Source organism: Microplitis mediator, chromosome 11, assembly GCF_029852145.1.
Source record: "Microplitis mediator isolate UGA2020A chromosome 11, iyMicMedi2.1, whole genome shotgun sequence".
Taxonomy (NCBI): domain Eukaryota; kingdom Metazoa; phylum Arthropoda; class Insecta; order Hymenoptera; family Braconidae; genus Microplitis; species Microplitis mediator.
Genome location: NC_079979.1, coordinates 18,264,808 through 18,333,085, shown reverse-complemented (window position 1 = coordinate 18,333,085; position 68,278 = coordinate 18,264,808). Strand labels below are relative to the sequence as shown.

The 68,278-nt window shown below is 29.2% G+C and overlaps 5 protein-coding genes, 2 long non-coding RNA genes and 1 other non-coding gene across 14 annotated transcripts in view; 5 read left to right on the top strand and 3 right to left on the bottom strand.

Moving 5' to 3' along the window:
- Positions 1–14,746: 14,746 nt before the first annotated feature.
- LOC130677083 (polycomb group RING finger protein 3) lies at positions 14,747–22,675 on the bottom strand. Of its 3 annotated transcripts, none has more exons than XR_008991528.1 (8): positions 22,489–22,675; positions 20,447–20,747; positions 19,948–20,237; positions 19,665–19,886; positions 16,018–16,138; positions 15,700–15,954; positions 15,130–15,358; positions 14,747–15,057 (listed from the first exon to the last, which is right to left on the bottom strand). XR_008991528.1 is itself a non-coding variant. In XM_057483672.1 (4 exons), the coding sequence occupies exons 2-4, from the start codon at positions 20,721–20,723 to the stop codon at positions 19,761–19,763; spliced, it is 693 nt and encodes a 230-aa protein (XP_057339655.1). In that variant the 5' UTR covers positions 20,724–20,747; positions 22,489–22,674; the 3' UTR covers positions 18,040–19,760. The 3 variants fall into 3 exon arrangements, 1 of the variants encoding a protein (XP_057339655.1); XR_008991529.1 differs by having other exon boundaries at positions 22,539–22,674; XM_057483672.1 differs by lacking the exons at positions 14,747–15,057; positions 15,130–15,358; positions 15,700–15,954; positions 16,018–16,138 and having other exon boundaries at positions 18,040–19,886; positions 22,489–22,674.
- A 1,540-nt stretch (positions 22,676–24,215) lies between these two features.
- Positions 24,216–43,868, bottom strand: LOC130677082 (hexokinase type 2). 3 transcript variants are annotated; one of them, XM_057483669.1, is made up of 6 exons: positions 43,711–43,868; positions 30,064–30,226; positions 28,806–29,161; positions 28,266–28,720; positions 26,918–27,188; positions 24,216–26,830 (listed from the first exon to the last, which is right to left on the bottom strand). In XM_057483669.1, the coding sequence occupies exons 1-6, from the start codon at positions 43,765–43,767 to the stop codon at positions 26,753–26,755; spliced, it is 1,380 nt and encodes a 459-aa protein (XP_057339652.1). In that variant the 5' UTR covers positions 43,768–43,868; the 3' UTR covers positions 24,216–26,752. The 3 variants fall into 3 exon arrangements, with proteins under 3 accessions (XP_057339652.1, XP_057339651.1, XP_057339653.1); XM_057483668.1 differs by lacking the exon at positions 43,711–43,868 and adding an exon at positions 40,509–40,655; XM_057483670.1 differs by lacking the exon at positions 43,711–43,868 and adding an exon at positions 33,653–33,976.
- Positions 34,073–36,919, top strand: LOC130677085 (uncharacterized). Its single transcript, XR_008991532.1, has 3 exons — positions 34,073–34,201; positions 34,298–34,542; positions 35,676–36,919. It is a non-coding gene; the product is annotated as an uncharacterized LOC130677085 (long non-coding RNA).
- On the top strand, positions 37,054–41,697 carry LOC130677084 (uncharacterized). Of its 2 annotated transcripts, XR_008991530.1 has the most exons (4): positions 37,054–37,217; positions 38,019–38,338; positions 40,673–40,887; positions 40,987–41,697. It is a non-coding gene; the product is annotated as an uncharacterized LOC130677084 (long non-coding RNA). The 2 variants fall into 2 exon arrangements; XR_008991531.1 differs by lacking the exons at positions 37,054–37,217; positions 38,019–38,338 and adding an exon at positions 40,090–40,594.
- A 7,414-nt stretch (positions 43,869–51,282) lies between the features above and the next one.
- Positions 51,283–56,214, top strand: LOC130677351 (BRISC complex subunit FAM175B-like). Of its 2 annotated transcripts, none has more exons than XM_057484089.1 (6): positions 51,283–51,406; positions 51,699–51,838; positions 52,043–52,133; positions 52,241–52,553; positions 55,312–55,452; positions 55,535–56,214. In XM_057484089.1, the coding sequence occupies exons 2-6, from the start codon at positions 51,752–51,754 to the stop codon at positions 55,989–55,991; spliced, it is 1,089 nt and encodes a 362-aa protein (XP_057340072.1). In that variant the 5' UTR covers positions 51,283–51,406; positions 51,699–51,751; the 3' UTR covers positions 55,992–56,214. The 2 variants fall into 2 exon arrangements, with proteins under 2 accessions (XP_057340072.1, XP_057340071.1); XM_057484088.1 differs by lacking the exon at positions 51,283–51,406 and adding an exon at positions 51,499–51,592.
- On the top strand, positions 51,321–51,404 carry Trnal-cag (transfer RNA leucine (anticodon CAG)). Its single transcript has one exon. It is a non-coding gene; the product is annotated as a tRNA-Leu (tRNA).
- LOC130677350 (BLOC-3 complex member HPS1) lies at positions 55,902–62,154 on the bottom strand. Its single transcript, XM_057484087.1, has 5 exons — positions 61,852–62,154; positions 60,746–61,005; positions 59,046–60,127; positions 58,670–58,929; positions 55,902–56,845 (listed from the first exon to the last, which is right to left on the bottom strand). The coding sequence occupies exons 1-5, from the start codon at positions 61,969–61,971 to the stop codon at positions 56,582–56,584; spliced, it is 1,986 nt and encodes a 661-aa protein (XP_057340070.1). The 5' UTR covers positions 61,972–62,154; the 3' UTR covers positions 55,902–56,581.
- A 2,281-nt stretch (positions 62,155–64,435) lies between these two features.
- LOC130677655 (general transcription factor IIH subunit 3) overlaps positions 64,436–68,278 on the top strand; it is a 4,248-nt gene continuing 405 nt past the window's right edge. Inside the window, exons 1-4 of the mRNA XM_057484480.1 lie at positions 64,436–64,573; positions 64,692–65,191; positions 66,562–66,684; positions 68,089–68,224. Of these exons, the coding sequence (XP_057340463.1) occupies positions 64,558–64,573; positions 64,692–65,191; positions 66,562–66,684; positions 68,089–68,224 (775 nt within the window). The 5' untranslated portion in view covers positions 64,436–64,557. The remainder of the gene's footprint in view (positions 64,574–64,691; positions 65,192–66,561; positions 66,685–68,088; positions 68,225–68,278) is intronic.

Sequence of the window (68,278 nt, the reverse complement as noted above, 5' to 3'; positions counted from 1 at the left end):
TTTGGTGTAATTAATAAAAAACGTGAAAACTGATTCTTCGTGAAAAATTTAGCTGCTATTTTTACTGTTGTTATTATTTTTTTCATTGTTTCTCTCTATCAACTACTGGTGGCAGCACTAGCGTATCAATATGTTTAAAAAAAAAAGCGACATTTAAGACAAAACAAGGCGGGATATTTAGAAAAAAATGTTAGTAAAAAAATATTAAACTGAAAATAAGAAATAAAAATAAAAAAATCAAATTGATAATTTGTAAGTGAATAAAAGTTCATAATAAAAAAAAATATATTAGTATTATATAATAATAAAAGTAATGATTAAAAATTAATTAAGCGATTGAGGTGTGCACTTTTGGATTTTCCAACATTTTTTTGTATACAATCAGCGGGGGGTATTCATACCGTACCCGGTTACAAGCGTGCCTTGCACTTCTCTACTATTATTACTCTACTAACATACAACTCTCTTAAATAGATTTCTATGCGAAAATATCAATACTAAATATATTTATGTTGCAAAATAATTCTATGTAAAATTATCTCTATGTAAACTTATTCTATTAAGTATAAATATATGCGAAAATAATTCATGTCCAAAATATCTCTATATTATATATCTCTATGAAAATTAAGTCTCTACAAAATTTACTATAATATGACAGAATTAGGTGTTAACATATTTATATTATGGAATTTCTCCATAACTATACAACTCTCCTTAATATTTCTCTATTCTGCATATCTCTATGACACAACAATTCTATGAAAAAATTTTTCTATTCAAAAATTTTTCTATGTTGAGCAAAGTCAGTTTCAACATTTTTCTCATCAAAAAAAAAAAACAAAGTTTTACGAATGATTTTGTGTCTTACCACCAGCAATCGCGTGGCGCTACCATAAAATTCCAACAACAATACAATAATAATGATAATGATTTAAGTAATTATAATTTTTTCTTTTTTAATGTCATTAAATTTGAATCCTGACTTTGTCAGTATTTTATTATAATTTCAAATTTAATGACATTTAAAAAAAAAAAAATTATAATTACTTAAATATATAATAGTATAATATAGAGATATTTTGGATATGAATTATTTTCGCATATATTTATACTTAATAGAATAAGTTTACATAGAGATAATTTTACATAGAATTATTTTGCAACATAAATATATTTTGTATTGATATTTTCGCATAGAAATCGATTTAAGAGAGTTGTATGTTGGTAGAGTAATAATAGTAGAGAAGTGCAAGGTACCCGCCGCTGATTGTACAATCTTAATTATTGAAATAACTGGATAGAAAAATTGCTTAACGTTGACATTTTAAAGAGCTGCCATCTATAATTCTACATGAAAAAAGGCGGGACGACCGATTATTAAATCTCATGAAGACGATTGGCCACTGTGGTTATTGGAAGGAATTGTGACATCACGTTCGATCGCGAATTTTCCTATTGGTTGAACCTGTAACGATGTTTGCTGATTGGTTGAATTGGCAATGAAAACAGCCTTTAGTTAAATTATAAGTAATATAAATGAGATACACTTCCGCTCACATTAATTTCTTGGAAACGTTCCGAGAGTGCCGGGTCATTCAAAACCGATAAAGTTTCCATTTTGTTTTTATTTATTTAAATAAAAATTATTGTGTTTAGTTTTTTTTTTAATTACTTTTTTTTATTAAAAAAAGTGGTTTTGTGAAGTGAAGTGTTTTTTTTGAACATTTTTGAGTGGACATGGCGGATCCGTCAAACGACAAAGCGTAAGTAGTTAAGATTATTTTTTATCCATAAGAAGAAGTGCGTGTTATTAAATAAAGATGCGAAAACAAACAAGTCTTTTAAGCATCAAAGTCAAGATAAAAATAGAAGTACAGTAGGGTCGCGTTATAAGACTATTAGTTTTTCTCTCAAACTCTCGCGATACCTGGTTTATAAAAAAGACAGAATAATAGTCTTACAACAAGGTCCGACTGTAAAACTTATTTAATTTATTATTTATCCATTGATATTTGTATTGTCAACATACGTTATGTGTGACTTGTGATAGCTAAAATGTAAAATATACATAAATAGAAATTTTTCAGTGAAATTTGCAAGGCTGTAATTGCGGAAAATGATCGTATCGAGATTTAAAAACAAATATTTTATAGTTTGAAATCATGACAGTAAAATTAGCGGACATCTGAAAATTTTTGAAAATTTGAAATAATAAAATAAAATGTTTATATCATAAATATATAGAAATATGCACGTTAAGACAATTCAAAAATGAATACATGCATATTTTTTAATTTTATTATTTTAATTATTTAATTTTTTTATACAATTTTTTAAAATTCGTTTTTTTGAAAAAATTTTTCCCGGCCCCGTAGACCTAAAAAACGAAACCAAAAAATTTAGAAAAATTTTGTCTCGACCTTTTTCTTATGATTCTGCAAAAACCATGGCGCAAAAAAATATTTTGCTGAAAGATCTTCAAACTAGAGATTTCAAGCTTCAATTTGCTTTTTTGATACGATCATTTTTCACGAAAATACAGCCTTCCAAAAATCACTAAAAAATTTATAAAATTTTCTTGTTCCTTTAATTTTTTGGATAAGTGCATGTAATTCAAAAATTGTCATGTCTACTACATTTACACTGATCTTGAAATCTCTAGTTTCGATGTATTTTTTTAAAAATCTTTTTGAAGCTACAAAAATCATGTAAATATGACAAATAGCGGGAGACAAAAGTTTTCCTTTTTTTTTTTGTTTTGACATTTTTTTAGAATTTTATTTTTTTCCTACATTTACTGAGTAACTAACGCAAAAATAGAAGAAAAGGAAAAAAAAAAATTATTTTTCCATTTTAATAATGATTGAATAATTAAAGGAAAAACATACATGTTTTGCTGAACTTTGATTTCATGCCGAACAATAAATCGCATGATTTTCAAATATCGATACGATTATTATTCACAAAGTTACATTCTTGCAAAAATCAGCAAAAAATTTTAAAATCATTTGCTAACAGCATGCATTTCCTGATCATGTTAGCAACATGCTTTTATTCATCTGTGTAAGCTATCATTAGTTTGACTTTTAACCACCAGACTGCGTGAGCCAGTTTGTCTGATCTCATAATTGACACAGCAGCCTTTGGCGGCAGAGTGGCGCTGCTTTCACTCGGCGGCCGTGGCTTAAATTCAAATCACTGAAAACTCCGACACTAAATTTATCTAGAAAAAATAAATTTTTTAAATTTTTAAATATTAAATAAATATTTATAAAATTGCATAAGTAAATAGATAAATAATTGTATATATTAGTTGGTATATTTTAATTACTTGTTTACATTAAGGGGTAGCGGTAACCGATTTTCGAATCAATTTAATTCACAGACTAACACTAGAAATCTAAAATAGAGAGTCGTGAGTATTTTTTAAAACCTTAACGAAGAGCTAGAAATTTCGTTTTTTTTAAAATTCTAATTCGTCTCCGAGAAAAATTGTTTTAAAATTCTCATTTACTCTATGAGGGCAACAAAGGCAGTCCCGTTTATTTTTCTGAGTGTGAGGAAGAGGTCCGGTAGTGTATCCCCTTAAGTAATAACAATTAAAAATTTTAATCTTTAAAGAGCATTTATTAATATCTACTATAATAAATATAATGAATAATCTATATGATTAAGAGGATAAGAAAAATTTTGTTCCCGCCGTATCTATAAGATAAAATTAGTTAGTGCTATTGAAATTGGTATCATTGAATAGATCTGGACTTAAATTTGTGCGTTTTCATAATAGTATAAACTCTTTTTAATTGCCAAGTTTTGAAATAAATGAATTTATCTATATTAGGGTGTCTCAAAAAAAAAAAATAATTTTTTTTTTAACGTCTTATGGGCTCAAAAGTTACTTCATATTATAAAAAGTATCCTCACAAAATTTCAGCCAGATATCTTTAAAATTGAGCTATCACAGAGGAGGGTCCCCTTTCCCATTTAAAACACACGCGAAAATTTTTCATTCTAGTTTTTTGTCATTAAGACTATGAAAAAAAGGTTTTTTTTTATTTCGCGTAGTACAATTTTGTAGGAAATTGAATTCTCTACAAAAAAGTGAAAGGCATTATGTACGTCAAACGAACTGGGACAAAGTTACGGAGCTTTAAAAATCAACAAAAATTTATTTTACTGAGTGTTCAATTTTTTTTTATTACTTTTCATTTTTATTGCATCAAAAAATTTTTTTTTCAAATTTTAACGAGCACGCTCGTATAGGAAATTGAATTTCCTACAAAAAGTATCGAATATCATATATACGTCAAATGAATGAGAAAAGAGTTACAGGGCTATAAATGTCAACGAAAAGTGAAGTTTGAAAAATATTAATTTTTTGAACTAAAATGTTAATGGAAAGTGAACTTTATTTTTCACATTTTGACCTGAAATATTCCAAAAAAATTTCAGAGGCCATATCTAGACGGAAAATTTAACAGCACCATAATTTTGTCTTTTTGAGTGGTCCATGGTGCCCCACATATCACATTTTGATCTAAAATATGCGAAAAAAATTATAATGGTCATAACTAGACGGCGAATTAATTTAAAACCACTCATTTCGTAACAATTTTTTTTTTGAGTGGTCCATTTTGCCCCACATATCACATATTGAATTACAATATGCGAAAAAAATTACAGCGGCCATAACTAGACGGCGAATTAATTTAAGAATCCTTAGTTCGTTACAATTTTCCTTTTTGAGTGGTCCATGTTGCCCCACATATCACATATTGAATTACAATATGCGAAAAAAATTACAGCGGCCATATCTAGACGGGAAATTTAACAGCAAAACAATTTTTCCATTACAATTATTATTTTGAGTGGTCCATTTTGCCCCACATATCACATATTGACCTAAAATATGCCAAAAAAATTTCAGAGGCCATATCTAGACGAGAAATTTAACAGCAAAACAATTTTTTTATTACAATTTTCCTTCTTGAGTCGTCCATGTTGCCCCACATCTCACGTTTTGACCTAAAATATGCGAAAAAAATTATAATGGTCATAACTAGCGGGAAATTGAATAGCACAATAATTTTTTCACTACAATTTTTCTTTTTGAGTGGTCCATTTTGCCCCACATATCGCATATTAAATTAAAATATGGGCAAAACATTTTAGTTATCATAACTTGACGGCGAATTGATTTAAAAATACTCATTTCGTGACAATTTTTTTTTTTTAGTGGTCCATTTTGCCCCACATATCAGATCCCGTGAAAAAATATTCTGATCAGGCTTGATATGAGCTGATAAGGCCATATCAAAATTTTTGATATATTCATATCTGGCCTGATATGATCTGATATGTCCATATTTGATTTTTGATAGGTCCTGATCTGGCCTGATATGAAAATTGGCCATATCAGGCCAGATCAAGCCTTATCAATTTGATATGTCTATATCAGACTTGATATAACTTGATAAGCTCATATATAATGTTATATTTATTTCTAATAGGTCCTGATATGGCCTGATATAACCTTATAAAGTTATATATACTTTGATATACTTAAAAAAAAAATCCCTGATCAGGCTTGATATAACTTGATATGACTTTATATAGTCTGATATATATATATATAAATTGATATACCTGTGAATAAAAATCCTGATCTGACTTGATATAATTTGATAAGCCTTTATAGAGGTTAAAAATATCAAGTTACCTCAAATTGTATTCGAAAAGATGTGTCATGAAAGTTGAACACGATAGATTTTTTTATACACAATAAAAATTTATTGATATTTATTTTTTACATATTTTTTTAAAATAAATTTGGTCTGATATATAGTCTGATATGGCCAATTTCCATATCAGGCCTGATATAGTCTGATCAGAATATTTTTTCACGGGATTTTGACCTAAAATATGCGAAAAAATGATAATGGTCATAACTAGACGGCGAATTAATTTAAGAATCCTTAGTTCGTTACAATTTTCCTTTTTGAGTGGTCCATGTTGCCCCACATATCGCATATTGAATTAAAATATGCGCAAAAAATTGTAGTGGTCATAACTTCACGGAAAAAAAAAAATAGTAGTGGCTACTCTCTGGGATAGTACTGAGTACTTTCTGTAAAAAAAAAATTTTAGACAGTACTGTATGCTATCTAGACTGTATCCACTACTCTCTGGAAAGTACTGAGTACTATCCCGGACAGTAGTGGATATAGTCTAGACAGTAGTGGATACAGTCTAGATAGCATACAGTACTGTCTAAAATTTTTTTTTTACAGAAAGTACTCAGTACTATCCCAGAGAGTAGCCACTACTATTTTTTTTTTCCGTGTTGACGGCGAATTGATTTAAAAATACTCATTTCGTAACAATTTTTTTCTTCTGAGTGGTCCATTTTGCCCCACATATCACATTTTGACCTAAAATATAATAAAAACCTTTTTCGGCTTCGCCTCGGCCAACTATTACATGTGATCTGAGACATTTCTTACTTCACTTCCCTACGTGCGTAATATACTATTAAAGTTCATAACTTGACGGATAATAAATATAAAATTTTTAACCTAATTATTTAAGTGAGCCTTTGTATTCCAGACGGGCTTTCGTGCCCCATATTCTCTTAGATACTTATTAAAGGATTTAGTGCATTCCTACAGAGAATTTCTCTTTATTATAAAACCTCACTAAGTTTCTCCGTACACGAATCCACTCTACAGATAAATTTTTACATCGCAACGACTGAACAGAAGATTATTGTCACATTGTTCTATCTCCCATATTGAAAATCTCTGCAGCGATCATTTTCACATAGCGCTATTCAAATATTACGAACACAAATTCAGAAAAACCACTGGTTGCTGTTTTTAAACTGATGGTCTCGTGTCAACTTTTCGTATCAATTATTATTTAATTAAAATTCTTTGTTGTCTTTATATTTTAATTTTTAATAAAATATTAATTGTCGAATAAGACAACCGTGGTACTGTTAAAAAATGATTTAAAATGTGTGAAGATACAGCGCACCTGTTGCTGTACATAAACTAAAGTGGAAATCAAGTTCAAGTACAGAAAAAAGTTATCAAAATTATCATTTCGCGATTGTGGAGTGCACTTTGGGATTTTCTATCTTTTTTTTTTCGTATTGTTTAGAATCCAGGTCATTTTCCAGACCTTTGAAGATGGCTTCACATCTCCAGATGCCGTTGTAGAACGGGTTTCCGACACGGTAATCCAGCTAAACAACGTGAAGCTCCATGTCCAAAAGGTATCCACAGACCCAAGGACAACCATGGAGTGGATCAAGGGGTCCATCAAAGAAGATGATGCATGTCCCATCATCTTTTTACATGGCCAAAGTGGATCCGGGAAGTCTGCGACGGTGTTCGGACGGGAGGGATCAACGTTTAAGGGCTTTGCGAAGGAATGGTTTCCGCAAGACGCGGTAGTCGAGATTCAGTAAGTATATCACTTCTTTATATTTTGAATTTTTAATACTAAGTAAAACATTATTTGAATATAATTTATTTAAAATTTTTTAAATTTATGATTTTATTTTAATTTCAAACTTAAAAATTCATGCAGATTTTTTTACATATAATTTTTTTTTAAATTCAAAACAATTACAATTTATCAATTTTTAGTGAAATATTTGTTAATAATATATTTATTATATATGAATAATTTATTTCTGATTTCGTCAAATTAATATTTCATAATTTTTTTTTATTGCAAGAAATTAATTTCAAAATTTAATCTTCCTTCAAGGTTATTATATAAATAATAAAATTAGATAATTATCTGTAAAAGGAATGGATTCGAAGTTAAAAAATGACTTTTTAAACTAAAATCCCCGGTAAAAATTTCTTTCCAAGAACAATTTGGGACATTCAAAATTGTACGAAAACGAACATAAGAGTTATAAATGACGATTGAGTTTAATTTTTAAGAAAAAGCTTTTTTTACCAAATTTCGGGGGTGGTCCGATTCGCCCACTGACTCTCGTTTTTGCCACCTTTATTTTCTTTATATAGATATATACATTTTTTAAATTTTTGTTTTAGAGTCATGGATTACGTCAACTACCGGTACTACGATCTGGTAAAAAAACATGACACTGGTTCATGTGTGCCGGAGAAGGTTAGAATCGTTGGACTGCAGAGGGGGTCCTTGAATGACATCAATGCCATCATCGCGAACCGGTCGACAAACCGAACCCTCTTGAACGATAATTCGTCAAGAGGGTTCGTGTGGATTAATTTCGTAAGTAGTTTATTTCAAAATTTAGTTATTTATAAAATTAAAAAAAAAAAATTTATTTGCCTTGCGTTTGCTCTGATCTTGAAATGTGAGCAATTGAAAATAAGAAAGAAAGTCAGGGCATTGATTGGCCCTGCGGGCCAGCCCCGAAACTTCCCTCTGTTTTCGACCTCCTTTTCTTCAATAGAAAATTAAGACCGAGCTAGATACTGGAGGACAAATTTTTTTTCCCACTTTCATGCGCTCGCGTTCTTCCAACAGGCTTTTCTGACACCACGAAATCGTAAAGAAATCTCATAGAAAATCTAGACGAAAGGCTCGGTAACTGGGAGAAAAATTTTTTTTTCTTCACTTTTATGTGCTAGCGTTGTTCCAAAAGACTTCCTTGAATCCTAAAGAAATCCAATAGAAAATTTCGACGAAGGGCTTGGTACTCAAAGACAAATCTGGACGACGGATGGCCCTACGGGCCTGCCCCAAAACTTCCCGCTGTTTTCGAGCTCAATTACATTGTTACGAATACATTATCGAGCTCGGGAATACTTTTGCATGCAATTATTTTTTATGAGCTTTTCAAACTCCAACAATTTACGTCAAATGTTCAAGTTCAATAGTTAAAGAATTGAAAATAGTTGATGAACAAGGATCTTTTAAATTTCTATTTACGATTATATTCCATAAAATAAATGTTTTCAGGCAGAAATTAATGTAATGAGGATTAAAATGAGTTTTATTCAGAGCGTTAATGTGTAAAATATCTGAAAAAAATATTAAAAAGGGTTTTTTTTCGAATTGTTCGACAATATTATTTAAAGTAAATAATAAGCACTGTCTGACGTAGTGATCAAAGGAAATTATGATGATGAATAGCTGCTATGATTTTCGAATCATTTGGTAAATTTTATTCTGAGTTATCCGGGAAAGACGAGGTAAATTGGTATTTATTGAATTTTTCGACACTGATATCTTTTGAAGTAACCAACGAAATGTGGCATTAAATGAGGCAATCGACGCCTTTTATTGAGATCTTAAGATGAGAACTTAATTGAGTTCTAAAGATTAGACTTATATTGTTAAAGTGCACTGTTCATATGATACAAGCACTGAAACATTTTACAGTAAAAAAGATTAGTAGGGGAAGGGGGGGAGGGGAAATGGGCCTCTTACAAATAAAAAATTTTCAAATCCTCTGTTTTTTTACTTGTTTTACTTACTTTTACTCCTTTGCCAAGTATTTGACCTTAATTTGTTTTGTCCATTTAAAATAAAAAATTAAAAAATGTGGGGCAAAATGGGCCCCTTCAAAAAAATTTTATAATCCAAGTTTTTCAAGTTGTTTCACATTTTTTTTTCCTTCTGCTGAATTTTTGGTGTTAATTTGCTGTGTCTGTCAAAATTAAAAAATCCTGAAAAGTTGAGTAAAACTAGTCCCCAACAAAACTCAATGTATGTTTCTCGCTTGTTTTATGTTTTGAAACCTATTGCTATGTATTTAGTATAAAAAAATTTTAGGAACCCGTTTGGCTAAAAAATATTCGTAAGTTTTCAAAGTCTTCAAATATTTCGAGGCATCCAAAATTTTAGCCCCCCCCCCCCCCTCTTCCCCTACTTTATTAAGCTTAGAGGTTTTTTCACTGTAAAATGTTGAAACTCTTGTTTGTCATGAACACTGCATTTTAGCAATATAAGTGTAATGAGCAATTTTGTGGAAGACAAAATTTCCTGGAAGATTGGTCCTATACTTTTTTTTTTATTTTTTATTTTTATAGACAAATCGATCCAGTAATGCTCCTGGTCCGGACGAGGTCATCATGGTCGACATGCCAGGGACGGCGCCTTACTCTGCCTTGGACGTAGCTGGGATTGGAGAAGACCATAAAAAAGAACTGCGGGTGAACTCAACGTTCATAAAAAAAAACGCTGAGTGGATTCACCGACATTGTGCGGAGTGGCACGAACACTCTTGGGCGAGGTCACCTTTTTGGACCGTTAGCAGAGAGGCTATCCGAACAGGCACAACACAACATCTTCCTGATCGCTTGTGCCGCTTCTCCGCTAACGGAGCACAATGCTCAAGAAGTCTTCCATTTCTTGAAGCACATGAAACACGTGCTGGATCCCGACCATCAGTTGGGAGGCCATAGAACGCCCATATCCCACCTCAGGGTAACTCCTGGCCCAAGCGGACAGCGGTCGACATCTCCAGGGCAAGATCTCCGGCAAGAATGCGAAAAGCTTAAAGCGGACCTGCAGGAAGCTCGATCTCGATACGATGAGGTTTTTCAGCAGTTAAACGACGCACAGCAGCAACTTGCCGATCTTGAGAGACGTTTAGCTGAAGTAACAGCAGAGTCAGCTGATCGAGAACGTCAGATTGCTGAGCTTTCGGATTCCATCGCTGAGAAATCGCGTCGAATATCCATCCAGATCAGAATTCTCAATTCCCAGCAAGAGCAGATAAACAACTTGGAAGAGGCTCATCGCCGTTCGGTCATCGTTGCTGAGCAAAGGAGATCTTCTTCAAGTAATAGATCAGACACAAATAACACCAGTCAGGAAGACTCTAATGATGGGGATTACTCCAGGATCGTCAGTGGAAGTGATGATGGAGGAAGTGGCGATAAGAACGCAAGCCAGGAAGACTCCAATGACGAGGATTACTCCAGGATCGCCAGTGGAAGTGATGATGGAGGAAGTGGCGATAAGAACGCAAGCCAGGAAGACTCCAATGACGGGGATTACTCCAGAATCATCACTGGAAGTGATGACGGAGGAAGTGGCGAAAACACTCCAAGCCAGGAAGAGTCACATGACGAAGATGGGGCCAGGGGAAGAGATGACGACAACGCTAGTGATGACGAAGAACCGGATTACCAGCAAGACCGGGACTGGCAAGCGGAATTCGACGATCCTGCAAACACCGCCGTGGGAATCCCAGGCTTGTTAGTACCTGCTATATACAGGGCAAACAGGTACTATCAGGTCTGTGGTAAAGATCAATTCTCCCAGATCAAGTGGGATGACGTCATACAGGCAGAAGGAGAAGGCAGACATAACTGCAAAATTTGCAATGAAAGTATGTGGAGTAGCTCCATTAAGGAGCACGTCTGGTCTACTCATCAGAAAAAAGTGGACAACTTTTATTGCAATAAATGCAAATGGACCTATTCTGGGGTTCGAAATGTCAGGAAGCACGAGGATAAATGTTCGGGCAAGGTTACCCAATGCTCAAGGTGCGGACAGAAATTTAATAACAAGTGGAATTATAAGCATAAGCATAAGAAAAACTGCAAGCCTGGTGATAACAACTAAAACCGGCTGCACTTCACCGTGGAGTAGTTCTATAGGAGAAACCACGTAAAAAAAAAAGCGCCTAATACTCTACCTCTGTGGTGGTGTGGAAAAGAGTATAATATTTCGTGAAATAAAATTTTTCGATAAAAACAAAATTGAAAAAAATTAATTTAATTAAAATATAAAGATCGTCAATCAGCTGAGCACTTAATCAAATTAATAAAATAACAATTGAGATAAATACCTTATAACGAACTTGTCTCATAGACTAAAATTGTAAGTATTGAAATTTATTGATTTTAAATAATAATATAATTATTGACATTAAAATTGAGAAAATTAAAGCTATAACTTCTCTTAATCAATTAGAAATTAGAAGCAAAATTGTATAAGCGAATACAAAATATCATTCTGGCTGAATATGAACTGGTGTTCCTAGATCAGCCTCAATAAATATTTCCGGGACACTTAATAAATAAGCAATTTTAAGTAATAAAATAGATATACACTTATCCAAAAAATTAAAGGAACAAGAAAATTTTATAAATTTTTTAGTGATTTTTGGAAGGCTGTATTTTCGTGAAAAATGATCGTATCGAAAAAATAAAAAAAGCAAATTGAAGCTTGAAATCTCTAGTTTGAAGATCTTTCAGCAAAATATTTTTTTGCGCCATGGTTTTTGCAGAATCATAAGAAAAAGGTCGAGACAAAATTTTTCTAAATTTTTTGGTTTCGTTTTTTAGGTCTACGGGGCCGGGAAAAATTTTTTCAAAAAAACGAATTCATAGCTTGTTTAGGAAATTTATTCAGCTACAATTTGCTTTTTTTTGTTTCTCTGTACGACAATTTGCTGCTGAGATATCAGCCTTCAAATGAAAAAGGATCCTTTTGTCTTTGATTATTGATATCTCAGCAAGAAATAGTCACACAGTAATTTAAAGGGCAGTTTAATAAACTTGAATAAATCCCCTACAAGCTCCATTTTTGATTTTTAAAAAAAAAAATTTTTTTTCATCCTTGATATCCATTTGAAAAACCTTTAAAAAATGGCCATTTTCTGGTTTTTTAGTCGACTCATCGCTACTCTGCAAATATTGATAAAAAAAATAATGTTGCCAGGTAATTTTACAGTTTAATGTACCCCCAAAAACCCTGGAAATTTTCAGATTGATCCATTGAACCGTTTGTCCGGTCCGATTGCTCAAAGTTTTACAAAACAATTAAAGGAACAAGTTTTGTTCCTTAATTTGTGTAATCGTTATCAAAATGAAAAAATTGATTTTTTTTTTATTTTCTTTCATTTTTGCAGTAGTTATTCAGTAAATGAAAGGTAAAAAGGAGAAAAAAAAATTTTTTCCGAAAAACGAAAAAAAAAAATTGGAAAAAATTCTTGTTTGGTCTCATTTTTTGGAAAATTTTTTTTTCTCCTTTTTACCTTTCATTTACTGAATAACTACTGCAAAAATGAAAGAAAATAAAAAAAAAATCAATTTTTTCATTTTGATAACGATTACACAAATTAAGGAACAAAACTTGTTCCTTTAATTGTTTTGTAAAACTTTGAGCAATCGGACCGGACAAACGGTTCAATGGATCAATCTGAAAATTTCCAGGGTTTTTGGGGGTACATTAAACTGTAAAATTACCTGGCAACATTATTTTTTTTATCAATATTTGCAGAGTAGCGATGAGTCGACTAAAAAACCAGAAAATGGCCATTTTTTAAAGGTTTTTCAAATGGATATCAAGGATGAAAAAAAATTTTTTTTTTTAAAAATCAAAAATGGAGCTTGTAGGGGATTTATTCAAGTTTATTAAACTGCCCTTTAAATTACTGTGTGACTATTTCTTGCTGAGATATCAATAATCAAAGACAAAAGGATCCTTTTTCATTTGAAGGCTGATATCTCAGCAGCAAATTGTCGTACAGAGAAACAAAAAAAAGCAAATTGTAGCTGAATAAATTTCCTAAACAAGCTATGAATTCGTTTTTTTGAAAAAATTTTTCCCGGCCCCGTAGACCTAAAAAACGAAACCAAAAAATTTAGAAAAATTTTGTCTCGACCTTTTTCTTATGATTCTGCAAAAACCATGGCGCAAAAAAATATTTTGCTGAAAGATCTTCAAACTAGAGATTTCAAGCTTCAATTTGCTTTTTTGATACGATCATTTTTCACGAAAATACAGCCTTCCAAAAATCACTAAAAAATTTATAAAATTTTCTTGTTCCTTTAATTTTTTGGATAAGTGTATTTCTTAAAAATTAACATATTTTATCTCTCATCAATGCCACTTAGAAATTTTAAGATACAAAATTTTGAAAATCTCGCATATGTTTACTCAGAAAAAAATGTAAAAAAAAAAATAATAATAATAATTTTACTGAAAATTAATGATACTGAAGTTAGCAGACGTCTGACAGTTTTTGAATTTTTTTAAAAATGATTGACTATAAAAAAAAATATTTTGAAAACTTGCGCCTATAGTTTATTAAATTTTCTACATGTATATATTTTTAGTTTTTTTTTTTTTTTTGTAATTTATTGGTTGAAAAAAAAATCCGAAAATTTGTAACTGTCTGCTAACTTCAGGATCGTCATAAATTACGATCCTGAAATTAGCAGACATTTAAAAATTTTTGGGTTTTTTTTCAACAATTAAATTTGAAGAAAAAAAAAAATAAAAATATGCACATGTAGAAAATTTAAAAGACTATAAGAGGAATTTTTTTTAATATTTTTTTTTTTTATAATTTACTGTCTAGAAAAAGTCAAAAAATTATTAGACGTCGGCTAACTTCAGTATCATCATACATTTGAAATTTTTGAATTTTTATTAAGCGAGAAATTATAAAAAAAAATATATTTAAAAAAATTGCACTTATAGTCTTTTAAATTTTCTACAAGTGCATATTTTTATTTTTTTTTTTCTTCAAAATTAATTGTTAAAAAAAAATCAAAAAATTTTTAATGGTCTGCTAACTTCAGGATCATCATAAATTTTAATTATTTTTTATTTATGGAATAAATTATTGATTTGAATATTATTAGAATTGCTGGTGAGGTATTTTGGGCGAGATGATTTTTTTCATGCGGCCCATTTTGCCCCAATTATCTATACTTGAGGTGAGAAATAGAAAAAAAATTAATTGTTTTTATTTTGATTTCAACTTTTAATTATCTGTACAATTGAATAACTTTTTAAACATCCGTACACTTGATGAGTAATTAATAAATTTGAATTAAACGTATTTTAATTACTCTGTGAGCGCGTGAAATAAAATACAAATATTAAAAGTTTACTTGAAGTAATTTTTATTCCGAGAATAATTGACTTTTGGTGAGTTCGAAATTACTTATTTTGTACATTTCGAGCCCCCGCGGTGTAATTACGCCAAATTATTGTCCAGGCTTTGTTCCAGAGATCGGCATCTGCTTGAGTGAAGTCGTCCTGGATGCAACGCAGAACGCTGATAAAAACGTCCTGGACGTTCTGAAAAATTATTTTAAATTATTCGATTAATTTTATTACAAAATAAGAAGATCAATGTAAATGTTTTCCTACCTTTTTATCGTGCTCAGTGTATCCTTCACTTGCATAAGGACATGGCCATTTTATAAAAAGTTCCTCGTTACTAAGCGAGTTCTGAGTCAAAGCGCTGACAAGATCATTAAATGCTTCGGTGTATACGGCTCCCAGTCTTATAAAGTTCGCATTATTTAACAAAGCGTAATCCGGTATTCCGATGTAATTTGGGTACCTCTGATAGTACTCAGGGTAAATTTGACATAATCTGAATTTAAAATCAAAAAATTAAATTTTTTTAAATTCAAGGAGTCAAAAAAATTTTTTTCCGAATTCAAAGTATAAGGACCGAGTAGAAAACTTAATTCCCGTTAGTTTGAGTACCCACATCAATATGTTTTGATAATAAAAATTTCTTCATAAATTTTATATATAAAAATATGTTAATTTTCATTTGACGCAAATATAGGCTTGTGGGTACTCAAAATAACGGAAATTTACCGTACTACACGAAGGTGATATTAATTTTTATGACAAATTTAATTGGTAATGATAATTAGCCAAATAAAGTATAATTTTTGTATATTTTTAATGAAAATTAATAATTACGCCAAAAGCCACGTAGTTCCAAAGTTTGCTGGTGTTCTGAACGTGTAACTATACGTTCTAATAAGTCTGTTGATTTCACTACGAGTTAAATAGGGTCCATAATTCTGTGGTGCAGGTCTGAAACAATTATCTCGACATTTTGGTGCGCAGTTGTTAGTATCAGCACACATACAAGCACCGGCTAGGATTCCAATGGAAAGGATTAATAAAAATTGTCCTTGCATTTTATTTAGTCACGTGACACTGATGCAGAAACTGTAAATTTAATTAAACTATTATTACAAATTTTAAATTTTTAAAAAATCCAAGGATACTTACAAATAAAATGCGGAGCTGTTCTTCAAGTGAGAACAGTAATTGTAACCAGGATATGGTAACTCATGATTTTTATAGTCTCCGTTATCAGGTCATTGAAACATCAACTGCCACATCCCAGACACTGCACAAATAATTAAACTGATTTCGATGGACAATTATTTGTTTTAAAAACAGTTAAAGTGTGGTGCCAATTAACGCAAATTTCTGGTTCAGTAATTTTTTAGTCTTAAACAAACTGGCTAATTTCAATTATTTCATAATTAGAGGAGAAAAAGTTACTTGTACCTCATTGTTATTTAAATTATGCAGTTTTATAAATTTGCACGGATACTTAACTGATAAAAATTTATTAGTTTAAATTTTATTGAGTATTTATTCATTTAAGTTTCATCACAATTATGAAATTTATAAAAATTTCCTCACTGAGTTTGCTCAAGAATCAAAGCTGCTTTTATCCGCCCGAATAATTATCTGATTAAATTAATTAAGAAGTAAAATTTTTAAAATGCAGTAAAATTAACCACAGGATAACAAACTGTATACACGGGCGTTCATCTGAAAATCGTCAGAATAGATTCCTAGGACCTCAAAACGTCGACATCTGATGAAAACTTTATTTTCGAAAATCAGACCCAAACCAAGAACTTCCCTTTTTTTGAAAATTTTCTAGTTTCATGGCGGGAAGTTTGAAAAGCTTGCAGTGAAATTAGAGAAAAGAATGATCCTGAAGTTAACAGGCAATTTAAAATTTTCGGATTTTTTTTTTTTTCAAGGAATTAATGATAAAAAAAAAAATTTTTCAAATGCACAGGTTGAAAATTTAAATAACTATGAGTGCAATTTATTTAAATATTTTTTAAAATTATTTATCGTTTCGAACAACATCCGAAAATTATTAGACGTCTGCTGCTACGAGAAAGAAAAAAATTTACAAATAAAAATCCGAATTTCGATTATTTTTGATATTTTCAAAATTCGTGAGCGACCTCTTAAAAATTTTTTATCGAGCTGATTTTTTGAGAGGCTTCTTAAAACATCGTAAACCAACAAATTTTCATGCGAGATCGAAAAAAAAAAAATAGTCGGTTTTTTTGGGCCACCCTACTATATATAATTGCCGAGGGGCGTTTATAAATAAATAAATAAATAATTTTTAAATTATTAAACAATTTATAGGGCGCTGATGATGATGATTTAAAAAATGATTGAAAAATTAATATACTGTACAAAACATATTTATTTTATAATAATTTATACCGACACACTGTGTTCAATAAACAAGCTTTGACAATGCTTCTAATTGTTTTAATAATGTCAATTAATTTCTTTTTTTTTTATCCAAACTTTATTCTATTATTTTTATCTTACTTATTTATCTCATTTTAATCTGATATTTTTTTGTTATTATATACAATCACACACTTGCTCAACGAATAATATACCCGGTTCCATTTCTTTAATTATTTTTCTACAAGCGGTAATTTATCAAAGTTTATTTAGAATATTTATTAACGTTCAAATTAGTCAAAAAATATTTTTTATCAGTACCTTTTTTTAAAATATTATTCTAAATTTATTTTTTAAAAACATGATTATAATTTTAAATAAACTTCGATATATATGTGCATAAATATACAAAGTTATGTATAAAAAAAAATATTCACACTTTTGACTTGGCTCTGATATTAATTGTTAATTATTAATTATTTAAAGAGCAATTAATATATTTTTTTTCTAAAAATTAATCAACTCAAAATTCATTTTATTTTAAAAATTAATTTAGTAAATTATAAACTAAAAAACTTTTTTTTTAAATCAAAAATTAACATTAATTGTTAGTCAATTAATAAAGTCAAACATGATTAAATTTTTAAATTAATTAATAATAATCAAGTATATAAAAACTTTTCGAATTAATTCATTTTTGAATTTAAAAATTCGTCAATTGATAAATGTTAAATTAAAAAATTATTTTTTAAATCATTACAATAAATTGCATTTTCAAAAAAAAAAAAAATTATTTGTCATTTAAAAATAAAATAATATATGATTCAAGAAAAAAATAAATCAAGTCATTAAAACTATTGTCCCTACACAAAATATAAACACACTTATAAAAATAATAATAATAATCAATAATTAATTTAATTAAAAATATAAATAATTAAATAATTAAATTCATGTTAATGCAAAAAAAAAAATACTTTGGGTGATTTGCTAACGCCTTCTTTAATTATGCAATAAGTACTTAGATTGCTAATTAATGATAAGGTGACCCAGTACTCAATCAGGAAACTAATATCTGATCAGAGAATCAGTACCTAATCGGGCAACTAGTACCCAATTAGAGAACTAGCAACTGATCAATGATTCAGGGTACAAAAGTTTGTGCTCAACAATAAGGATAAAAGAAAACAATTCGCCCAAATTTTTTTATATCAAAATGACGTCCGTGAGCAGATTCACGTGAATTAAATTAAAAGATATATTCAAATATCGAATGTTATAAAAGAATATCGAAATTGTGGTTGTGAAAAAAATATGTCTATAAGACAATCAGAAAAATAATTAGCAAGACCACCAGCAAGACAATGAGCAAGACTACCAGCAAGATAATTAGCAAGACCGCCAGTAAGACGAGCAAGACAATTGTCTTGTTACTGGTCTTGCTAATTATCTTGCTGATAGTTTTATTGACCTATTCTTTTCACGACCTCAATTTCGACATTCTTTGATGACACTCGAAATTTGAATATATCTTTTAATTTGATGTAGGTGAATTTGCTCGCGATCGTCATTTTGATATAGAGAAATTTGCGTGAATATTTTTTTTTTATTCTTATTGTTGAGCACAAACTTCCGTACCCTGCTGATCATAAAACTATTACCCGATTAGGAAACTAGTACTCAATCAGTGAATTAGTACCCGATCAAGAAATTAGTATATGATCGGAGAACTAGTATCCGATCATAAAACTATTACCTGATTAGGAAACTAGTACCCGATCAGGGAATCAGTACCTAATCAGTGAATTAGTACCTAATCAGTGAATTAGTTCCTAATCAGGAAACTAGTACTCAATCAGAGAACTAGTATCTGATCATAAAACTATTGCCCGATTAGGAAACTAGTACCCGATCAGGGAATTAGTACCTAATCAGTGAATTAGTACCTAATCAGTGAATTAGTACCTAATCAGTGAATTAGTACCTAATCAGTGAATTAGTACCTAATCAGTGAATTAGTACCTAATCAGTGAATTAGTTCCTAATCAGGAAACTAGTACCCGATCAGGGAATTAGTACTTAATCAGTGAATTAGTACCTAATCAGGAAACTAGTACTCAATCAGAGAACTAGTATCTGATCATAAAACTATTGCCCGATTAGGAAACTAGTACCCGATCAGTGAATTAGTACCCAAACAGGGAATTAGTACCCAATCAGTGAATTAATACCTGATCAGGTAACTAGTACTCAATCAGGGAACTAGTATCTAATCATACAACTATTACCCGATTAGGAAACTAGTACTCGATTACTCATGTATTTGTATATCTATATTCACTAAATTTTACTAAATATTGACATACAAATACATGTAATGATCGAGTCCTAGTTCACTGATCGGGTACTAGGTCATTTACCTTACGTTGAAATAAAAATAAACTGGAAGAGTAGTCGAATAATTAAAGTTATTTAAATTATAAAATAACTCTTAATTATTAAATATATGTATTGACTTAAATATCTATTCTTGGTCGGTATTGTAATCTTAATGGTGGGTCCCTAAACCTCCATCGTGTTACGTAGACAAACTTTAATGTATGATCTTTACCTAATAGTTCATCATTACACAGAATGTCAATCTATAAAAATTAAATCACAATTAATTAATGACAATAATTATTATTATAAATAAATACTTACATCACGATATTTTTCCAATCCATTTAGAACTTTTTTGGCAATAAATTTTTTTAAGTGTGTTATCGTAGCCTGTGCTGAACATCTTATGAATCTTCTTTTTAGTGTTTTTAAATTACTACTAATACACTCAAGACAAACATTTACTTGTTCATCAGCACGATGATAATCAGCCTCGGCATGTGCGTCCGCCGAGGCTTTTTCATCTTCAACATCACCAGCATTTGGTAACACATCTTTCGGACACGGCAGCCCACGTGCTCGATAAAACTCACGTTCTCTTTTTATCTCATCTATCAAACAAACAAACAAATAAATAATTAATTCAATTACTTCACTTGATCATTCATTTAAATCGCGACCAGACAGCTTTCAAAATTTGACAGTTAAATTTCCAAGTTCTGGTAACTGATTTTTTAAATTTTCTACTCCCCCGCCCTTTTTCAAATCTCCATTAAAAAACTTATGAATAATTGACGGTATGAATAAAAAAATGAATTACTTTCTTGCAGATCAGGAACAAGTTTGTAAACAATATCTTGCATTGTCCTGTCAAAACTTATATACTGTAATGGATGTGACTGATGTATAACTATTTGGCATGTTGGACATGTGTGTTTTTCCTCCAAATGTTTAACTAGACAACTTTTACAAAAAGTATGCAGGCACTCGGTAACTGTTGTTGCGTCAATTAAATAACCACGACATATTTTACAAGTTATGTGGCTATTAAGTGTTTTTAATTTTATTCTTCTTTCCATGGCACCTGTGAGCACCATTTAATCTGTTGCTTTATTTTAAATCTGTGGAAAAAAAAAATTTATTTATGAGTCAATGCATGGATAGTAAAGTTACCGGACACTTGACAATTTTTTAAACTTTTAAATGATAAATTTAAATGTTTATAAAATAAAAAATTTAAACAATACATGTTTAGAAAATTCAAAATTCAGTACAAGCATTTTTTAAAATTTTATTATTTTAATTATTGAAATTTTTTATGTGTAATCTAAAAAATTTCGTATGTCTGCTACATTCACACTCATCTACATTTACACTCATTGTGAATGTAGCAGACAATTTTTAATTTTTTAAATTTTATAACAAGTGAACAAAATGTAAGTAGAGTAAAAATAAAAAAATTCATATTTAAATAAATGCAAATCCGTACGCGCATTTTTTACAATTTACTTATGTATTTATTTAAAATTTATAAATTGTTTCATGCCTGATACATTTACACTCATTTTGAATGATATTGAAGTTAGCCGACGTCTAATAATTTTTGAAATTTATTTGAAACGATAAATAAAAGAAAAAATATTTGAAAAAATTGCACTTATAGTTCTTAAAATTTTCTACATGTGCATATTTTTATTTTTCATTTTTTTGCAATCGATTTGTTAAAAAAAAAATTCAAAAATTTATAATTGTCTGGTAACTTCAGGATCATCATTTTGAATGTAGCAGACAATTTTAAATTTTTGTAATTTTATAACAAATGAATAAAATGTAAGCAGAGTAAAAATGAAAAAAATGCATATTTAAATAAATGCAAAATCCATACGCGCATTTTTTAAAATTTCATTATTTTAATTTACTTATCTATTTATTTAAAATTTATAAATTGTCTCATGCCTGACACATTTATGATTCTGAAGTTAGCCGACATCTAATAATTTTTTATGATCCTGAAGTTAGTAGACAATTAAGAGTTTTTGGATTTTTTTTTCAACAAATCAATTACAAAAAAAAAAAAAATTGAAAAAATGCACGTGTAGAAAATGAAAAAAACTATAAGTGCAATTTTTTTAAATATTTTTTTTTTAAATTTATCATTTAAAAAAAAAATCCAAAACTTATTGTGATACTGAAGTCAGCTGACGTCTAATAATTTTTGTATTTTTTTTTAGTAGATAACTTATAAGAAAAAAAATATTTGAAAAAATTGCACCGGTAGTTTTTAAAATTTTCTACATGTGCATATTTTTATTTTTTGTTTTTTTGTAATTGATTTGTTAAAAAAAAAAATCCGAAAATTAATAATTGTCGGCTAAGTTCAGTATCATAATTTTTTGAATTTTTTTTTTTTAAATGATAAATTAAAAAAAAAAATATTTAAAAAAATTGCACTTATAGTTTTTAAAATTTTCTACAAGTGCATATTTTTAGTTTTTTAAATTTTTGTAATTAACTAGTTGAAAATAGCATCCAAAAATTTTTAATTGTCTGCTAAATTCAAGATCATATATATTTACACTCATATTAAATTATGTATCCACTTATAATTATGTAATTAAATAAAATTAATTAAAAATCTACTGATAAATAGAAACATGTGATTGCAATTGTTGACACGTTGACACAAGAAAATAAAACTGATAATTTAAAATAATTTTTAATCTCGTTATTGATAGCAATTTATTATTATTTTACGGTAAAATCCGTGTATGTACGATAGTATTTAATTGTTTGGCTTTTATTTGTTTGTATAGTTGATTAAACTCAATCATTTTACAAAAGTAGGTTATTGAAAATTCTAACCTCAGCAGACTGGAGATGAAAAACTATAAATTTATCTTTCATGGACTTACTCTCGGTGTAAATATTTTAAAATTTTAACGCGTGCATTTGGGTTCTATTTTATTTTAATAAATTTAATTTTGTACTGGGATTTTTTATAGGGGAAATTTATTAGTATGTGGAAAAATAATTATTCTATTGTTAAAGTTATGACTGATGAGATGACAACAACAAGAAGGAGTTTTAAACTAGCGGCATCATCCGGAAGATTTTTTAATTTCAACGACTGATAATTTCTTTATCAATGTATAGTAAATTTAAGGCGAATTCAGACGAGATGAAGTTTACTGGAGCCGAAGGCGAAGGCTGCCATCACATCATAATAATTAATTAAATATTAATTTTATGACTGGAGCAATTGTGGATTCTGAAAGAGCATTTAAAGAGCAATTTTTTTGGCATATCATTCATTAAAAAATATTTAATTTCCGCGCCAACTTAATAGTGGTATCAAGTCATTAGTTTTGTCAAACACTTTTTTTTTTCTGATAAATCTAATCAGGTTTTTTTTTCCTTAACTTTTTCCTGAAACAAATGAAAGTAAATCTACGGGTTGATTTTTTATGAATTTACGAAATTATATTTGCAAAAATAAAATAATGTAAGAGGTAATTAGAGGACAGAAATCGCTAATAAATAATTGTAAGCTATATGTAATTGCATGATACTGGAATTGGCCGGAGTCTAATAATTTTTGAATTTTTTTAAAAATTGAATTTTAAAAAAATATTTAAAAAATTGTGAGCGTGAATGTAGCAGACATCAGACAGATTTAAAGTTATAAATAAATATAGTAGATAATTAATAAAAAAAAAAAATTTTAAGAAAATGCACTTATTCATTTTCAAATTTTTCAAATGCGCGTTTTTTTGAAATTTTATTTTATTAATTTCTTAGTTGATTAACTAATAATTTTAAATTTGTCTGATGTCTGCTACATTCACACTCATAAAAAATTGGACATAATTTTTTAAATTTTCTACATGTGCATATTTTTAGTTTTTTTTTTGGCTTTTAAATTAAATTGCTGAAAAAAGAAAACTCGAAAATTGTTAATTGTCTGCCCCTGGTGGAAATTTTTCGGAATTTTCTCTGAAAAAAAACTTAGGTCTAAAGACTTTTTCAAAGTTCTAGGACTTTTTCAGAGTTTCTCAGAGAAAAGTCAGAAAAATTTTCACCAGGAGCTAACTTCAGGATCATTGTAAATATACAATTGTTAACAAATAACAACAAATAGATCAATATAAATATTATGAAAACTGAAAATACACTTTTTCAGAATGATCTGCATTGAAAGGATCGGGTCCATTATCCTGAATAAGATTTTTGTCATTAAAAAATTACAACTGACAGCTGAGTGTCTGAACAGTCAAGTGTCCCTAGCGGATCCAAATTACAGTATTTACCGTATTGTACTTCAAACTTCCCGCATTTTACGGTAATTTGTGGGAAATTACGGGTTCTAACAGTAAGTGCAATCACTTTACGGTAAAATGCCGTAATTTTGCAGTAAATCCGCACGTGTGCGGTGAAATACCGCAGAAGTGCCGCAAATTTACAATAAATTACCGTAACTTGGATCCGCCAGAAAGTGCAAACATAATCCAGGAGAATCAGAATAGCAGCCACCCAACGCTTCGCATTTATGGTAAGCAATTTTGTTTAAATATAAATTTATAAAAAAAATGTCTTCAAAGAATAAAGATGTTTTTTATTCTCCAACTTGAACGATACATTTGAAAAAATTTTTCCATACTTCAGAACATAAAAAAGTACAATAATATTTCATTCGTTTATTTATTTATTTATTTATATTTTACTGAAACGATTTATTTATTAAGGAGTTTTTTTTACAACATTAATATCAACACTATTAATAATTTCCAGTAAAAATAAAAATTTCAAGTTCTCAATCGATTATTTTTAAGTACTTATCTGAACAATTAATTAAACGCTGCATGATAGGAGTAAAATTAAAAAAATAAACAATGAAAAAAAAAATATATAAATACTCATGGCAACTAAAAATAATTTGATAGCAAACTAGACAGAAAGCAGCGCTTACATATCAACTTTACACAGTCGACAAGTCAATATTCTTATTAAATAATTTACAGAATAAAGTTTAGCAAAGGAAGACATTAAATAATTATTTTAAAACTATCATACAGCAGTATATCTCGTTCATATTTATTTAAAATATTGATAATAGTTTATTTCAACGACTATGTATCTTCCAAGTAAATTTAAAAATTTAAAACCTAATTCGTTTGCACGGCAGTGTTACAGTTCTACTCACGAGATCTCTACTCAAAGAAATTGGCTACAATTCTACTCAGCCTCGACTCTACTCGAGGTTTTTTTACTCAGGTTCAACTCCTCACGTCCCGTGTAAAAAAAATTTTCGTTCATAATGAATTTAGGTCTGAATTTCATGATGAAGCTCAGATCGTGACACAAATATGACTTTCATCATGAATTTACTCCAACTTTTCGTCTAGTAAATCAGTACCAATTATAAAATTAATTTATTACGTCTTTGAATTGGACTTGGGATGGCTTCGATAGAAACTTGACTGATTTTTTACTGAATTAAACCTTTTGTCAAATTTATCAATTCAGAAATTACCAATAAACTTGTTTTATAAAGTACTTGATTTACGTAAATCAGTTTCGATTGTAAAATTAATTTAGTGAATGAACTTCGGATCACTTGGATTTAAATTTTACTGTCATAATTTTGACGTGATTAAAGTTTTTGATACAAATTCATGATGAAAGTCATATTTGTGTCACGATCTGAGTTTCGAGATTAAATTTATATCGAAATTCATTATGAACAATAATTTTTTACACCGGGTATTAAAAATGTGAGTAGAGTTGTAGCTGAGTAAAGATATAACTGAGTAAAGTTGTGAGTGAGTAGAATTGTAGCCACTTTTTTTGAGTAAAAATGTTGTGAGTAAAATTGTAACACTACCGCCTGCACGTCCAATAATTTACGCGCGTCAAGATAAACTGACAATATAAATAACTTATAAATTGTCCTAAGCGCAGTTTATTATTATTATTATTATTTATACATAAATATTATCTTTGTTAATCTTTATCCGTGCATATATACTCACACACAAGCACACAAATTCACAATTGCTCATAAAATAAAATTACTAGTTCATACAAAGTGTACACATCTCTTACTATTTTCAAAAATTCAAACTGACTTTTAATTTTATTATGTCCACTGCGCTTTGTGATTAAAAAAGAAAACAATAAGTAAAGAAGAAAAATATATATATATATAAGTAACACATAATTATTCCTGTCTACTGTTTCAAGTGCACATGCCCGTTAATATACATGTAATTAATTTGTAATCTGTATATCCTGAGCATACAAATCACGTGAGAAAGCAGTTAATTAATTAACTGTCAATCTCATTGATTTATATGGGCACGCGATTATATTATTATTTCTATTATTATTATTATTGTCTTACTCAAATTAGTCAATAATTTTTTCGAGTAAGAACGTATGAAACAAGAGCCTAATAAATATCAACGATCCATGTAGGCTACAAATGTTTGTGCTCTATGTACAAGTTAGGTGTCAATCATTATTATTATTATTTTTTATTTCATTTAAGGGCATTTTCAAACAGTCTCTCCCCACTTTTTAAAAATATGCAATGACTTTATACTGTCATACGTATTAAAATTTTATTAATTAGTTTAAAAAAAATTAAAACCTTAATTGAAAAAAGGACAACGTAGTCGTAATTTCGTTGAGTAGAGTTTTAAAAAAATTACTTACAATTGACATCAATTGGGAGTTAAACGAAATTTGTTGAATAAATTTTAGCCGCCAAAATTTAAAAATTCGAATTATAAAATTGACATGACGATTTTACTGAAATTTATTTAACGAATTTTGCTTAACTCCTAGTTGATATCAAGTGGAAATAATTTTTTTTAAAACTGTACCTCGGCGAAATTACGACTACGTTGTCCTTTTTTCAATTAATGCTTTAATTTTTTTTTAATTAATTGATACGCTTATGACAGTTGAGTCATTTAAAATTTTTAAAAAGTGGGGACACTGTCTGAGAATGACCTTAATAATTATTATTAATGTTATTTTGCTGTGTTAATTTTAGTATGAAATTCGCACTTTATTTTAAAAATTATTCTATAATAAATTTATTTTATTTAGTCGGTGATTGACTTCACCGTTTTTGCGCGGCGACAGCTGCTACCAATGCTGCACCACGACCACTTCCGTCTTCTGATAACATTAGGTCAAACTAAAAAATTAAGTAACAAGATATTGTTATTAATATATTTACTTGACAATATAAATAGATGATTGGTGATTAATCATTTAAATTTACCGTGTAGTTCTGTAACTGGCCGATTTTTTCAGTCATAAGATCGTGGAAATGAGGATGGAATCGATAAACTGAACCGTCAATTCCGACGGTTACGTTATTTTCTCCAATTTTATTAAGCAAACACGCGATTCCTGCGCTAGCGAGATGAGCTGCTCTTCTCGATACTACTGAGCAAACGTATCTTACATTTTCGCAGTCTTGATCAGCTGCATTGACGATACCTAATTCTGCTAAAACTTCTCGGCAGTTTGTGTATTTACCCTTTGGATCTCTGTAAAAATAATATCATTAATTAATTACCCTATCAAATAAATCTATGTGAGATTACATAGGAACCCATAGAAATCAATATAGAAAAGTATGGATTTATGTAAACATCAATAGGAATTAATATAGGAGTGTATGGATTTATATAAGAATCCATGTAGGAAATCCTGGGGATCTGGATTCCCATGTGGAAATTTCACATGGGAAACTGTGGGTACCTAGATTTTTATTTTGCATGGTGCAAATTCCCGAGGGAAATCTTCGTAAAAATATTACTAGATTCCCATATAGATTTTTCATGATGTGGATTCCCATAGGAACCCATGTGAGAATCTATATCGGGATCTATGCTGGATTTCTATAGGAAACTATATGGGAATTCATCCGAAAACGCCATGTAGAAACAGATAGGAATTAATATAGGAGTATATGGATTTATATAAGAATCTATGTAGGAAACCATGGGTATCTAGACTCCCATATGGGAAATTCACATAGGAAACTATGGATACCTGGATTTCCACTTTGACATGGTATAGATTCCCATGAGAAATCGCCGTAAAAATCCATACTAGATTCCCATATGGATTTGGCATGGTGTGGATTCCCATAAGAACCCATGTGAGAATCTATATCAGGATCTATGCTGGATTTCTAAAGGAAACTATATGGGAATTCATCCAAAAACGCCATGTAGAAACTTATAGGAATTAATATAGGAGTATATGGATTTATATAAGAATCCATGTAAGAAACCATGAGTATCTACTCCCATATGGGAAATTCACATAGGAAACTATGGATACCTGAATTTCCACTTTGACATGGTACAGATTCCCATGAGAAATCGCCGTAAAAATCCATACTAGATTCCCATATGGATTTGGCATGGTGTAGATTCCCATAGTAACCCATGTGAGAATCTATATCGGAATCGATGCAAGATTTCTATAGGAAACCGTATGGGAATCCATTCTAAAACTCCATGTGGGAACCCGCATAGAAATCTAAGCTGGATTCCCATTTATATTTGGGTAAATATATATTTTATCAACGTATATAAATATTAATTATAACTTACGCTTCAATTTCCGAGACATATTTCGTGAAAAATTTTCCTCGCTTTTTTAGATCCGGCGGACATTTGCCGTTGAACAGAAGACCAGCGTCAACAAGCTTCTCCAGTACAAGCCTGGCTAATTCACCCATGTACATACCGGAAATCATCTTTTCAAATATCTGTGTTCCAGGATTTATTGAATTTTCGTCAATGATTCTGTCAAATTCAGTTACAACAAAGTCTAAAGTACCGCGTTCACCCATTGCGCCCCACTCAGTATTAATCAGCATATGTTCTTTGTTCGGATTGTAATTACCAGGGATCGCGCACTCAACATTTTTAGTTTTTTCAACATAACAAGCATTGCTTCCTGTGCCGACAATTAAACCGATTTTACAGTTGTGATTCTTCCATGCACAAGACATGAGTGTTCCGGTGGTATCATTCAAGATTCCACAGACGTCAATCCTGACATCCTACATAACATAAATTTATTTAAATTTAATAACAGACATTTATAATTTTTTAAAATATAATATGACAAATATAAATAATAATTACATTTCTTTTCGCAATAGCAGCCTCAAGTAGAGCAACAACATCCTCGCCGACGACTCCACTGCAATTAAATCCTTTTGTCCATCGTACTAATATACCCTTCGTCAAACCATGCTGAGTACAGGGAAAACTGAACGTAAAACCAAGCGGTAAAACTTCTTTCTCTAATTTCAAGTCCTTGACAAAGAGCGCGAGACACTGAGCAATATGATCGAATAATTGTGTACCTGATCCCAACATAAGTGTCTGAGGTATTGCGTATATTTTACTTTTCATATCAAAATTCGTGTGGTCTAATGTTATAAGCAAGACCCGAAAATTAGTACCGCCGAGATCAAGTGCCAAGAAATTTCCTTTTTCTACAAACAAAAAAATATATTTTTATTAAGGACATTCTCAGTCATTGCCTCCCACTTTTTAAAAATATCCAATTAAAATTTTATTATTTGATTTAAAAAAAATTAAGCCAAGGTAAATTTTGGTGCCGCGACTATTAAACCGAAGATGGTTCAACCGCGACAGTTCAACCTGGCGACATTTCAACCGACAAAAAATCCCTGATAAGAGGGCACCTAAATAATGATCCTGAAGTTAGTAGACGATTGAAAATTTTTCGGTTTTTTTTTTAACGATTAAATTTGAAGAAAAAAAAAAAACTAAAAATATGCACATGTAGAAAATTTCAAAGACTACAAGTGCAATTTTTTTTAATATTTTTTTTTTTTATAATTTACCGTTTAAAGAAAAGTCCAAAAATTGTTAGACGTCGGCTAACTTCAGTATCATCCTAAATAAGGGGGTCCAGGGTATTTTCAGTTGAACTGTCTTCGGTTTAATTGTTACAGAACCAAATTTTGATAATTAATTTAAAAAAAGTTTTAGCATTGATTGAAAAAAAGACAACGCAGTTATAATTTCGAGACAGATTAAAAAAAAAATTATTTACAGTTGATATCAATTGGGAGTTGAATGAAACTTGGAATATAAATTTCAGTAAAATCTTCATGTCGATTTTAAAATTCGAATTTTAAAATTTTGTAGACTAAAATTTATGATTCCAAATTTCGTTCAACTCCTAATTGATATCAACTGTAAATAATTTTTTATAAATTTATGTCTTGAAATTATAACTGCGATGCCCTTTTTTCAAAGAGTACTAAAACTTTTTTTAAATTAATTATCAAAATTTAAGTGCGGTCATCACAACTGAGTAATTGAATATTTGAAAAAGAAAAAATGATGAAATTTAAAAGTTTATTACCACTTCCATTGGGAAGATCTTGAACGTAAGTCGTGTAGCATCTAACGATAGCTTCCTCATGAGTTTCTTTAGATAACCCACGTTTTATTTCATGAGTAAGACTTGTCATCAACATGCGCAATTGTTCATCCGAAAGAACAAGATCCTTGCAGGCATCTTTTATCTAAAAAAAATAAATAAAGTAAATCCATTAGTAAATATCATTATTAAGTAATAATTAATCCCGTGTTGTCATAAATTGCATTGGTCTTAATTCAAATTAATATGCAAATCTTTTTATCAACAAATCACGAGAATATTTTATTGTTTATTGTAATTTTTAAATTTCCGAAGCTTATTCTCATCACTAAAATTGAAATATTGCTTATCGTAACTCTCTTGCGAATTACGTAATTTTTTTCCGCATAAAAATCATTATATTTATTGCAAGATTATTATTGTCATATGAGGAAAGAAAAAAAAATAACAAACAACTTTAAATCACAAAAATTAAACAGAAATATTTTTTTGACATTGAAATTTTTATTCAACTCAACCTTGAACGTTAATGATTTCATCATTTTAACTGATAAAAAATCAATTACAGTCACAATTAAAAAAAAATGTGTACTTATATTTTTACTTTCAATTGTCGATGATAAAAAAAAAAAAATAGGTGTTTAATCATTCGACTATTTTCAATTTTAGTAAATTACGTGGAACATTTTCATAAACACGTGTCCAACTAATCTATTTAAATTTACAGACGTCATAAAAACGACGTAGTTTTAATAATTTATGTTTCGATAATTTAAAAATATAAATAGACATTGATTTAAAGAAAAAAAATTACTTAATAATTTTTTTCAATGGATTTAAAGACCAAGTCTGTATCCAAAGGTCTAAATTTATAATAAATGATGATAATAATAATGATGAGTGAATAATATAGTAAATAAAAACATAGAAGATATATCTATGTAAAATTGAAAAGGAAATTTTTGAGGCGAGAATTTCTTGCACCAAAAAATTTCTTCTAGAATTAAGAAAACTATTTTTTTCATTTCACAATGCAAAATTTTGGTTCCCTGACGTTTCGTCCGCAGACGAAAAATCCGCGAGGTTGTAAATCGGTAATGTGCGTTTTTTTCAAAAGTTTTGTGGGTGTAATTACAATAGTATGTTAACACACACGCTTGCAATGGTATTGAAAAAATTAAATGAGTAAATAAAGTAAATAAATTATTATAAAGTCGCGGATTTATGATACTGGAGTTAGCCGACGTCAAATAATTTTTGGATTTTTTATAAGGCGATAAATTATAAAAAAAAAATATTTAAAAAATTTGCACTTATAGTCTTTTTAATTGTCTACATGTGCATTTTTTCAGTTTATTTTTCTCTTTAAATTTAATTATTCAAAATAAAATTATAAAATTTTTAATTGTCTGCTGACTTCAGGATCTTGCGGATTTAATGTCTGCGGGCAAATATTCGTGATACCAAAATTTTGATGATCCTACAAAAGAAAAAAAAGTTGGTAGAAATGATTTAAGATGAGTGGATCGTGATTTTTCGATTTGGTGACAATAGAGCACTACCTCTCCACGGTGTGCAAAAAATAACTAAAAAAATGCACATGTAGAAAATTAAAAAAGCTATAGGTGCAATTTTTTAAATTATTTTTTTTTTCAACTTATGATCCTGAAGTTAACAGACAATTGACAATTTTCGGATTTTTTTCCAACGAATCAATTACGAAAAAATACAAAGTAAAAATATGCACCTGTAGAAAATTTTGAAAACTACAGGTGCAATTTTTTTAAATATTTTTTTTTTTATAATTTATCGTTTTAAAAAAACTCCAAAAATTATTAGACCTCGGCTAACTTGAGTATCATAAAGTTATCAGACAATTGACAATTTTCGATTTTTTTTTCACCAAATCATTTACCCGAAAAAAAAAAACATAAAAATGCACATGTAGAAAATTAAAAAAACTGCAGTTGCAATTTTTTCAATTTTTTTTTTTTTTTCTAATTCATCGTTTTGAAAAAAATCCAAAAATTATTAGACGTCAGCTAACTTGAGTATCATAAATTTTTCTTGGGCAAAATCTTTTTTTCTATATACATATAAACTATAAATTAATGAGTGTGAATGTAGCAGACATCAGACAAATTTAAAATTATAAATAAATAGAGTAAATAATTTAAAAAATTAAATTTAAAAAAATGCGCATTTAAAAAATTTTGAAATAAATAAGTGGATTTTTTAGAAATATTTTTTTTTTAATCATTTACTCTATTTATTTATAATTTTAAATTTATCTGATGTCTACTACATTCACACTCATATAAATTATCATTTGAATGTCAATGTTATAAAGTGCAGTATCTTTGATATTCTCGCGCGCTTTTACTACGGACATCCGTTTACTCTTTCTCAGTATTTCCCACATTGATCCATCTCTTACGTCATCGACACACCCGCATATCAGCCAATAGGATTCTCATAATAATAACATTAATGAATATTAAATATTTATACACATGTGGATTAATTTATCCTTCATATCATATCTATATCAAATGAATATTAAATATATATGTACACATATATATATATATACCTAGAAAAAAATAAAAAGTTTAGTACAGAGGACCGGTATCGATACTGATTAAACACATGTTTTTTATCCGATATATCCTGCCGGTGACACGTGGAAAATAAAATATGTCAGCTGTTAATTTTATTATTTAATAAATATATGTAGCGATTAAATATATCAGTTATTGACAATTAATAATTAATGAATGCTAATTGCTTCTGTTTAAATAAAATTTATTTATTTTTACTTGACGTTAACCCGCGAACACGTGGATATAAAAGATAGAAATTAAAAACTTTAATGAGGTCACGTATTAATTTATTAATTTAACTCCTACATTATTATCGTATATATAATATTTTATGTATGTAATTATTAAATATTCAAAGTGATTAAATAAAATTACCATTAATCCGGAAGCCGGTAATTAATTAACATACCGTATAATGGATGATGAAAGAATGAAAGTTTATTTCTTAAATTTACAGTAAAGAGCAAAAAAAATTTTTAATTTAAAATGATCCTGAAGTTGGCGGATAATTTAAAATTTTCGGATTTTTTTTAAACAAATAAATTACAAAAAAAAAAACTAAAAATTTGCACATGTAGAAAATTTAAAAAACTACAGGTGCAATTTTTTTTTTTATAATTTACTGTCAAAATAAAATCAAAAATTATTAGACGTCGGCTAACTTCAGTATCGTAATTTAAAATAAAAATATTTATTTAAAAAAACTAAAAAGGGTAAAAATGCCTCGCGATAATAAGCAGCCAATAAATTTTTAACTTTAGTTTTATTTGGAGTAAAGGAAAACTTGCTCACGACTTTAATGGATCGATAAGACAGAACTCATGTGCTACGTAATAATTAATTATTTTAGTAAATAAAAAAAAATACAATAGAAATTTAAAAAAAAATTACACGCGAAAAAAAAAATTTTATAAATATTTAAATTTGACACTTTCTCTTTTACAGACAACAAAATATTGACATCTCACCTCAGGCTTCACTAGACTCTCCAGACTTGTCGGCGAAGTCTTCATCTTCATCAGCACTTATTTATTTTTAAATAATTATTTATTTAAACAAATTAATTACGCAGTCAATTAACAATCCAAGTTAATTAAATAAATAATTAAGCTGGATTTTTTTTACAGAAGCCGGCAGTTCGTTCAATACCCACACAATGATGCAATAATTAATTCAAATTTGAAAAATAATCACCGCCAATTTAACAGTAAGTAATTTATTTATTTAATTAGTCAATATGACTCAGGTAAATTTGAGGATTAATAAATATTTTAAATAATTTTAGTAAATGTCGAGTTTAAATTCTCGATACGAGGTAAATATCTATAAAGACCAACGGTGACTGTGATGTGCGAAGCTAAAAGGCGCCTGCTCTACCTAACCACCTCCAGTTAAAATTCTCTTCCATGAAAAGAGGAGAAATATATTAAGTGGGGGCATAGATCCAAGCAAAGTAAAGCTATCGACATACCAGTGGCACTACTACCAGTCCACAGTAGTATTTTACCCACATATATGTAAGTATAAATGTATGTGTGGTATACCAGCATATGAGCATAGAAAATTGTTTCCCCACTTTGTGGACAAGTTTATTCTCCTCTTTTTATTTACAGTCATGTGTACATATGACAATTACACCCATACATCATAAACACACATATTGTGCTCGTGTGCACTCTGGTCTTGATATGTGGGTCCATTCTGCGCAGAAGCAACACACTGCTGGAGGCTCGTCCGCTTTCAAGGGCAAATAAGGTCACAAGACCACCCTCTATCGCGGGAAATACCAAATGTTACATCATCAAGCTTTATTGTATTTTTTTTACTCTAATTATGTAGGCAGCGAATGTATTAATGGGTTGGTAATTTATCTCATTAATTATTTATGCTAATATACATTACAATAATCAGTATTAAGTATGATGTTTTATTAGTGTTTCAAAAAAAAAATCGATTTTTTTTTCTTTCGACTGTTGTAAAAAAAGATTATATATATTGAAAAAAAAATGTCAAAAGGACGATTTTTTATTTAAATTTTAAAAGTTGGCGCTCGCTCTTTGAATTTTCCCATGGGAATTTTATTTTGAAAAATCCTATAACTTCAATTGACGTTGAGGAAAAAATTTGAGTCATAAAGATTTTTGTAGGAAATTTTATGCTCTACAAAATTGTTCATGAGCTCATAAGCTCTAAAACGTACGGTTCAAAAGTTACAGGTATTTAAAGTTGATAACTTTTTAAAAATCAATTGTATGGTTATGGTCATGTTTTTAACAATCTTTACATAAATCGATTTGAAAATAAGTGATAAATATTATAATGGTACAATAAATTTGTTAAGATGATAATTTTGGTCGTTGCTGAGTTTTATTCACAGTAAAATTTTCAAAAAAAAATATTGCCTTTATGTCATACAAGCAGAATATAATAATTTCCATGGAAAAGTATTTATTAAACATATTAATTATTCATTAAGTACAAAACATACATTGATGGTTTTGTAGCTTTTTCGTAATGAATGAACTTCGTTACAAAGCTTTTATTTGATATTTTCCGTGAGAGTAGCAGCTTTGGTGTAAAGACCGTTTGAACGTTGATTTTCAAAAAGTTATTAACTTTAAATACCTGTAACTTTTGAACCGTACGTTTTAGAGCTTATGAGCTCATGAACAATTTTGTAGAGCATAAAATTTCCTACAAAAAATGTCTATGATTCAAATTTTTTCTTCAACTTCAAATGAAGTTATAGGATTTTTTAAAAATAAAAATAAAATTCCCATGGGAAAATTCAAAGAGCGCGCGCCAACTTTTGAAATTTAAATAAAAAATCGTCCTTTTGACGGGTTTTTTTTCGAAATATAGAAACTTTTTTTACAACAATCGAAAGAAAAAAAAATTTCGATTTTTTTGGAGCACACCAATGTTATATATATTTTTTAAAAGCATACATTAGTTTATTACTGAACTATTTTTTATGGTGTCGATTTTCAGACAACGGATTGCGTCAACCTGAAAAAACGGGGGTAATTTGATCCTCATCGCGCAACAGAACGAAAGTATTTCTGCGTATGATGCAAAGGTCCTTGGGTATTACTTTGCTTCTCTCTATTTATATATATATATATATATATATATATATATATATATATGTATGTATATTTGTAGTATACGCATGAGGATAATGTTAAGGATTGGTATGTTGAATAAGCATTTTTCGAGTGGAGGCTCGTCACTGTACGTGTTAAACGTCACGTACCATTCATACTTTCTTTTAACGTTAAGTACTTCTATTCCATTATTGATTATATCTAATCAATTTTCAATTTATGTTCATTTAAAATTAACTTTCTCATGCAATCTTTGTTAGTATTTGTTTTATTCATTTTTTATATTATAACTTACGTCAATGCCATCGATTCCAGGGCAATACCTAATGCCCTTGATTGATGTCAATTTTTTAAATTAAATTATAAAAAAAATCTATTCTTAGTAATTACATCACAATCCCGAAGTTAGCAGACAATTAAAAATTTTTGGACATGTTTTTCAACGATTAAATTTGAAGAAAAAAAAAAACTAAAAAAATGCACATGTAGAAAATTCAAAAGACTACAAGTGCAATTTTTTTTCAAATTTATGGTTTAAAAAAAATCCAAAAATTATTAGACGTCGGCTAACTTCAGTATCATATTACATCATGATAAATTTAATACGTCATATTTAATTATTTATTTGTTTAAAGATCATGTTCGCGGCTTATACTTGATCACGAACTTTTATATGAATCAAGTGACGTAGCAATTGATTTTTTTTAAAATCAAGAGCATAATTTTATTTTAAATACAACAAATAAGTAATGAATGATTAGAGTTATCGATATTTTTATGAAAATAACTTTTTAATTGAGATAAGAGTCGGATATTATTTTTAAAAATTTTAAATATATATAATTGGATTACGACCTACCTCAAATTATGTAATATTTAATTTTTCTAATTGATTTTCGTTAATTTTTATTAATATAATTTTATTTGACAGCGATAGTCTCCTGACCCAGTAATAAATTAATTTTATTTAATATTTAACATAATTGTTATCTGACATTATCGAATAGAATGGAAGATTTTTTAAATCACCCGGTATTAATTGACTTTTAATTTAAAATTGATAAGGGATTCCCTGAGTTATTTATTTTTAATGTCAAAGTCTATTTATTCAAGCAAATTCAAATTAATAATTAATTTTATTTATTCATCAAAATTTATACAAGTAAATTATCTGATGCAATTATTTAACATTTAAATATTCAGGTATATTATTATTATTATTACTAATTATTACTAATGAGAAATATTTTTTTTTTCAGTGATCTAGTGTAATAATTTTGTGTAAATGATAATTACAAATGCAAATAAAATAAGGAAATAGCAAAAGGAAACATCGAACGATCGATTGATTCACACTTGCGCATATCTCATTTTTAATCCCCCCTCATATAAGTTTCCCCTCATACGCGCGCGAAACTCGAGTAAGGTAAAGAAATTTAAAAGCCACGTGATTTTCTTTATTTTTTTTTTTTTTTTTTTAATAAGCAGCGAACTTTACTGGGAAATGAACTTGAATACGTTGTTAAATAAAACTAAGTAACTTTGTAGTCATTACTCCTATCGTATTACGTCTTTATGCATCTACATATGTGTACATGCATGACATTATACATGTAAATATAACGTGGACGCGTGCAGCTAACGAGTTAAGTTCTTTTACGTAGAACGTTCAAGTTACGTAAGAACGTCAGTAAAAAAAAAATAATTGAGATAAGGAAATGTAAAACTCATGCATCGATTCATAAGACATCAATTATAATTTTAATTTTGAGAAATAAATATTATCATTAATGCGATAATGCGCAAAAAAATATTTCCTGGCGCAAGAAAAATTTTTTATTGTGAAATTAAAAGAAAAATTTTTTCTCAGCTTAAGAAAATTTTTCAATTCAATTCATACTGCAAATAATTTCTTAGAGCAAGTAGAAATTTTCTTAAGTCGAGTAAAATTTTTTGCGCCAAAAAATCCACTATTTTTGCGGAGTAAATAATTTTTTAAAATGATGCTGAAATTAGCCGACGTCTAATAATTTTTTGATATTTTTTTAAAACGATACATTCAAAAAAATTGCACTTGTAGTTTTTTAATTTTTCTACATGTGCATATTTTTAGTTTTTTTTTTTTTTAAATTAAATTGCTGAAAAAAAAAATTCAAAAAGTTTTGATTGCCTGCTAACTTCAGGATCGTTTTTTAAAATAATTATTGTGTAGAATTTTTTTTTTTAGACAGTTTAATATTCAAGGTGAAGGGCTGTCTATATATAAATCCATTGATACAAGTACTTTGAAGATATAAATCTCTCGAACAGCTTTTAACAAAAATAGTTTACGTTCACGGTGAAGAGATGCTGGAGAATAAAAAAAACGGACCATGGGAAGGTTTGGGTTATTTTATAATGGGAAAAAAAAAATAACTAAGAAGAAGAAGAGAAGTTAAGAGAACGATTTATCAATGTAGACGTGGAACTAATCCACGTGACTTGGAATTAATGATGTGGAGAGAACAGCATATAAGTGTTACGCGCACGTGGATTCATGTGACAACAGTAAGATCATTGATTGAACTTAAAGTTCTTTGAACTTTAAACACTTTCCAATATCTAATAATAGATGTAATAATTATAAACGCTTTACGGTGACTGTATGACGTCATGGGTCTACAAAAATTATTTATAAAAATAATAAATCATAAATCTAATCTACTCCTTCAGATAAAATTATTAAGATGAATGTTTAAGTATACATTTAAATGATTACATATTTATGAATCACATATTGTTCGGCCGATGGACTTTTGATTTTTTATTATTTCCTGGTATGTTTATTTATTTACATACTACGCTGATTAAAGCCAAGTGTCCAGATAAAACTCTAATCAATGATAAATTCAACTGGAATTTATTCTGTGTACATTGGTCAGGCTTCTATATACTACTGATATACTTTCCATTTAAATATTTAATCCAAGCGAATAAAATTGTATGGATAAATAAAAATATTTGATACGCGAACAAGCCGATCCGGTTTGCTGATGTCTTACCAAGAAAATAATTTAATTTGTAACGGCACAATAAATATATGTGACGGTAAATTTAACAATACTTTAAATGACGCGGAAAAATTTTTATAGATTGTAAATTCTTATACTTAGTGAGGTGGTCGTTAAAAATTTAATTTTCGTAGGCGCCCGATAAAAAGCTTCTTTTTAGTGAAAAAATACCTAGGGAATTTGTTTTTTTTTTTTTTTTTTTAAGTAAAAAGAACACGTGCCGCAGGACGATCAAAGTTCATTTTTCGATACAATCGCGGTTTTTTTAAAATATCTCATGAAATATGCAGATTAAAGGAAAAAATCATGAGAACAATTTTGTAGGAAATTAAATTCTTGACAAAAAAGATCGAATTCATTTTTTTAATAAAATGCGTATTTATGAAGATATTTTAAAAAAACTTTTTTTCGATCTGATAAATTGAGTATTTCAAGGATTACAAATGTTTTTTTTAAATATCTTATGAAATATGCAGATTAAAGAAAAAAGTCATAGGAACAATTTTGTAGGAAATTAAATTCTTGACCAAAAAGGTCATGTTCATTTTTGTTATAAAATGTATATTTACAAAGATATTTAAAAAAAACATTTGTAATCCTTAAAACGCTCAATTCATAAGATCCAAAAAAAGTTTTTTTAAAAAAACTTCGAAAATACACATTTTATAAAAAAAATGAACATGACCTTTTCGGTCAGGAATTTAATTTCCTACAAAATTGTTTTTATGACTTTTTCCTTTAATCTGCATATTTCATGAGATATTTAAAAAAAACCGCGATTGTATCGAAAAATGAACTGATCGTCCTGCGGCACGTGTTCTTTTTACTTAAAAAAAAAAAATCAAATTCCCCACGTATTTTTTCACTAAAACGAAGTTTTTTATGGGACGCCTGAGAAAATTTAATTTTTAACGACCACCCTATTACTTAATTACCAATAAATTCAAATTAATATCTAAGTATTTACTGGTAAAAAATTATCATTATTTGTTTATTGCATACATAATAAGATTTATCGCCTATCATTTTCTTTACACGTCATTTGTAATTAAATTATCATAAAATATAATTTAATGCTTTAATTGTCATCTATGATAAAAAATTTAAATACTTGAATAATTATTCAAGATTGCGCGCGAAATTGAAATTTTTTGAACGGAATTTCTCTTTTACTTCAGACCACGTCATTAATTTTGGTAAATTTTATTTGAAATTAAGAAAAAGTTTAATAAATTTAAAAAAAAAAAAAAAAAAAGCGCACGCGCGAGTTGCTAGGTCAATACCAAGTTGATTTTACTCGGCAACGCTCGGACTCGCGTGATTTGTTACGTAGGCAGTTCGACGAGTTGAGGATACATATATACTTGACATATCCATCGAGCTCGACCTCGCCCCGATCGACTTACAAAATCTTTTGCGTCTCTTCATTCACTTTTTTATACGCACCCGCGATTTTTTAAGACTAATCAAACGATGTCGTATAAAAACTCTGTTTACTTATCGTCGACCCCATCCTATAAAAACTTTCAAAACGCAAACTCATTTACTAAATTAGACTAATGGCATAAAATAAACAACCGTTTTTCCAAATACCGGAGTCATTAGTAGTCAAGCTTTTAAAAACCCACAGGTTTTCTCCTTCTGTAAATTTTTAAAAAATTTTATACCTGAGGTGTGACGTCCAAAGACATTTCTGAGTCATCTTCATCTTGGGATTTATCTTCCCTATAACACTTGCAGATTTTATCAAAAAGTGATAAATTTTTAGTCTTCATATCACTTCTGTATGATCAAATTTACTGCTACTAATTTTTGTAATTTTAAATTGCAGGTAAATTTACGGTAAAAAAATATGGATGTATAAGTATGAACTTCCGGTGGTACTTGATCGATCAACTCTCTTCTAGATTCCGTAGAATGAAAGTTCTTAGCACGTCGTACGGATCTTTTTTATAGGGTTGTTGCGCGTATGGAACTTCGGTCACTAGTTCACGGGCACGAATCGATGCGCCGAAGCATTTTACATTTCAAGTTCATATCTATAAGGTCACTATTTAATAAATTATATATAATATATCAACATATGTGTATTTAATATAAATCCTATATATATTATGTAGTATTCTATATAATCCGTCTTTATAGTTTTACAACACTGACGTTATCCTGCATCATTTAATCCAGCGAATTAAGAAGACTGATGATAATTTATAAGAACATCATCTTTGATGATGCCGAAGGTCAAATAAAAAATTTTAATGACCTAGTATAAATTATAAAATAAAAGTCAAGTAACAATAAGACTTGAGACTTTTGACTTAAATTGTTAACTAAAGGATCTTATTTCATAGATCGCAATAAAACTTTTAGCATATAAAAGTAAACAGAAGTAAAGAAATATCGTGTTGGTTTACACGTAAAAAAGATCAGTGTCATTTCATTAAATGCTGCGCTCTAATTAGTCTACTGTAGCTGTGACGTTTTACATCTGACACTAAATTACGTGCTAATTGTCCTCGTGTTGATGCTGAACAAGACGATAGAAAAAATGTATTACGGAGGAAGCGAATCAAATTGACGTTCGCATGAAAAAAATTTAAATTTAAAATAATTATAAATTTTGTCAAGATTTTTTTTTCGTATATTTGTTGACCTTCCGAGTCTTATTGCGTAACAACTGTATGCTTAAATATCAACCGCAATAACTGATAATTGTACATCCAATCATCTATAATATCGGAAATTGTATTTCCTTTTAAATAAAAATAATAAATAAATAAACAAAAATAAAAACCGGAGCTGACGTATATAAAGATAAGAATAACAGGAGATTATTTATTTTATTGTTGCGTCGACGGCTCAGATTATTAAGTATTTATAAAAAAAAAATTTTTGTTGATATCGTTATTTTTTATGATCCTGAAGTTAGTAGACAATTAGTAATTTTCGGATTTTTTTTCAGCAAATCAATTATAAAAAAAAAAACTAAAAATATGAACATGTGGAAAATTTAAAAAACTACAGGTGCATTTTTTTCAAATATTTTTTTTTTTATAATTTATGATTTTAAAAAAAATCCAAAAATTATTAGACGTCGGCTAACTTCAGTATCATATTTTTTTGATCATCTTCACTAGACTGATTAAAAAAAATCGACTACTTTTATTTTTAAAAATCATTGAAAATAATGTTCGAGATGACGAAAAAAAATACTGTCAAAGTTTGAGCTCTTAATATTAATATTAACAACTGCCTCATCGCAATTTTCGACTTTATATATAAATAACAGGGGAAAAATATTTTTAAAACTTTGGAATTTTATAACTTAGCAGCAGGTCATTTTATCAAAAAAAGACCAATACATAACTTTGTAGGAAATTGAATGCTCTACAAAAAAGGTTTCTTATCATTTTTTGAGAAATTTGATTTTTCGAAAGTTATCCAAGGTCAAATTTGAATTCATGGTAAATTTAAGTATTATTTGACTTTTTCGACGAAATAATCAGACTTATCTTAAAATGTTATAGCGCCTTTTTTGTAGATCGTTTTATTTCCTACAAATTATCTGTTATAAAGTTTTTCAAATTTTTAAAAGTTCTTTAGTTATTCGCGTTTCAAAGTAAGTAAATAAAATCAACCAGAATACGATTTCTTGAAACGAATTAAAATGTAAATGCAAATAACTAAAGAACTTTCAAAAATTTGAAAAACTTTGTAAGAGATAATTTGTAGGAAATGAAATGATCTACAAAAAAGGTCCCATAACATTTTAAGATAATTTCGCCGAAAAAGTCAAAAATACTAAAATTTACTATGAATCCAACTTTGACCTTGAATAACTTTTGAAAAATCAAATTTATCAAAAAATGATAAGAAATCTTTTTTGTAGAGCATTCAATTCCCTACAAAATTGTTCACTGGTCTTTTTTTGATAAATTGATCTGCTGATGAGTTATAAAATTCCAAAGTTTTAAAAAAATTTTTCCCATGTTATTTAAGTGTAAAATCGAAAATTGCGATGAGGCAGTTGTTGATATTAATATTAAGAGCTCAAACTTTGACAGTATTTTTTTTTGTCATCTCTAACATTATCTTCGATATGATTTTTGAAAATAAAAATAGTCGGTTTTTTTGAATCAGTCAATCTTTACCCTTGATCGCCATATTGCTAATGCAATAGCAAAGAATTAGTCTTGGCTATAATTTGTTGCCAAGAGTTCGAGGACTGCATTACGTCTCTAATTATTCTTAACTAATTGATTTTAATAATTGATATTTACTTATTTACTCTCATAAATTTATGAGTATTCTGTTGCAATTATTAATATTTCATTCTCCAGAATCCTATTCAAAAATTTATCAATGAAATTCTCGTGTCCCACTTTCATTTTGTCTCTGTATTTAAACGTCCACTACTATAATTATTATTACGATAATAATAATAATTATTATTTCTATTTAAAGTCTTTACGCATTCAGTGTTTAAGAAATCATCATATATTGTAGTGTATAAAATAAACGTATGATAATTATTTCGGTGTAATTTTAATGTAGAATAAACATGAGGTAATTAAGAGAGTCATTACACCTCGATCCTTGAACTTTTTCACAACAAAATAGAGTTTTAAATATGAGCGTGAATGTAGCAGACATCAGACAGATTTAAAATTATAAATAAATAGAGTAAATAATTAAAAAAAAAAAATTTAAGAAAATGCACTTATTCATTTTCAAATTTTTCAAATGCGCATTTTTTAAAAATTTAATTTTATTAATTATTTAGTTGATTAATTAATAATTTTAAATTTGTCTGATGTCTGCTACATTCACACTCAGTTTAAATTTATTATTTTTAAATAATAAACTTACCGGTTGTGAAATATCCTCCCATTTTTCACCCAAATAGTCCCAGGTTTCTTCGGCCATAACAAGTAATTACTAAAAAAAATGTCCACTAGCGAAATTATTAAAATTTGAACCCTAGATACAATCACCCTGACGATTTGCACGTCAACTGAATGGCGGCTTTCTGATGCTTACATCACAATCAAGATCATTGTTAGTTCTCTCGTTCTTAGTCTAGAAATACATCAGTCAGTTATTTTTGGAAAATTCATCTCATCTATTCTATATTTGTATCTTCGCGGGAAAAATGAATTACGTTGACTTTCCTTTGAATATAAATTTAAAAATTATTAACGTCTCAGTGATCTAGACGTCAAATAAATCTTTTGATAAATTTTGTTTAAACATTTGTCAATTCACAAGGTGAATTATAGTTATGATTTATTTTTTTTTTTAATAATTTAAAAGATCCTGAAGTTAACTGACAATTGAAAATTTTTTTTCAACAAATCAATTTGAAAAAAAAAAAAAAAAACTGAAAATATGCACAGGTAGAAAATTAAACAAACTACAGGTGCAATTTTTTCAAATATATTTTTTTTTAATTTATTGTTTTGATAAAAATTCAAAAATAATCGAAAATCAGCTAACTTTAGTATAATTTTTAAATGATCCTGAAGTTAACAGACAGTTAAAAATTTTCGGATTTTTTTTTCAACAAATGAAATACAAAAAAAAAGAACTGAAAATATACACATGTAGAAAATTCAATAAACTATAGGTGCAATTTTTCAAAATATTTTTTTTTAGTTAATCGTTTTCAAAAAAATTCAAAAACTGTCAGACGTCTGCTAACTTATGATCCTGAAGTTAGCAGGCATTTAAAAATTTTTGAATTTTTGTATTTCAACAAATCAGTTGCAAAGAAACAAAATAAAACTTTCTACAGGTGCATATTTTTATTTTTTATTTTTTCGTAATTAATTCGTTGGAAAAAAATCCGAAAATTGATGATACTGAAATTAGCAGACGTCTAATAATTTTTGGATTTTTTTAAGACGATAAAACATTAAAAAAAAAATATTTTAAAAAATTGCACCTGTAGTTTTTTAAATTTTCTACATGTGCCTATTTTTATTTTTTCGTAATTAATTCGTTGAAAAAAAATCCGAAAATTGATGATACTGAAGTTAGCAGACGTCTAATAATTTTTGGATTTTTTTTTAGACGATAAAACATTAAAAAAAAAAATATTTGAAAAAATTGCACCTGTAGTTTTCTAAATTTTCTACATGCGCATATTTTTATATTATTTTTTCGCAATCAATTTATTGAAAAACTAAAATTCAAAAATTTTTAAATATCTGCTAACTTCAGGATCATGAAAATTGTCAATTGACTGTTTACTTCAGGATCATTCATTTTTAAGGAGAAAAATATCCGGAGGATTTATGTTTATTTAACTTTTTTTCCCGCCAGTGTTTTTTGGTTTTAAAAAGGATTTTATTTTCCAATATTTTCTCTCATACATAAATAAGTAATTATGTCCTTAATTAAAAAATGGTACTGAAGTTAGCCGACGTCCAATAATTTTTGTTTTTTTTTTTTTTCAATAATAAATTATGAAAAAAAAAATATTTGAAAAAATTGCACTTATAGTTTTTTAAATTTTCTACATGGGCATATTTTTATTTTTTATTTTTTTACAATCGATTTGTAAAAAAAAAAAATTCAAAAATTTTTAATTGTCTGGTAACTTTAGGATCATAATTAAAAAACTTATACGCTAATTTAGATTTAAATTTTGATTTGACACCAATGATGTTCTTATCAATAAACAGTAACTGCAAATAAATATTCTTTTTAAATTCTTAATTTTCTTTAGTCTAATAAATATTAATTTTAAAGATATAATTTAAATGTTTAATGCTATGGAAAAATTTTTAAATTTTAAAAATATAAAAAAACCATTGCAACGTTACTTTGCCTTCTGGGAATTTTCCCGCCAGTGTTTTTTTTTTGGTTTTAAAAAGGATTTTATTTTTCAATATTTTCTTTCATACATCAATAAGTAATAATATCCTTAATTCAAAACTTATACACTAATTTATATTTTAATTTTGATTTGGCACCAATGATGTTCTTATCAATAAACAGTAACTGAAAATAAATATTCTTTTTAAATTCTTAATTTTCTTTAGTCTAATAAATATTAATTTTAAAGATATAATTTAAATGTTTATGCTATGGAAAAATTTTAAAATTTTAAAAATATAAAAAACCATTGCAACGTTAATTTGCCTTCTGGAGGCTGAGTGGAGGGGTGGGGATGGAATCAGGAAGGGGTATTAGGTATGGGTAGTTGAGGGGTATAATTATTTACACTTTATACATATATAATATACATTATTTACAAAATTCTGCGGATGCAGAATATTTTACTGCCTATGAGATCTCCGGCTATTTAAGAGCGGTTGTACTCTTTGTTGTTGTTGGTTTTGCTGCTTCTTAAATCTTGCTCTCCTTCGTAATTCGTCTAGGTGTTTCGCTTCACCCTGAAGCCACCAGTATTTTTCATTTAGCCTGTCCAGGCTATCGTGATCTCTGGTCGGGAGTGCGGTCGAGTATACTATGGACTCTGGTGGTAGATGTTCCATATCAGTAAATATGGCTTTTCTTGCACAGTGCCTTCTTATGTGGTATATGATAGGCACATTATACTCATTTTGTATGCAGCCCATACGGTCAAGGTTGGTAAATAGCTCTGGTGGACTATAATTGCTTTTGGCCATCCTTCTCACCTGTTCGGTGTTCTCCACCTTCAGTTTGTTGATGGTGTCATTACCAATTTCGTACATTGTACTAAAGTAGTTCCTTGTGAGAGTGAGGCAGAAGCAATCGAACCTGGTAATGTCTGCTTGGTCGTATATTTCTTTGTTGCTAAGTCGCTTGATGTAATTAGACTCAGCTGATCTGTATCTACCTAAGCAGGCTTTTATGCAGGATCTCTCGAATTTGCGGTACTTCTCCATGACCGATGGGCCAACATTCCACCATATTGGGGCAGCGTAACTGAAGATAGTGCCTGACTAGAAGTTGATAACATATCAACTTAGCTTTGGTTTGTATGTTTCTGTCATAGAATATCCGGGAATTTGCTCTGAACGCATTTTTAGCTTTTTTCAGCTGGATAGCATGATGTTTGTTCATTCGTATCAGATAATCAAAGTGGATTCCCAGATATTTGACCGTGTTTTTATTTGGTATGTTAAATACTTCGCCTGTGTCGTTATCCGTAAAGGTGATCTGGAATGTCTTAATCAGTTGGACTGTGGAAGGAGTGATCTCGTTTACAGTCTTTCTGAATAAAATTGTCTCACTCTTGTCCGGGTTCATTTTCAGGTTCCATAACTTATAGCAGTGATATTTATCATGAACTATTTTTGTTAGTTTGTCTTGAATTGTTGTTATCTTGCTGTCTGCCACGTATACTACTTCATCATCCGCATATGCTCCGCTATGGGTGTTATTACCAGTATTTAGGCCGAATTTATTAAGGATCTTGCTAGTGAATATGATGAAGAGTATTGGTGAAGTTACGGTCCCTTGCTGAAGTCCCTCTAATATATTAAATATTAGTGTTGATAGGTTGACACCATCCCAGACGATGAAAGATTTACCGTGGATCATATCGTAAATCAGCAAGATTAGAGTCACAGGAAAATTCATTTGTATTAAGACATAAATAAGGCCGTTCAACCAAACAGAGTCGAACGCCTTTTCGAGATCTATGAGTGCAGTACCAACTAGTTTACCGTTTAATAGATGTCTATTTATGTCGGATGCAAATTTATTTATCGCGTGGACAGTAGAGTGTCTTGCTCTGAATCCATATTGCTGGTCAGGAAGAATGTTGTTATCATTTACGTGATTCATGAGCTGGGTCTTGATTAATTTCTCGAAGATTTTACTAATGTTGACAGTAAGACTAATTGGTCTGTAGCTTGCTGGTTTGGAGTGATCTTTATCCTTTTTCTTTATTGGTATGACCTTGGCTTTCTTCCATCGAGTTGGATAGTAAGAATGGTTGAAACAATTGTTAAAGATTATGGTATAATCTTTGACTACTGAAATTGGTAGACGCTTCAGGACTATCATCGGTATATTGTCTATACCTGATGAGGTTTTATTTTTGGCTGTCTTTAGAGTGAGGGCAACATGAATATATGTATGTAAGTAATTTGGAGACTCCTGATTCTGCGTTGGGTAGTGGGCTGGATTTGTTTTTAAGAAGTTGGTATGTGTGTTGTTGAATCTTCTGAGACTATCTACTCTTGATTTTATGTCTTCTGCTGCTGCATCTGCCAGGTGTTTGATCGGTGTGCCTTGGTTTGTGTATCTTGGTGAATTGATAGATTCGAAATATTTACCAATGATGTTCAGTTTTATAATTGGCTGTTCAATGATGTAATTGGTATTGTTATTATCTTCAGCTGGTCTGGTATTATTCAGCGTGAGATCAGAGATTAATGGACTATTTTTGTTAATTTTTAATGTTTCTATACGCGGCGGTTCTTTGTATCTAAAATGTCTGTTGATGTTTGGAAAGAACTTAGATGAGTCTCTATAGTTGATATTTTTGGCCAATCCTTCCCAGTAAGCTGTTTCAGAGTTTCTGAATTCTTTAATCAACTGCTTATTAACCATCTTTATTACAGCCTTAACTTGGTCTTTATTGTCTTTATTTTTGAACAGTTCTGCTACCAGCGCTGATTTATACTTATGGAGCTTAGTGATTTTGTGGTTGACGTACCTTTGGCAGCCCTTTTTGATATTATCTTTAATTATGGGAATTGTTGCAGAGATCGCGTCCTGTATGTAATTTTCCAGTTTCAGTATATTGGTGTCTATTTCATTTATTGTTAAATTTCTGTCATGAGGTAGGTGTTCGGTAATATTATCTTCTAAGTAATCAGCAAACCTGGTCCAGTTGGCTCTTTTGTAATTATATCTTGCAGATGGAGGTGTTGTACTCGGGATCTCTCTTAGAAAGTTATTGTAGTCAATTATGAAACTGATAGCATTATGATCACTATCATACGGAAGAATGATCAGTTTTCCGGTTATTAGTCCTCTGAGTGTGATTCTGGAGTCAGCTAGACAGTGGTCTAGGAACGAACCGGCACTTGGGTAAGTTGGCTTGATCGGTGTGTACAAGGCTGTTTTATTTTGTATTCCAGCATCTTCAACCCAATTGTGTAGGAGGACTCCTCTTTCGTTCATATTTTTGTCACCCCAGATGGTGTTTCTTGCATTCCAGTCTCCAGCCATGATGAAAAAGATGTTATCTGATCTTAATTTAAAGTCGTCGAATATTTTGTTGAGTTCGGTTATAAAAGATCTCTTGTTGTTGCATACTGCGTATATGCTGAATATATATAAAATGTTGCCTGCGTTACCTTGAATTTTTATGACAGTATATTCAATTATTTTATTTGCTGCTGCATTCGGATATGAAATATATGCGAACTTTATTTTCTTGTTGATTAGAATAGCTGTGCCTCCGCCTCTTTTGGAGTCCGGTCTATCAGTTCTTATGAAAGAGTAATTTTGAAAACTTAGTTTATGTCGATCGTTGAGTTTTGTTTCAGAGATAAGGGCTATATCAATTTTATTTGTATTGATAAATTCCTCTAGATCATGTCTTTTTTTGTTTGTTGCTATAGAGTTGGTGTTGATTGCAGCTATTTTGAAGATGCTGGTTGTGGAATCACTGTTTTCCTGTCCGTCACTTGAGTTGTGTGGTGTTTGTTGCGGTGTATTATTCATTATCAAACGCAGATAGTAAGAATTCGATTTTTCTTGAATTATCAGTAATTTTTTTGCTTATTTCTGCGAAATGATCTTTTAAGATGTTGAGTATACTATTTTTAAAATGTGTTAATGTTTCCTCAATTGAGTTTAAGTTATTTCCGTTATGTTGTGCTGGATTGTTAATTGGAGTTAGTCTTGGAGCATCGTCTGGTCTTTCATTAGTGATGAGTCTACTTGGTAGCGGTGGGAATGAACTATTATTACTCATGATATTAGCATATGAAAAGTTTGGATTAACCGCCCTTGTGATTTTGTTTATCTTGTTAGATTTTATGTTTTTTCTCAGGTCCAGAGTTTGATTTTTGACACCTTGTGCCATTGTTAGGTATGGGCAACCTTTATAAGAGGCCGTATGACCATTCTCTCCACAATTGATGCATTTCAATAAATTTTTGTCTGTTGTGGCGCTTATTGCACATACACCTCCTTCTTTCAATGGTCCATGGTTTTGTCCGCATTTTACACACCTGTACTCCAAGTTACAGTTGATGCTTGAGTGTCCGATGCGCTGACATCGACGGCATTGAAACACTGCTTTTTTCTTGAGTCTTTCCCAGCGAATATTTTGGTGGAGTAAGTATTTGATCTTGGTGAGCTCAGCAGGTTTACTCCCATTAGCTAATTGCACTATGAAGAAGAATTTTTCTTTAACTTTACTATCATATTGCAGTTTGGTCACTCGTTCAATCTTGATATTTGGTAGATTTTTATTATTGATGCTGTTGGTGACATCTGTTTCATCATATTCGGGTTTTATTCCCTTTAGAACTAGGGATACTTTTTTATCTTCTTTAGGTGTGTAAGAGTAAAATTGTAGCTTTTTGTCCTTCAAAACTTCTTTGATTAATTTATATGTTTCTATTTTTAGGGTATTCACCGTTATGTAGTCTTTATCAGAGTGTCTAACCCAGAAATCTCCTTCTGGGATCTTTCCATCAGTGATAACTTTTATTAATTCCTTCATTTTTATGGTGTAGACATGGATGGGTGGCGGCCTAGACTTAGGCTTAAATGCATTATGATCGTTCTTCGGATTGGAGTTGTTTTGTTTTGGAGGCAGGTTTTGTTTTGAGCTGTCATTTGTTTTGCTGGAGCTTTTTTGCATTTGCGTTTGGTCTTCCTGCCCCAGTAGTTCGGAGTCATCACACATCATCTCACTTGAGAGTGGATTGAAATTATTTGACGTGCTTACCGCTTCGCCATCTGGCGACTGGGCTGGTACGGTTCGGTTACGCACATACTTTCGCGGTATGATAAAATTACCCGCCTGGTTATCTTCGGGTATATCTTCAGTGCTGCCATCTCCAGGTCGCTCTAATGAACTCGTTCGTGGCCGGGCAGCTTTGAGATTCGGTGTCGCAATAACTTTATTTTTATTTTTTTCGAAAAATTTGTCGAAATTTTTTGTTGCAGTCAGACCTTCTAGTTCTTTAAGTTTTTTCGCATTCAGTATCTGAGTTAAGTCCTCGGATGATTTACTTTCAAATCTTCGCCTTTTATTATTCATTTTTCACTTTATTTGCAGGTTAGCAGTGTGCTTAGGATTTCTCCTAGCCACGCTAATTATTATTTAATCAACCACGATCTGTATTAATATTTTTAGTTATTTATATGGCACAAAAATATCACCAACAATAATAGAATAAAATTTTTATTTTATTCGCAATTTTATCTAGATATTTTAACTGTTTCGTTGAGGAGCAAGAACGTACGGTGCGTACACGCTTATATCCCAAACGGAACTGGCTTTTCCCGCCAGTGTCAGGATGGCCGAGCGGACCAAGGCGCTGCGTTCAGGTCGCAGTCCACTATTGTGGGCGTGGGTTCGAATCCCACTTCTGACAAGGTAAAATTTTTATTCAAAATTTATTTAAATAATTTACCAATAACACTAACGACAGTCATTTATTTATAATTACGTCCTTATCGACTTTAATAAAAAAAAAAAAAAAACAGTCGTAGATTTTACCGACCACAAAAAAAAACTCAAGCGATAAATAAATTTTGTTATTATTTCTGATAACTCCTAGAGGTTTGTATTTGTATAATAATTGTTTATTGACTTAATTTCCATTGTTTGAAATGATAATTGCAGTATGTACTTTATAAAAATAATTTTCATTTGAATTTATTTATAGGTAATAAATAATAACCGCGAAATTCCGCAGTACAAAATTATAGTCTGTCAAAAATGGCGGATGACAAATCATTTGTTACGATTTCTGGTGCTGCACTTTCGTTATTAATTTATGAAAATGTTCGAACTGTTGGCGATCAGGTAATTAAATTAACAGTAATTAATATTAATTATAAAATTACAATATAATTACTTTCATTTTTTTTTTATTACATTTAAAAAATTTGAATCCTTCCGCTGATGCTTAACCTAAAATTTAAATTTAAATCGACGGCTTTGTTTTTAAAATAAATACGTAATTAATATAAAGTGTAATTATTAATTACAGACAATTAAATTTTTCAGATGGGATTTTTTCTCGGTGAAGTCTTGAGGTATGTTACAAAAAAAGTAACTGATGCTGACCGACAAGTTGACTCTACAGAAATACATATTAGTAAGTTTTAATTTTTCGAGTGTTATCTATTTTTTTTTACTGATAAATATGCAGTGAAGTGATAATCATAATTACAATTATAATTACTATTATTAATTTTATTTAAGATATTAGAGGAATTATGCCGTTGCCGCCAACATGTTCATTTTACAATTCAGTAGGAAAAATTGATGAATCAAAACTTAAAGACTTTGTAAATAATAACGATAAAGAAATCGTTGGGTGGTATCGTTTTAGATTAAATAATTCATTATTTCCAAGTTTGAGAGACAAACTATTGCACAAACAATTTGAAAATATATTTTCTGGTGGTAATAATAATGATAAGCAGTATTTTGTTGCTGGTATGTTGAGTTATTCTGTCACTGAAAAAAAAAATACTCATAAATTGAGGCTCGTACTTTCACAAAACAAAGACGGGTATGTTATTTTATTAACTTGCTAAGACCCAGTTTTTCAAACCGGGTTTTAATTAATATTCCTAGTATATTTGTTTATTAATAATATATCGATATACACGGAGAGAAATTTATGGTAACAATTAATGATACTCAAGTTAGCCGACGTCTAATAATTTTCTAATTAGTTTTAGAAATGAATAATTACAAAAAAAATATTTTAAAAAATTGCACTTGTAGCTTTTTAAATTTTCTACATGTGCATATTTTTAGTTTTTTTTTTTTTTGTAATTGATTTTTTAAAAAATAAAATCCGAAAATTTTTAATTGTCTGCTAACTTCAGAATCATTAACAATTACAATATATTATGGGAATGGTTTCTATATTGTATACTAATAGGTTTTTTTAAAATATCGATTATAAGAATGGCACCCACACAAATTATGGTGGTCGTTCCTATGCTACTATGGCAATATTTCCCATACTATTGGGGTAATGATTACCATAATATGGGAATAGTTATCATGATGTATAGGGTTCATTCCCATCCGTATCTAGTAATCATTACAATTTGAATTACGAATCTATTCTTATGTGATTATGGAAACTATTCCCATGTGTATGGTAATCATTACCATAAATTAGTAACCATACGATATAGGAACTATTATCATAATTATAGGAATTATTTCCATAATTATAGAAGCTTTTTCCAGAAGTTATGACCATATAGCCCATAATTCGGCAGTGTTACAATACTACTCACAACGTCTCTACTCAAGGGAAGTGTTACAACTCTACTCACTCAAAACATTACTCAGACTCAACTCTACTCACAGTTTTTTTACTCAGGTCTAACTCTACTCAGTTATATCTTTACTCAGCTTCAATTAGACTCAGTGACAACTTTATGCAGCTACAACTCTACTCACGTATTTTAGCCTATCGATAAAACAGCAATTCTTTGTGAGAAGAGTTGTAGCGAAGTAAAGATATAACTGAGTACCCTGATAGCCAAGTTGGAAAGAAACTGACGTGAAACTACAGCCGCATCTGGACGCCACGTTGCCCGCAAAAGTTGATACTTCCAAAGTTGATCGACACTTTCTGAGAAAGTTGGTGGCAAAAGTTAGAAATAAAATAAGTTGACGGTAAACTGCCTCGCATTTTATCAAGAAACCTGCATTCCAGTTGCGGCTCCATACTGACGTCAACTTTCTCAGAAAGTGGTGGTAACTTATAGCCAAAAGTTGCAAATGCTAAAGTTGTCGACAGCTTGTCGTCAAGTTGGTCGCAAAATAATGAATACCAACTTTTGTATGAGATATCCTGGTTATCAGGGTAGAGTTAGACCTGAGTAAAAAAAACTGTGAGTAGAGTTGAGGCTGAGTAATGTTGTGAGTGAGTAGAGTTGTAACACTTCCCTTGAGTAGAGATATTGTGAATAGAATTGTAACATTGTCCATAATTCTTCGTAGTTATTACTATATCCTCCTCAGTCCGAAGGCATCATTTTGTTTACTATTTGAATAATTTTTTATAAGTATACTTATAGACTTTTTAAAAAGCAAAAAAACATTTTACATTTTTTCTAATTTATAGTTTCTAAAGCCATCCATTTTAAAACTGTAGCAATAACTATTTTTATGGTTTAGAAAACAGCTGATAGCTGCCAATCCTGGCAAAACTGTCCCCTATATAGGGCGTCAGGATCGAGGAGGATATAATTATATAGTGTTATGGGTTGATATTTTATAAACGTGCTAGGAACGGTTACCACAATTTTCTCTCCCTGTACCAGCAATAATAATTAAAACCCGGATTAAAAATAAACTCTGTTTGAAAAAATGGTTCTAATGATGAGTGTCAATGTAACTGACAAGTGGCAATTTTTTAAATTTTTAAATAAATAAATAATGATACTGAAACTAGCAGACGTCTAATAATTTTTGGATTTTTTTTAGACAATAAACCAGAAGAAAAAAAATATTTGAAAAAATTGCACTTGTAGTTTTTTAAATTTTCTACATGTGCATATTTTTTGTTTTTTTTTTTTTCTTCTAATTTAATTGTTCAAAAAAAAAATCAAAAAATTTTGAATTATCTGCTAACTTTAGGATCATAATAAAATGATACTGAAATTAGCAGACGTCTAATAATTTTTGGATTTTTTTTAGACAATAAACCAGAAGAGAAAAAATATTTGAAAAAATTGCACTTGAAGTTTTTTCAATTTTCTACATGTGCATTTTTTTAGTTTAATTTTTTTTTTAATTCAATCGTTGAAAATCAAATCCAAAAATTGTTAATTGTCAGCTAACTTCAGGATCATATCATAATAAAATGATACTGAAATTAGCAGACGTCTAATAATTTTTGAATTTTTTTTAGACAATAAACCAGAAGAAAAAAAATATTTGAAAAAATTGCACTTGTAGTTTTTTAAATTTTCTACATGTGTATATTTTTAATTTTTTTTTTTCTCCAAATTTAATTGTTCAAAAAAAAAATAAAAAAATTTTGAATTGTCTGCTAACTTCAGGATCATAATAAATAATACATGAGTACAATACGGTAGAAGATATGAGTCCAGGACTTTCTTTTTAATTAAAAAATGCGCTTTTAGATAAATGAAAAATCAGTACGCGCATTTTTTAAAATTTAATTATTTTAATTAATTTATTTGAAATTTATAAATTGTCTCATGTTTGCTACATTCACACTCATCCCTAAGTGTATTGTTTAATTATGTACTGAATATTTAAAATTGTTTATACAGAATTCATCACCCAGTTCAACTAAAAATTAATAATCTAGGAGCAGATGCTTCGAGACTTGATGGATCTGACTACAAACCAACGCCAATTAAACAACAAAATTCAGTAAAAGATCATTTCAGCAAATTTGTTGATACATTACAGTAATAAATATTCAAATTATTCATATATTTATTTACGAATTTACTCGAATTTTAAATTAATCATGAGTTTATTTTTTTACAGGATTGATTTCGAAAGATCTCCAGCAATTGACTCAATAGTAAAAATAAATAAAGCAGCAGAACGTCATCTCGATAATTTGGTTTCAGCGGTACTACAATCAGATCGTGAACTGATGGAATTAGAAAAAGAAATAGAAAATCTGCAGAAAGAAATCGAAGCAAATCGTTTAGAAAACACAGAGCCACCGAAAATTGAAAATTCTGCTGGTGAAACTCTTGTAGATTTGATTAAAAAAGATTTTGATGACTCAGATGATAATATTTTTCAAGGAACTGATGAAGTAACGATTACTAAAGTGTTGAATAAATCTAAAGAAAACTCACCGTTAAATCCATCAGTATCTATGGGTCTTAATAACAAATGTTTGAAAAATGAGAACAGAAAGTCTCCATCTGTAGGTCCAAGATCGTACAGTCACGCGGCTAGGAAATCAAATGATAAATCTGACTTCTCTTAGTACTTAAGATTTTCAAAAATTATCATATTTTTCATTTAATATTTTGTTCCTGCTTATTGATATTATAATAATTTAAAAATTCAAAGTTTAAAGTTAACGTTTAAAGATAAAAATAATTTACTATTATCCAAAGAAGATAAATAAGAAAAAAAGAAGATATTAAAACGTGTAAGGATTGTTGTAAATATTTCTTACGTTTAAATAAAATAATTAAGTCTCAGTATTTTCTTCTAATACTTAAATAAAGATTTTTATTTTAAAAAACAAAATTAATCACAAATTTATCCAGTCGAATTCCATTAACTCGGAACTTCCCCTCAATCTTTACCCCCACTACGGGCTACGCTGTCCCCCACTCGATGTTATACATTTGTGTGTGTATATATATTTATATATGTCTCGTTGGATGTGATGTAAGAGCGCATGCGTGTAGTTTACTCTTTAAGGAGAAGGGGCATTCGATAACTCGGAATTTCTGCTCCGTAATTTAACTGAGTAAGTTTATGAAATTCGACTATATATTTTTTTATATTATAAATACTGTTTAAATAATATAAAATATAATAACTAATTAAGATACAATCACATTTTTATAAAATATCAGCTGGATTATTAGGAAGACCAGTAATTTCCCATATCGTAGCTGCGAGTCTTCTCGAGTGTTCTAGGACACAAGAGGAAGTCGCAAGACCTAGATGAACACAATATAACTCATATATTCTTATTTTATTATGAGAAATTTTAGGGAAGTATATTTGGGATAATTTTTTATAGTAATCGCCGCAGAGTATTCCTGGTACTGGTAAATTTTTATTTTGCGGATTTAAATACGTCTTGCATTTAAGCGGCGAGCCCTTAAAAATTTAATTTTATTAATTAATCAATTAATTATTGTAACTACGGGCCGTTCACAAAATACGTCTCGTAAAAGTTTACTTTTTTAGACCCCCCCCCCCCCCATAATTACTAGTATAGATTTATATATTTAAAAAAATTTATTATTTGTACAGTCGAACTCAGATTCCATTATCTCGGAACTTTACCTCAATCTTGACCCCACTTCAGATGAGGCAGTCATGAGTTATCCTGCCTACGGCATGGAGACTTTTTTTGAGGTGACTCGTCTCTCCCCACTACCACTGGCTTGTTTTTTGATATTTTTTTATGAAAATTTAGCAGAACATTCGTGGATTGATGCTTAATCATGTCACAAATTTTAAACATTTAAATAAAGAAGGTACTCCCTGATTAAAAATAATCATTGAAAAGTATTGAAAATTATTTCAATTCTTTTCAATCCATACACTGTGAAAAATTCCCAATAAATTTTACTATGGGTGCATAGTAACACCGGACTATAAGAAAACTGATTCAAAATTTACAGGTGTCTCATAGTGAGCGTATGCGCATAGGCCACACTCGAGTAGTCTGCGCATATGTTTACTATGGGACACTTGTAAATTTTGAATCAGTTTTCTTATAGTCCGGTGTTACTATGCACCCGTAGTAAAATTTATTGGGAATTTTTCACAGTGTACGGAAATTTTGAAAAATATTAAATGGAATTGAAATTTCGATCATTTGAATACTTTGTAATTCTTATTATGGAAGTCAAAAGTATTGAAAAGAATTCAATCTTTCATAATTTCAATAGCTTCCAATATGGAACTACTTTAGTATTGAGAAGGATTTAGAAAAATTAAAGATTCTAAATTTTTTTTAATCCTACACGTGACCTGAAATGTGGAACTATTTTGCTATTGAAAAAGATTCAGAAAGATTTGAAAATGTGAAATCATTTTAATTTATTTCAATTAAAGTCATAACTCATGAGTAGGGCCAGGATTTTTGCGTTAATTGAAATTTTGTGAAATTTTTAACATTACGGGTAAAATATTGGTCTTATTAAAAAAATTTTCAAACAAAAGTTGTAGGAAATTTAATTTTCTAAAAAAAGTGTCTCTTATAATTTTTTCTTAGGACTAATAAAGAAGCCGTAATTTCAAAATTAAGATTTTGATAATTAATAAAATTTTGAATCATTCATTATGAATCTTAATTTTTGAATTGCAGTGAAAATATTGGTCGCATTAAAAAAGTTTTCGAACATAAGTTGTAGGAAATTTAATTTTCTAAAGAAAATGTCTCTTATAATTTTTTCTTAGGACTAATAAGGAAGCCGTAATTTCAAAATTAAGATTTTCATAATTCCCCAAATTTTGAATCATTCATTATGAATCTTAACTTTTAAATTACGGTAAAAATATTGATCGTATAAGAAAATCATAAGAGACATTTTTTTAATAACATTAAATTTCCTACAACTTTTGTTCGAAAACTTTTTTACTAAGACCGATATTTTCCCCGTTATATCAAAAATTTGAACTACTCATTTCAAAAATAAGGCCAAAATCTTGTCCCTACTCATGAGTATTTTTAATCAGGGCTCCGAAAAAAAAATCACAAACTTATGTTCTTTTTTTTTTTGTATCTCAGACCAGCTTCTCCCCTTAATAGAGTTCGACTGTAATAATAAAACTTTGACAGTTCAATAAAATCTCTGTCACGTTTTCTTAGACCCCCGACCCCTTATCAGTCAGCGACACCCCTCCCCAAGTGCGAACGTATTTCAAAAACGGGCCCAGTGATGGCAATTTACTCAAACTAAAAATACTTACAGAACTATCTTCGAACCACAAAAAATAAGCGTAATTAAATGTCGTGTCTTTCCACATGACTGAAAACTGTCCTTCTTGTAGATGATTCCTGCTGTGATCAACCATCGCCCATATTTTTTTTTTAGTCAACGCCAGAGTTTCTAAATTAGTAAAGTCTAGAGTGGGCGCAGTGATTCGATGAGTCGTTCGGTCGATGTAAATAAAATGAACTAGACCAGGAAATTCTTCAAGATATTTGTTGATTGTTAGGGAAGTTCTCGTGAATATTGCAGACAAGACATTAAGGAATAATACCACAAGCATTGCGCCATAAAATACAGTAAGCAGATACATTTAATTAAAATTAACTAAAAAAAAAGTATTTAAAAAGGATATGATCCAAGTGAAAAATTCTTCAGTGCTTTGACTTTCAGGAAATCGCTAAAGTCATTGAACTTTTGTCTTACTAATCTACAGACAGTCAAAATAACATCACAGCCTATTTTTAAAACACTTCTGTCGAAGCAAGTCAACCGAAATAATTCAATCATCGTGTCAATTAATCCTGACATGTTTGATTCTATTTGTAATATTGATTCAGTGTCGCGCTGTTTAAAAAACTCCATGTACTTTCGTCTCAAAAATTCCCACTTTACTTGCAATCTACGCTGGCACATATCGACATCATTATTAACGTGAGCGCGATATTTCTTTATACCATCGACTGTTTTTTTAATTGACGAATCAAAGGAATCAAATGTCGGCTTCAATTCGTCAAAGTCGCGCTGCGATTGCAAGGAATTCATAATATTTAAGAAATTAAAACTATCATAGAGTCCTGATGATATTGACAAGTTTGTTATCTCCATGATAGTCAATAAATTAATACCAGGAGATAATTCAAATATATGAACAACGTTTGCTGTTCGCGTTTGATCAGAGCCTAGAAGAACGAGCTGGCTGTACAAACTGTCTTCAGCTAGAGAACAGAGACCTTCATTAACTGATGGCTCTCTTGAGTCATTAAATAAATGCATGATGTCCGCTGATGTTGGATTCGCTAGCTTGCTATCAATACTCAGTGGTTCTTCTTGATTTGATAAATTATTTTGACTCCATAATACATCAGGATCTTCTGTTAAATTTTTTTTATCATCTTCATCAGCACTTACTGCTTTACACATCAGTACCATCAGCAAAATATCAGCGGCGTTTAGGTCTTGAGCATTTTTACTTGAGTATAATGATAAAAATTTGTGTTCTACCAACACTAGGACGTGGACATTAGGAAAATCTGACTGAGCTTTTAGTTTATCAACGGCGTCATGTAAAATTTTTAATGTTGATGACGCAAGCTCGGCATTTACGCTCAGCTGCTCGACAGTTTCAGTCAGCAAACTTTGCTCCTCATCTCGTAGGTCTTTCCAAGCATCCAGAAGTGATGACACCAGCAGAGCTTTTTGTTTACTTGATTTTAGGCTGAAACAATTATTTTTAAAATTATTTGTACTGATTACTGACAGATAAAGAGATTTATCCCTGACAGCCAGTTAGTGACAACTTACTGCAGCAACTTGTCATCAAGTTGCCCGCAAAAATTGGCAGTTCTATAAGTTGACGGCAACAGGTCACTAATTTTCTGAAAAAGTTGCAGGCAAAAGTTGACATCCCATTAGTTGATGGTTGCCTTAAATTTTCTTAGAAAATTGTCAACAACTTGTAGTCAACAGTTACAAAAGTTAAAAGTTGTCAACTTGATCGCAACTTTGGTGACAAAAGTTGGCATCCAATTAGCTGACGGTTGCCTACAATTTTCTCAAAAAGTTAGTGGCAGGTTGCGGCTGCGGAATGTCACTAAGTTGGCTGGAAAAATTGACATTTCCATAAATTGACAGCAAGTGGTCGCCAGCTTTTTGAGAAAGTTGACATCCCATTAGTTGGGGAGTTGCCTTCGGTTTTCTCAGAAAGTTGGCAACAACTTGTGGTCAACAGTTGGAAAAGCTGAAAGTTGTCAACTTGATCACGCTAATTGACTAATTGACAGCAACTTTCTGACCAAAAAGCTGGTGTCTTGCTATCAGGGTAATTAATACATACACAGCAACATCAGGACCACATATATGTCCTACTATTGATATACAAACGCCAAGAGTTCTTTTCATCAGTTCAATATCATCAGTAGCGACATAAATAAATGTGTAGCCCATGAAATCATCGAATGCCATATTAATTCCATCCTGACACTTCATTGACGTGTAGGAATTACCAAACTGTGTTGTCATTATCTGTTGAGACGTCACTATTGGTGAAAATAATTGCATAAGTATATTTGCGCTTAATTGTTTTGAATTTTCGTCCTAGAAAAATAAAAAAAAGTATGATATTCAAATCAGAAGACTTGTAATAATTTTTGAATTTTTTTTACCAACGATAAATTATAAAAAAAAATTGCACCTCTAGTTTTTTTAATTTTCTACAAGTGTATATTTTTACTTTTTTTTTTTTCTTGTAATTTATTTGTTAAAAAAAATCTGAAAACTTTTAATTGTCGTCTAAAATTTATGATCTTGAAGTTAGCAGACAATCAACAATTTTTGAATTTTTTTTTTACAGATCAATTACAAAAAAACAAAAAACTAAAAAAATGCACATGTAGAAAATTAAAAAAACTACAAGTGCAATTTTTTCAAATATTTTTTTTTTTGGAATTTATCGTTTTTAAAAGAATCCAAAAATTATTAGACGTCGGTTAACTTCAGTATCATTAAAATTTATGATCCTGAAGTTAGCAGACAATTAAAAATTTTTGTTAGAGTTTTTTTTTAGCAAATTAATCACAAAAAAAAAAATCTAAAAATATGCACTTGTAGAAAATTTAAAAAACTGCAAGTGCAATTTTTTCAACTTTTTTTTTTTCCAAATTTACAGTCTAAAAAAAAATTCAAAAATTATTAGACGTCTGCTAACTTCAGTATCATTTAAAATTTTCATAATGATTCTGAGGTTAACAATCAAAAATTTTCATTTTTTTTTTAATTTAATTAAAAAAAAAAAAAACTAAAAATATGCACATGTAGAGAATTAAAAAAACTAGAGGTGCATTTTTTTGAAAAATTTAGTATTTGAAAATTTCAAAAATGATTAGATGCCGGGTGATTGCAGTATGATTTATTATAAATAATGATTAATAATTAATTAATTACCGCATCTTCAGTTATCAGTCCTTGTAGTTTAGCCAAATTTTCCATATGATTTGTAAATTTCTTGTTACATTTTGTAAACAATACATCATTGAGATGATCAAAAATTAAAAGACCCTTCATTATTAAATTAAAATTATATTTTTTGAATACTTGACACTTAAATTTATTTAAATAAAATGTTAATATAATTAAAAAATTAATCAACTAATGAATAAAAATATTACAACAATAAACAGATGTCATACTCATGTGGAATTGATTTGTATCAATTTTTTTGACAGTTCTTAACCCCTCAACCTCCAGCACACTAGCGACACTTTCGGTCACTTGTCAAAGCTCTTGACACGTTTTATTATTTTTAAAAATATATCGCATGAAGTTATTGATTAAGAAAAAAAATATTGCTGGGTAATTAAGAGCAATCTCTTATTACCCCCCCCCCCCCCCCGGCCTAGTCTATAAAAAAATTAAATGACCTTTAAAATTTAGTGATTTCGGAGTTTCCTGAGGTCTAATAATTTTTAGATTTTTTCCAAAGTGATAAAATGTGGAAAAAAAAATTCAAAAATTGCACATGTAGAATTTTTAATTTTCTAACTGTGCATTTTTTAGTTTTGTTTTTTAACTTCCCGCTAAAAAAACTAAAAATTTCAAAAAAAAAGGAAAGAGTCAATTTTTACATTTTCGAAGAAATAAATTATGATACTGAAGTAAGCCGACGTCCAATAATCTTTCGATTAAAAAATTAAATTATCGCCAGTTGAATTCTCTAGAAATCCCAGAGACATCCCATAGAAAATATAGACCTAGCACTCGGTGTTGTAAAAAAAAATTGAATTATCGCTAGTTGATTTCTCCGGAAATCTTGCAGTTTTACTCGATGTTTTGATTCTGATTTTTTATGGAAGTTAGCCATTTGACACTTGTTTCTCATCGGAAATTTATCGAGGAACACGATCGTGAAAGTAGTTTAGCTGAGAAGTCCCTAGATTCGTCCGAATCAATAACAAATGCCCCGGAAGTTAGAAATAGTTTGAGTTCGGCTGATTTCGTTCACGGAAAAAAATTAACTTTAAAAATTAGTGTTTGAAATTATAACCCGGAACCCGGGTATCAATATGGAGAATTTCAACATTGGGCACTCGGTCTTTCTCCTTACGTTTTTTTGGTTTTATAAATTTTGTTTCCAATCTCCAGCTTTAGAACAATTATACAATCTGATGAGCATTAAAAAAAAAATTGTACGCCCTTTTAGCTTTTTACTTCGTGACTGAAGCCAACCCTGATTAAACAAAATGATTAAAAATGATTTGTTTTTTAATCATTTTAAATACTTTTTAATCCTTCAAATCATTTCTAATCCTGTCTCTTATGGACATTTAACGTGTGAAATCATTTTTAATCATTTTGTTTAATCAGGGAAAAGGGTGCACTGTTAAAAATAATTTGAAAATTACAATACAAAAGGAATTGAATTTTCATAACTAGATATTTAAATTGTATTTTCAATGAAAAAAAGCTTTAAATTTAATATACGTAATTTAATAATCAAGCTGGCATTCAAAATTAAGAAAAAAAATATGAATTTTAATAAACGTACTGAAAATTTATACTTGATTTTAAAATTTTCAAAGCAAGTATTTAAAATTCTAAAACATATATTGAATTTTAAAAATACTATTTGAAATTTCATGATACTTATTTGAAAATTCAAAAAAAAGTATTTGAAAATATGAGTGTGAATATAGCAGACATCAGACAAATTAAAAATTTTTAATAAATAGAGTAAATAATTAAAAAAATAATATTTCGAAAAAATGGACTTTTGAATTTTTAAATTTTTCAAATGCGCATTTTTTTAAATTTTATTTTTTTAATTATTTACTCTATTTATTTGTAATTTCAAATTTGTCTGATGGCTGTTACATTCACACTCATTTGAAAATCCAAAGTATTAATTTGAAAATTCAAAAACGTGTATTTTAAATTCTATATGAAATTAGTAATGAAATTTCAAGCACAAATGTATGTGTTTATTGCGTTACATACAATCTTTGAAAATTCAAACAATTTTTTTTACAGTGTGTATAACAATATAAACCTTTTTAAAATTATAGTGATGTGATATAATATATATTATTTTATAATTTCCTTCAACACGAAGTTTGAATTTTTATAATGATTGATAATACTTAAGATATTACATTAATTACTCCATCAAAATAAAGATAACAATCCAAGTCAAGAACTTTTTATTGATATCGAATTTATTAACATTAACTAATTTTTCCACATAAGTATGGCGGAAATATGACAATAATAATGATAATTTTTAATTGATAATAATCTCAATTAATAACGATCCGGTTCTAAATTATTCATAATGAATTAAATCATTTATACGTGATTTCCTGTATTACAGTATTTAAATTAATTCATCTATTATACATTTCAAAAATATTTTTACGAAAATTCTGTATTACCAACGATACAAAATCGACTACAACTATGCATGTGCCGGCGGGCAAAACGCAATCTAGCTTCAGTTGATATAAAAGTTATCTTGACAGCAATTACCATTATCATGGGAGCTTCCGCTCACTTTCATTGACAACTCTCTCGTACACAAGTCAGATGTAAACAAAAAATAGTCACCGTAATAATAAAAAATTATCTACTAGTTTATCCACAAAATAATTATAAAAAATGACTGAAACCAGTGGTAAGTATTTTGAAATTTTCTAAAGTAATTTATAAATAAATTCCTAAAAGTATGATTCCGCTAACCTCCAATCAGATTTACCATAAAAAATGCACATGTCATTTTTATTTTCTTACAGAAGTGGACAAAAGTATCGTGACAATAATAATGGACGTGAATCCGCTGCAGCGGCTGGTCGTCAACGATCCCAAGGCCATGACCCAGTGCATTGACGCAGTTGTCGTATTCGCAAATGCCCATTTGATGCAATCTTCAACGAACGAATTGGCCGTCCTGGGGTGTCATGGCCAGGGCGCTAAATTTTTTTATCCATTGCCCGACAAACCGATGGAAATTCGTCAGTTCGACGGTCAATACGAAAAATTAACTCTGGTTGAACGGACAATACGATCCCAATTACAGGAAACAATTAATGAATTATTACAGTATGGTAATTTACGTAATGAAAGTTTAATTTCTGGTGCAATGTCATTAGCACTGTGTTATATATCACGTTTGGAACGTGACAAAGTACCCGGGGAAAAATTACATTCGAGAATACTGATCGTTACTGGGAGTAATGATTCTGCAACTCAGTACATGAACTACATGAATATTTTTTTTACATCACAAAAAATGGTATGATTTTTTTTTTCTCTGATTATCAACCACTTGAATATGTAGGGACGAGTGTGAATGTACCAGACGTCAGACAAATTTAAAATTATAAATAAATAGAGTATATAATTTTTAAAAAAATATTTATGACAATAAAGTTAGCGGACATTTAAAAATTTTTGGATTTCTTTTAACGAAAAAATATTTTGAAAAATTGCACGTATAGTTTATTGAATTTCCGACATGTGCATTTTTTTCGAAATTTTTTTTTTTCATTATTTATCTGTCAAAAAAATTTTTGTTAATTTCAAATGTCTGCTAACTTTACTATCATAAAATATTTACAAAAAATGCTCTTATCAATTCCAAAATTTTTTAAATGCGCATTTTTTTATAATTTTATTTTATCAATTGTTTACTTGATTTATTAATAATTTTGTCTGATGTCTGCTGCATTATGATACTGAAGTTAGCCGGTCCAATAATTCTTTGATTTTTTTTTAGAATAATAAATTTAAAAAAAAAATATTTGAAAAAATTGCACCAGTAGTTCTTTCAATTTTCTACATGTGCATATTTTTAGTTTTTTTTTATTCGTAATTGGTGTGTTGAAAAAACAATCCGAAAAGTTGTTGATAGTTGGTCAATTTCAGGATCATGCTGCATTCACACTCATAAAATGTACCAGACATCAGACAAATTTAAAATTATAGATAAATAGAGTAAATAATTTTAAAAAAAATATTTACAAAAAATGCACTTATTAATTTTTAAATTTTTTAAATTTAATTTTATTAATTATTTACTCTATTTCTTTATAATTTTAAATTTGTCTGAGGTCTGGTACATTCGCACTTATAAAATGATGATACTGAAGTTAGCCGACGTCTAATAACTTTTTGATTTTTTAAAAGACGATAAATTATAAAAAAAAAAATTTGAAAAGATTGCACCTGTAGTCTTTTAAATTTTCTACATGTGCATTTTTTCAAATTTAATTGTTCAAAATAAAATCCGAAAATTTTTAATTGTCTGCTACCTTCAGGATCATATAAATTGTAACAGAAATCAGACAAATTTAAAATTATAAAGAAATAGAGTAAATAATTAAAAAAAAAATATTTACAAAAAATGAACTTATAAATTTTCAAATTTTTTAAATGCGCATTTTTTAAAAATTTTATTTTATTCATTATTTACTCTATTAGTAATTTTGAATTTCTCTGATGTCTGTTGCATTCACACTCACAAAATGTAGCAGACATCAGACAAATTTGAAATTATAAATAAATAGAGTAAATAATTTAAAATAAAGTATCAAATGTCGAATAATGTGCAGTAGCCACAAATGGTAATTCAAGCCTATCGATCATAAATTTTTTTTTTTTTAGGGAGTTGTAATTGATGTGTGCAGTCTTGATCAAGAACTGACATTATTGCAACAAGCCTGTGATATAACTGGTGGCAATTATTTAAAAATACCACAATTCGCTGGGTTATTACAGTATTTATTGGTAAGATATTTTAAAAAGTTTATCAAGTCCACAGAAAAAAATTAAATTTAATATCAACTGTTTGAAATTATAACCCGGAACCTGGGTGTCAATACAAGGAATTTTCACGTTCCAAACAGTGTTATTATTATTATTTATTATTTCAAGGCCGTGGAGTCGAAACTCCTTGCGGCCTTCCAAAGATACAAATCATCATATATTCAAGATATTAACAGTTTTGATTTAAAAAGAAACAGCACACTCGCCGAAATTCTAGGAATGTAGGCTGCAATGTACAATTTTCGGGTAATCGATTCCAGGCTCTTATAGCACTAACTATAAACGATTTATCATATTTATCGCTTCGACAATAAGGTAGATCAAGGAAATCGTTACATACATCACCCCTACGTCCCCTCGTTTCCATTAATCGTAGCTCATCTATAAAAAGCGGCTTTTGACGCAAAATTAAAGCCTTGTAAATTAAACAGACTAGAAATTAAATTTTATTATACGTGTCGTAGATTTTTAATGTTTGAATTACGCTTTTTAAGTTAAAATATTAATTTTTCTTGTCTATCTCCTGTACATATATGTCCTGTATATATATATATATAGGGGAGGGAGGGGCAAAAGGGGGTACTTAAGGAAATACCAAGTTTTCGAGGACTCAAATACGCTAAATCTTTTTTTTTTTAATGGTATTCAAAGTAAATAGAAGAAATTTTCAGTTACCGTTGAAAAAAAAAATTTTTCATTTCTGCGGGCAAAGTGGAGGACCCCCTAAAAAAGGTAAAAAAAAAAAAATTTCTGGATTTTAAACGAATTTGATTAAGTTGAATTTTTTTAAAAATAATTTACATGAAGAAAAATTATATTTTACATGTTTATTGGATATGAAAGAAGAAAAAAAATTTTTAATAGTTTTTATCATAAAACAAACGTCATTAATATTTTTCAACTGACAATTGATTTTTGAAAAAGTTTATCAAAAAAAATTCAAAGTAACGCTTAATTATATTTACAGAAGTGATTTTGGAATGTTTAAAAGCCATTTAAAATATAAAATTTTTTTTTATCAAATTTTGAGGGTACCCCGTTTTGCCTACCCTACCCCTTTTGCCCCCCTTCCCCTATATATATGTATTTTTTCAAAAGCAAATTTTGTTCCGGTTTTTTTTTTATAAAAATAAAAGATTTTTAAAGTGAAATTCAATTTTTGTTTAAAAAAAAAAAAAAGGAATCAACCGAATGAAGATAAAAAAAAATCTTATTTATTTAATTAAATTTTCTAAAAAATAAAGGTTTCTTTTTATTTTGTTATTTATCAATTACTAAAACTATAATCCAGTAAAAAGTATTTAAATCTCCGAGTATTCCACAATAGAATCTGTTTTAATTAATAACATAAAAATAAAATTACAGTGGGTATTTCTACCAGATCCAGCAGTACGAACAAAACTTGTTCTACCACCGCCAGTTAAAGTTGATTATCGTGCTGCGTGCTTCTGCCATCACGAGTTGATTGATATTGGCTATGTCTGTTCAATTTGTCTTTCAAGTACGTTTAAAAAAAAATCTAAACTTTATATATTTTTTATTATTATTATTCCTA

Coding starts and splice junctions, on each gene's coding strand:
- LOC130677350 (XM_057484087.1), bottom strand. CDS start 61,971: ATGAAGGGTCTTTTAATTTTTGATCATCTCAATGATGTATTGTTTACA. Junction 58,930..59,045: donor GAAGAATTTTTCACTTGGAT/CATATCCTTTTT, acceptor CTGCAATATTCA/CGAGAACTTCCCTAACAATC. Junction 56,846..58,669: donor TGTGGTTCGAAGATAGTTCT/GTAAGTATTTTT, acceptor TAAATTTTTAAG/GGCTCGCCGCTTAAATGCAA.
- LOC130677082 (XM_057483668.1), bottom strand. CDS start 40,616: ATGAAGACTAAAAATTTATCACTTTTTGATAAAATCTGCAAGTGTTAT. Junction 30,227..40,508: donor CTTTGGACGTCACACCTCAG/GTATAAAATTTT, acceptor TATTTTTTTTAG/ATAAAAGATGCCTGCAAGGA. Junction 29,162..30,063: donor AGATCTTCCCAATGGAAGTG/GTAATAAACTTT, acceptor TTTTGTTTGTAG/AAAAAGGAAATTTCTTGGCA.
- LOC130677083 (XM_057483672.1), bottom strand. CDS start 20,723: ATGGTGCTCACAGGTGCCATGGAAAGAAGAATAAAATTAAAAACACTT. Junction 20,238..20,446: donor TGTTCCTGATCTGCAAGAAA/GTAATTCATTTT, acceptor TTTGTTTGATAG/ATGAGATAAAAAGAGAACGT. Junction 19,887..19,947: donor GATTGGAAAAATATCGTGAT/GTAAGTATTTAT, acceptor TAATTTTTATAG/ATTGACATTCTGTGTAATGA.
- LOC130677351 (XM_057484089.1), top strand. CDS start 51,752: ATGGCGGATGACAAATCATTTGTTACGATTTCTGGTGCTGCACTTTCG. Junction 52,134..52,240: donor CTCTACAGAAATACATATTA/GTAAGTTTTAAT, acceptor ATTTTATTTAAG/ATATTAGAGGAATTATGCCG. Junction 55,453..55,534: donor AAATTTGTTGATACATTACA/GTAATAAATATT, acceptor ATTTTTTTACAG/GATTGATTTCGAAAGATCTC.